Source organism: Taudactylus pleione, unplaced genomic scaffold (assembly GCF_031769625.1).
Source record: "Taudactylus pleione unplaced genomic scaffold, aTauple2 ptg000484l, whole genome shotgun sequence".
In the NCBI taxonomy this organism is placed as follows: domain Eukaryota; kingdom Metazoa; phylum Chordata; class Amphibia; order Anura; family Myobatrachidae; genus Taudactylus; species Taudactylus pleione.
In genome coordinates this window covers 3,456,149-3,510,768 of record NW_028284886.1, presented here as the reverse complement: position 1 = coordinate 3,510,768, position 54,620 = coordinate 3,456,149, and the positions used below count along the sequence as shown (strand labels likewise).

General features: G+C 45.1%; 1 long non-coding RNA gene across 2 annotated transcripts; it reads right to left on the bottom strand.

The window, feature by feature from the left end:
• Nucleotides 1-6,576: 6,576 nt before the first annotated feature.
• LOC148502767 (uncharacterized) lies at nt 6,577-52,397 on the bottom strand. 2 transcript variants are annotated; one of them, XR_015869976.1, is made up of 3 exons: nt 52,234-52,397; nt 10,575-10,759; nt 6,577-6,996 (listed from the first exon to the last, which is right to left on the bottom strand). It is a non-coding gene; the product is annotated as an uncharacterized LOC148502767 (long non-coding RNA). The 2 variants fall into 2 exon arrangements; XR_015869975.1 differs by lacking the exon at nt 6,577-6,996 and adding an exon at nt 7,082-7,201.
• Between the last annotated feature and the right edge of the window lie 2,223 nt (nt 52,398-54,620).

Here is a 54,620-nt window from a genome sequence, read left to right as displayed (position 1 = left end):
TCATCCAGATGCCAAAGTCCACGGTGCCTGCAGCACTTCCGAATTCATCAACCTCCAAAAACGTTGGCTTTCCAAGCATGAATCATGATAGCTAACGCCATTTGTTTTAATGGCGTTGGTCATTTCTGCCTAAAGGCTACAACTCCGCATTTCTTTTCCACTTGCACATACCCGGACAGACATCTGTGCATACATTGCCCCAATGCATCATTTCTTATTGCGGCGATAACAATTTTACGATGATCACGGTTAAAATGAGGATTTTGATAAATATGCCCCCCCAAGTCACAGCCTTCGCTGTTAAGGACGCATCTAACTCTTTTGGGGCAATTCAATGGGTTTAGATGCCCCCCACTGGGCACTTCTATATGAACAGGCACCCGACGGAGCATTTCAATTGTTGGTACATTCCAGGGACTGGTGATCGGTGCTCCTGTTAGCTCCTCTGGGGCTCCAGTTAGCTGGTCTCCGGGCTCCTGCACTGTGACACTGGTAAGCTGCTGTATAGAACAGCTGACCGGGGTCATAGTGCAGGAGCCCGAGACCAGCTGTCCAGAGTCGTAGAGGACCTCACCGGAGCACCAATCACCAGACAAGTAAGTGTAAGCAAGGGGGGTGGAATCGCGGGTACTGTCGGCACATGCACAGACACATACTTTATTTATTTTTTTGCGGGGACTGAGCTGTATCGCAAGCACTGTCCCAGGACTTACTTAAGGAGTCAATGTGCGTCCGATCTTTGTCCAATAATGGTGTATTCTCGACCCCCGGTAGATCTACCCACAATGCAGATAAGGAAAGTGGGTGCAGCAGCATTTGTTCAGTCCTTTGCCTGCTAGTTCAGAAGGGGAGTCTGTTGGCAAGCATTAGTATATTTTCACACATAGGCTGTAGGCTGCCAATGTAATAGCGTACATCTCTGAATCAGGCCTAATATGCATACAATTCTAGAAGCATACAATACCTGCAATTAATTATTATGATATATAACACGTAATAGATGGGATGCAATCGGGAAGCCGGCTGACGTAAACCCGACAGCCGGCTTCCCGACTGCATTATCCCGGCGAGGGTTAAATGACAGGCGTCTAAATCTAGACGCCTGTCAGTTTTCCGACGCCGGGAGAGCGGCGCCCGGCATCCCGATCGAGGGGATGACAGGCGCCGCCAGAGGACAGCCGCGGGGGGAGGGTTAGGTTTAGGGCTCCCGGGGGGGCCAGGGTTAGGCACCCCCCCCTGAAGGGTTGGGGTTAGGATAGGGGGAGGGAGGGTTAGGGTTAGGCACCCCCGGGGGGAGGTTAGGGTTAGGCACCCCCCCGGGGGACTTAGGTTTAGGCAGCGGGGAAGGGGGGGATTAGGGTTAGGAACTTGGGGGGAGGTTAGGGTTAGGCACCCCTGAGGGTTAGGGGGGTTAGGTTAGGTTAGAAGATACTTACCTTAGGACGATCGGGATTTCCAGCGCTGTCGGGCTTCCGCTGCCGGCCTCTGCTGTTTTGTCAGGCTGCCGCTGCCGGGATTCGAACTCCTGGCCATGCGGCCGCCGGGATATCATACCGATTCCTAATAGATAAGGGGTAGAGATAAGATATACAGACTAGTACAGAACATTTTTGGAATATATGGATCCACACTTTGGATGAGGTGGGGGATGGACAAGGAGAGAGGACTCATGAGAGCTTACAATTTATCCTATCGATCAACAAGGAGAGGAGATTCTGTCAGTGTCAGACAATTTAACGGGCCCTACAGTAGATAATATAGGTGGTGGATCTGCTACAGGTGCATTCAGGTGCCACATATGCTTGGAATGCCTGCCTTGACCTGCTGACATGACTTTCCTCTCCTCTTTCCTCTCCATGCAGGTGTCATTTCTGGACCTGTTACATATAACTGAATGGGATTCCCACTGAAGGGATGCAGGACTACATCCGAATGCGGAGGTTGATGTTGAAGGTGTTAACGGTGAAGACTGCATGAAGCATCTATTCATGCTAACACAGAATCCCGTACTCTGGGTGAGGTTAACTTATCAACAGTTAACTTAAAACTCCAGCATATATAGTTGGAACTTTGGAAGCCATCAGTGATATGTCACACTCATGTTCCCATTAGTACTGGACAGTTCCCAGTTCCTGGTGCACTGACTGCACTTCCAATAATTCCTACTGATTTCAAAGTAACACAGGGAACAAGTTGCCTCCTGGGAGCTCTGAGAAGAACGGCTACCCCAGGTGCTGCATCCCATCCTCAGGGAAGACACATTTGGATTGGTGGGGGCAACAAACTCCAGGGACAAACGTCCTCGCTGTAGTTTAAATAAAGATAAAATATCCCAGTCCAGGTATCGTGGAGCCAGGGTGGATTGGGGGTGACCTAGAGGGAAGCACATTCCCTGCCACTGGGTGTAACGTAATAAAAAGATTATGAACCCAAATGTTCCTCATGCATTGTGAATCAGTAGGGACTGATTAAAGGGACAAGGAGCTGGCTTACAGCTTTATCTGCAAGGGTGTAAAGTGATAAGGACTGTTTCTGTGCTGAGCTCAGTACCTTGCTTGAGCTCTCTAACCACTAGCAAGTAGTCCTGATTTATATATGGAAAGTCAGTGGTCAGGACTCAACCAGCAGATACACGCAGAGCCCTAACTAGACTTTTTGGGGCCCTGTGCCAGAAAGAGCATTGGCGCCCCACTCATTTTTCAAAGGGACATAATGCACCCAAAAAAGGGCCATGGCCTCATGGGGAAGGTCCAGGAAAGAGATAGGGGAGGCCGGGAGATGCTGGGGATGAAATAAGAGGAAGCTACATGTGAGAATGATAAGAAACAGAAATTTGACAGGCCCAAACAGCGCCCCCTGCCCTGCGGTGCAATGTGCGTTGGCACCGGCCGCACTACCCTAGCTACGGCCCTGGATACACGCACTATCCATAAGCAGCGGATCTGGGTGTAGATGAAGTAGCTTGGTTGATGCAACACTGAGACTTCCAATTGAGTGTTTGACCAACAGGCACCAGCATGAGTGTCCAGCAGAAGCAGATTACTGGTCCTTGAAACCACCAAAAGTCTATAACCCAGGCTGACAAAGTGAGCCTCTCCTATCGCAAACAACTATTAGATATTGCTTTGTACGTGCAATACTGCAGCTCCTTACCAAATATTTAGCTTTATCTTCCTGTCCTCCTGCATTTTTCCATTCGTTTTGCCCAATTTTTCTTATTGAATATTAGCAAGTAAAGTACTAAGAGCAAACGTCATGTCTGCTCTCTCTCTACTCTCTCGCCCTCAATCAACTTGATTTTCCCATTGCGGCGGAACATGTCTTCCCTGTCCCTTCTTATTTATGAGGGAGACTCCCTGGGTACATGCTGGAAAAGTACACGTCGTTTTTTCTCTTCCGTCTATGAACACCGTGCAGTTTACTATTTCTCTCCTAATCGCTCAGCTGGTCATAAAGGAACCTTATTTATTGTCAGACTGGTGCTTAAGGTTCTAGCAGACTTCTCTACGCCCAGAGCTGTATCTAAGATAAGGCATAGACCACTGGAAACACGATTTCCCTCAGGTGTACCTGTGCTGTCCTCCCATTAATACTAGGCTTACCATACTATACCTTTAAACTGCGACACATGAATTATACAGGTTCTGTGGTTGGCTGGCTACAAGCCTGCATTTCACCTGGTTTTTTAATCAGCCACAGAACTTGTGTAATTCACTTGAGTCCTGGTTTAAAGAGACAGTATGGTTAGCCTAATTATAATTGATATAATATAATAGCACCATATGGGAAGCAGTCGGGAAGCCCAATGGACGGAATCCCGACCGCTGGCTTCCCGACCGTCTAATCCCGGCAAGGGTTAAATGACAGGCATCGAGATCCCAACGCCTGTCAATTTACCTACGCCGGGAGTCCGGCATCCTGATCGAAGGTAAGCCGGGCGCGGACAGCCACAAGGGGGGGGGGTTGGGTTAGTGGTTCCTGGGGGGGACTTAGGGTTAGGCTAGGGGGAGGGGGTTAGGGTTAGGCACCCCTGGGGGAGGATAGGGTTAGGCACTTGGGGGGGAGGTTAGGCTTAGGCACCACTAAAGGAGGGTTAGGGTTAAGGGGGAGGGTTAGGTTAGTTTATATTTACCTTTAGCGCAGTCGGGATCCTCATCTCTGCCGGGCTTCCGCTGTCGCCATTTGGCCAGCGGTAAATCATACTGATCCCCACCATATAATATGATGTGCCTAAATATCAGATTACATATTCCAGCATAAGTTAGTTAGTGTTTGCAACAGTTGTTAATTTTTGTTTTGCGGGGGGGGGGGGGTAATTCAAGGTTTCTTATTTTTGTTTGACTTGTGTTTATTTATTCACAGAGAGAAAAATGTTTTCCAGTGCTTAGAAAAGAGGACATTTGAAAAAAAGTAAACTCCATATAATATACAGTGGTTCACAAACTTTCTTAAATCATGGCGCCCTATAGTATAAGCATTTTCTTTACGACACCCCTATGTCAAACATTTCTTAAATGAAGTAACTTGTGCTGACTGTACCTGTCCACCTTAGGGTCAGGTATGTGGTGGCGGTCAGGGTTGCGCTTCTGTTTGTTCACATATATTATAAATAGGCTGCCACCAGCACTGGTTTGGCCTATGACGTTGATCATAAATAATTTGATATCATCCTGGACAACCAACCTGTGGAACCCCTGCAAGTGCCATGTGACAGACAGTTTGAAAATCACATATATTATAATATAATCTTTATCTTTGTTTTAATATAAGCCAGGAAGAAGATTAAACAGTGTCAGGAAAGAATGAATCGAATCCAGGGGGCATAAACCGATCCAAAGGAGGTGGAATCAGAGAACAGTGCTAGGGGAGAGAGGACAGCCTCACATGGGAGGAAGAATCAAGAGAAGAGACAAGGTGCCAGGCGAGAGGGCAGTGGAAGAGCTACGACCATTGCAACAGTGGATTTTCTTTGCTTTCTACAAGACAAAATAATATAGATTTTTTTTTTTTTTTACCATGTATCAAAAAAATTTTTTTTACACTATGGGAACGGCTAATTATCTGTAATGTAGCAAGTTCTCTTTCATTTAAATCACATGGGATAACTATGTACAGTACTGCATATTTGTACTAAAAAAACAAATTTTTGTGTCATGATGATATATTACATTTTATCTATTATTATTAGTTTATTTATTTACTGGACAAAGGGATATTTTGCAACTTTTTTTTTTTCATTTTATAATTTTCCCAATTAGAGTAATATTTTTTTTTTAAAGAAGAAAAAAATCTGTTAGCCACTTTTGAAAGTCAGGCACCAGATTATTCTGTGGATATTATGGTAAGTGATTACAGCATGATAAATTCTGTCACAACACTTTAAATTCGAGGTCAGTCCTTCGGAAAGCAACAGTGATTGGTCGTTTTCTTCATCTGATTTTGCCTAACATAGTAATATTAGCTATTGTTTTTAATTTGACAAAAAACAATTATTAATTTATGTATTCAACACAGAATGACAAAGATGAAGTAATTAACGAGCCAGTGATTAATAGTTTTTATGTAAATACATGTTATTTAGGTTTGATTCTTTCTGCAGGTAGCTGCTGTGGTGGATATGGAATGGTTCAATGTGACTTATTTTATAAGTGACATAGTTTATAACTAAAATCTGCCTTCTTTATTTATAGAGACAAGCAAATACGTGTTCTGGTTTTACATATCATGTTGTTCTCTGTAAATATTTAAGGTTTTAGTTTTCTATAATGAAAAGTGACATTAAGCAGAAGTGGAAGCCTAGCTCTACATGCGGATTGCACATACTTTAAATGGCTTTAGCTTTCACATTACAGTGCGTTTGACTTAAGTCTCTTTCAATGTCTCCCTTAAAGTGTAGTCACACAGGTTGTTTAAACTGTAGCACTTAGTCTAGGAAAGCGTCAGGGTTCATAGCCCATTGCATGTATGGCACGGATGGTGTAATGGTTAGCACAGCACGGCTCTAACTGTGTGGAGTTGGTGTATTCTGGTTTTCCTCGGGTGCTACAGTTTCTCCCCATAAAACAAAAACATACGGGTAGGTTAATTGGCTTCTTATTGCTCCCCACTTGCTGAGTTGTAAGTTGGGGTGTGTCCCTGTTTTTTTGTTAGACCTAAAAGAAGTGTTTTTATCAAAATCTACAGGAGATTATACTGAACACTTTTTTTAAACAAATTATCTAGAACATTTGTCCTTTATGTGTTTTGTTTTATGTGCTTTTTGTACAACATTTTCATATTTGTGATATTTTACAGACAATAGTTTTGCGCTCTTAACCTTACAAATGAATTTCAGATCAAATAAACGATCATTTTACTCCTACACTTATAATTGGATATGGTAGAAAGAATAAGCAAGGTGCCAGTTTTTGGAATAAAAATGACTTTATAAATTATTGTCCTAAAAATACATTTAGACTTACAACAAGTGAATCACAACATAAAAATGCATATAATACGTTAATATACTTTTACTGATCATCCACTTTAAAACTTCCTGTATGTCCCTTTGCATGAAACAAAATTAAACAATGGCCACTTGTATATATATCACTCCTCCTAGAAGATGTGAGTTATTCATTTTAAAAAACACATCTCATGCACCAATTTCGGAATGTTTATGCAGATTTATGTTGGTTAGCTGCAGTAGTATAGCATAAAGTCACAAATTCTTTTCCGCTATAAGGCTCCAAGTTGTACCCACATATAAGACGCCTGTTTATTGTTGGTCACTCATATGGGTCACAGTATTAGGAGACCCCAGGAGATGTACTCTCCACTGTGCAACTCCAGAGATTCCGGGGTTTCCAGCACAATACGACAGTCCAGCAAAAAGAGTAACAGCACAGCGGCATACAGCAATAAATGATCCACAGCTCTGGGTACGTACCTCTCGGCTTTGCAGTCCTGCCATTGCTAGCGAGCCCCATATAGCTGCGGCTCCCGCTGGAATAAATCCTTCCAATTAAGCCAAGCAAAAAAGATTTAGAAAGTTTCTTGATGAGCAGCTGATTGCTCACAATCTAATATACATTATCTTGGAATTCTGACTACAGGACTTAACAAAAATTATTGTAAATGAAAATTTAATAACACAAGCTTGGGAGATGGATTTTGTTCTAGCGAAGGTTAATTCCATAGAAGTAACAGTCTTTGATGTTCCCTATAAATATAAATGTTTGTAACTAGATTTTCAATCACTAAAATGATGCAACAAGTTAGAAATAAGGGTATAATTACAGTGATACAGTTATAGGCTGAACTTCATTAGACAAGTACGGTATGTCAATATGGTTACGTCTGAGGTTAAACAGCCTGTCTGGAGTAATTTAAAGCAAGAGTATATTAATATTTAATTTTGTGTTTGTAAAAGATCCTCTATATTGGTTGAAAAAGCAGATAATAGAATTGCTGTCATCACTTGTGAAGATAAAGAGAAATATAACGCTGAACCATTAGAGATGGCTATACAGGGCCAGATTAACAATGGGGCGGATGGAGCTACAGCTCCAGGCCTCCACATAAAAATAGGCCCATTGTCATGACAACATGATGTTGACTGGCCATCTGCTCTCCACACGGTCAGCCATAAATCATAAGTCATAGAAATACAATTTTATATACCTCACAAAATTAAGCATTTTTATTCTTTTACATATTAACGGAGACATTGGGGCAAAGAGTATATTAGGTGTACACACCCACATGGCACTGGCCACACTCTCACAGCACTGGTCACCCCTCCTCTCTTCTCATAATAGGCCCTTGGTCATTTTCAGCTCTAGGCCCATGTGGCCCTCAATCCGGCCCTGCGGCTATAATATGATTATAAGAATCTAATAGAAAACTATTCCACTTCTTTGAAATCTGTTTTGGTTGTTGTATAACAAATTGTGTTGCTACAGTAATTGCATCCGTTATAAAGTCACACGTGGGTTGGTGGTGTGCTGGATGATCGATAACAATCATCCAGCACACCAGGAAGGTGCAGGACAATCAGTCAGCGATATCGTTATTGCTGACGGATCGTACCGTGTGTACGCACCATACGATGCAGGTAATGACGATGTCTTACGCCATTGAGCGATTTCCTTGCTACCGTGCATACTGTATATCTGACTTGCAAAACGCACGTGTCCTGATTGTGATCATACAGAGGCGCAGTAGTGATTTCAGATGCATGCACGCAGAAGTATATTGAAAATATATTGGGCGTTCCTGGCCGGTGACAGGGTGGTGGCTATTCACATGTATGGAGATGGACCGTCCTATGCGTGTGTTACGGTAGTGTCGCGGGCGTGTTGCTGACCTGGTTGTGTAAACAGATGCTTCATCGCTTACATTAGTAGCCATACCCTGATGGAAAATGTGCACCTACAAGAGGGCTGGGCAATTTTTGATGGCACTACCAATGGTTGCGTCTGAAGACACACCAGGCGGTATTACAGCGTCTACAGACACTCGAAGTGGGCGTCTCAGTCCTTGCACAGTCAGACGCAAGGGGAGTGGCTGGTACTAGCATTAGCATAAAGTCACAGACGGGACTACAGCAATGTGTGACTGAGAATCAGCCCCTTAATCTGATACCCTAATGTTCTATTTAATAACCAGGCTCTCGAAGATTTACCACCAGAACCCTAATACCCTGCACTACATGGTGCTGAATCTTTTAAACTCAACAGAACCATTTACTGATGGATCTCCGCAAGACTGTTGTGATCCCATTGATTTAAAGACCCTACTCCTTTTCTAAAATACTATCAAAGATATTGATACAGTATTATGCAAAATTAAAACTTACTGGTCACCACTGATAAAATAATTGTCATATATGTTTTATATTTATAAAAAAATAAATAAAAGCCTCCTGTAACTCTCCAAAGAAATCAGCAGATCAGTAACAATGCCTCCTAGAAAAACATATAAAATGAAACACAATTTAAAAGCATGAAAACCGTATACAGTGATTTTACTTGTGTGTATATAAGGACTTTCATAGTGCAGGATATTTTTTATTATTATATTTAAAGGGTTGGGAGCTTTAGCAATGATACTGGTACAGCTGTATTAATAAAGTCTAAAACGACTTGCATTTTTCATGTATTTGTTGCAATTCCATCATAAAGGTGAAAAACATTGCCATCCCATTATAGGGAACATTATTTCCTTGTTCTGAATGTTACAGTACTGACAGTTTTAATGTTATTTTCTTGTCCTTGTGGATTAAGCTACATCAGCCAAAGTGGTCAGGAAATCAAAGCGTGTCTTGCTGAACATAGAGGTCGGATCAGAATCTTTAGCCCAGATTTTATTGACTTTAGCAAAAAAAAGGAGTTTTTTCCTTTTAAAATTCATGATCTAGTACAGCACAGTCAGGGACAAACACAGGATATTACATTTGTGTGTGTATATATATATATATATATATATATATATATATATATATATATATAAATATATATATATATATATATATATATATATATATATATATATTATATCCACACTAGGGATGTGCAGGCTCGGATAGGTTCGAGTTTGCACGTTGACTTCGGATTTTTCCCTCCAAAAAAACGGAACTCAGAAAGAGGCAAAACGTTATCTTGCATGGTCGAACATCATCATTCCTGGACAAAAGTCCAGGAATGATGATGTTCGTCCATGCAAGATGACGTTTTGCCTCTTTCTGAGTTCCGTTTTTTTGGAGGGAAAAATCCGAACTCAATGTGCAAACTCGAACCTATCCGAGCCTGCACATCCCTAATACACACATATATTGTGATATGATCGGGGTAGGGGTCCCTCTCCTGGGGTAGGTGGACACCTCCTTACACACAGCAGCCAGGAAACAGCACTCCAGTCGTGGGTTTTCATGCAAGCTGGTCAGCACCAGTTTTTATTGTGCAACTCCGATAGTCAAATAAACCAAACATAAAATAAATCCTAGCCCGGCTGGGCACTGACTAGACAAATAATTTCCTCTCTACAAGTGGCAAGGCCTACTGCCTCACCACAAACACAGCACTTCAAAAGGTCCTAGTGTCTCTGAACAAAACCTCAGTGTCTGTTTTCACCAGGGTGTGTGAGACACTGCATCTAAACTCTTACACAGCTATATTAAGCCACTTCCAGGTGTAATCCCTAATTAGCCTGCTCTCAGGCTGAAAGGCCTAACACCTGAAACGGCCCTGTGGATGGTGCCCTCCCTTCTCTCTCACATCCACACCCCCAGGACCCATTCTCCGGCTTTTACCAAAAGCCGACCCTCAAATCTGTTTGTAAAACAGAGTTTTCCTGGGGGTTAAAATACATATTACAGGAATCTGGGACACATATACACGCCATCCCTAACTTCTCCAGTGTTTCTATCACTATATATATATATCCAGCAAACTTCCTAAAAATAGAAGCAGGTGGCACTCATCCGGACTTCATAGAAACAGGAAGAAATTTATTATTCCATATAAGCCGACGTTTCAAGGCCTGAACGGCCTTGTCATCAGGGTGTAAAGAAACAAGCAGTGAAACGTGCTTACCTTATATAAGATACCTCTAATGGTAATAGTGTGGAAATGTGAGCTCGTGTCTCTGTTCACCGGGCGCCGTGAAGTTGCGACGTCATCAAACAGTGACCCGCTGCAAGGTACTCTGGGAACGTACCCAGGGACGCTATCGGCTCCTGGTTACTCCGTCTCCATGGCAACATACACGGGCGCCGCGGCTGAAGGGAGAAGAATATAAAAACATTAAGTTGTGGCACATAAAACATAAAATACTATCTAATGCAAAACATTAAATCTATAGAACTAAACACATCAAAAAGGGACACATACTATCTAATAATGGATCCAAAGGCTATGTGATCTGGGTACGGCCATTAATTCCATCATATTAACTGCACAAACAAAGGCTAGTCCCCACACCAGTATCATCTATAGAGCAGAGCCACATCTACTATACAAAAGAGATGATACATCCTTATTGAGCCTCACGATGTATATGTGGGTACATAAATGTATGAGCAACTATATCCAAATATATTAAGTATGCACCCACATCAAAATGTACATTCAGGTCAACATCAATATTATAGTGCAAAGAACAACACAGCAATGTCCATTACTATATAAAAGCCGACCAGACGACTTTATCGTTCAGTCCCTTTGGGTGGATGGTCTCTAGTATACAGATCCATTTTGCTTCCCTCCGGAGCAACTTTTTTGCCCGGTCTCCTCCCAATGGTGAGGGGGGTATGTGGTCAATTATTTTATAACGGAGGCTTGAAAGTTGATGGTTAGCATCTTTGAAGTGCCGTGCTACCGATTGATCGGATTGTCTTCCTTGCAAGGCAAGTTTAATTGAAGAACGATGTAAAGCCATGCGTTCTTTAAACATCCTGGTAGTTGGCCAACATAGCTAAGTCCACAGGGACAGGTCAGCAGATAGATCACAAATCTGGTAGTGCATGTTAACACATGCCTGATATCGAAATATTTTCCCGAGTGTGGATGTTTAAACTGTGGACCTGGCTCGAGATAACCACACGTTACGCATGACGAACATCTGTAACAGCCTGGTTTCTTATATAATGTTCCTGTCTGAGGTTGTAACAGTGGTGTAATATCTGTTCGCATCAAAATGTTCTTTAAATTTCTTCCCCTGTTGTAACTAATTAATGGGGTTTTGTCCTGGAGTGATGGTAAATCTTTGTCTGTGCGTATAATGGGCCACAATGCTTTGGCAGCTTTCGATACGACTGAGCTCGCTAAAGTATACTCAGTAACAAACGGAATTCTAGTGTTCCTCTCTTCCTTAGGATTTGAAGATAAAAGTTGTTCTCTTGGGATTAACAAGACCTCTTGTTTTTGCTGTTGTAATATATGTTGATCATACCCACGTTGTCTAAATTTGGGGATGATACGATCTAACGCTTGGTCTAATTCACCCACTGTACTAGTAATACGTGCCACCCTCGTCATCTGGGATTTTTCCAGACTCCTCTTTAATGCAGGGGGATGGAAACTGTTTGAGACCAACAGGGTATTACGGTCCGTGTCCTTAGAGAAAACCGATGTATGGAGTACTCCTTCTTTGAGAGAGACTTGAACATCCAAGTAATTAATGGTTTCTGTACTACATTTGTATGTAAATTTGATAGGCGAATCCAACCAATTAAAATTATTAATAGTTGAAATATACACACACTGTAATAGGATCGTGTAGGAGGTCCTGGGGTAGATGGACACCTCCAAACACACAGCAGCCAGGAAACAGCACACCAGTCCAGGTTTTCATGCAAGCTAGCTGCAGCTAGTTTTTATTGTACAGTATGAAAAAAAAAAAAAAAAATCCTAGCCCGTCTGATCCAAACCCTGACACAGCTTATAGGAGCCTCTTCCAGGTGCAATCACTAATCAGCCTGCTCTCAGGCTGAAAGGCCCAACACCTGAAATGGCCCTGTGGATGGAGCCCTCCTTCTCTTCTCATATCCACACCCCTAGGAGTGGACCCATTATCCAGCAATTTCTTAAAGCCCAAAAATCCAAAAAAGTAGATTCAGACTTTTCCTGGGAGTTTCAAAGTTATAAGTCAAAAACCTTGGACAAATGTACACTCCATTTAGCACTTCAACTGTGCTTCTATCACAATACTCTTTATGTGTGTTTGTTTAATAAACACACACACATAATATATACATGTCATATATATCATACACGCTTACACATACACATATACAGTATACACACACTAACATACACACATTAAAACATACATAAACATATATAAACATACAGTATGCACACACTAACACATATACACATTAACGCATACATGCACATATATACACACTAACACATACAGATATACAGTATATACACACATATATATATATATATATATATATATACACACACACTAACACATACATACACATGCAGTATATACACCCTAATACATACACATATATACACATTAACACATACATACACACCAAAACAGTACACATATATACACACCAAAACAGTACACATACATGACTTTTGATGCTGCAGGTTGCTAATGGGGGCGGGCACCTCGGTATCTTAGGCCCCGTGAGGATATGGGGGCAGGACTTGTCGTATTAGCTCCGCTCCCACTTCGGCCTGTATAGGTGGGAATCGGTCTGTCAGGGTGGTTTCTAGGTACGTAGGGCTCTATTTACTACAATCCGCATTTGTAATGCAGATTGTAGTGTGATATTATCGACTGAATTCGCATTGCGAATTCAGGCAATATCACAGGGATTTACTACAAATCCCTTGCAGAGACAGAGCTTGCGAGAAAGCTCTGTCCCTGCAAATCCCCTCCGCACTCTAGTCACGGTATTTTCGCAAAAAATACCGTGAGTAGTGCCCCGCGCATGCTCCGACCAGCCACCGCCGCTACCCCCCAGCGCTAAGCCCTGCCCCTGACACTAAGCCCCGCCCCGCCCCCCGCGATTGAGATGTCACGCGTTTCATCATTTTCCCACGTGGTAAAATTATCTGTAACTTTTATTATACCCAATAATTAGAGGAGTTATTAATAGGATGTACAGGCATCACATTGTCTTATTATTACCATTATGATCCTACAACAGTATTTATCATATTTGACTGGCGATGAAAAGGCTAAATCAATGCCACGATACTTTTGTTTCTTCTAATAGTTATAATAATTCTAAGATTCCTCACATTTAACAGGGAATTCAATTAACCCCGATAACTTAATGGGGTGATAAAGGGAGGTAGCCTTGGGCTTTATCGCCCAAGTATATTCAATTAGTCGTTAACCCGAGATAACGGGCGTTGACATAGTATCAGTGAAAAGTTTACGGATTTGTGCGTTAACAGGGTCACAGCACCGTTAACCACTTAGTTGTTGGGGATTTTTTTCACTGCCTGTCCCAACTGATAAACTTCTGGTCATGTGCTGTAAACAGTACATTCTCTTATTTCATTTTGGCACATTTACTAGAAGTGGACACCATTGATATCTGAATGACATATTTATGAAAACAACACTGTAGTATATATTCTGAAGTGTTAATTGCTGGTTACGTATAGTTCTAAAATGATGATCCACTCAGTTTAACATAAAAATTAGATTGTAAAATAGCTTTCCGATCTAATAGAGATCAGTCATTAAGAAACTTGTTCGGTAAGACGCTATTTTGATTACACATTAATGTAACAAATGGCAATGCCTGCAGATTGTGGCATAATAGGCAATTTTAAACTCACTCCATTTATTCATCAGTTTATAGTACGTATATAGAGGGCCTGATTTACTACCGATCGCAACTGCGATTACGCACGCATTCAGCTGAATGTTGCATTCTGCATATGTGTATGCATCGCAGTGCGCAAGGACTTCACTGCGATCTGTGACCACGCAGACCCATTGCAGAGTGATTGATAGGAAGTACCGTTTGAGGGGTGGTGACCGGGGTGGTGGTCAGCGAAATGCAGGCGTGCCAGTGCGTTTGAACGCCGTTGCAGGGGCGTGCATAAATTAGCCACTGCGATGCCATACACAGCTCGGGCTCTCACTGTGTGCGATGAGGTTAGCAATTCCTGAGTAAGGTCAGACCTTGTGCAAGTGTGCGTGAGGCTCCAATTGTACCCGATGTTACCGATGGTTTTGCAGTCTTGCTAAGTATCACGGACATGTGTAAGGTAAAGGGGGCATCCTTATATTAGGATGTGACGGCATTGTGATTGCAATCATTAGCATATCTTCGCAGTGAGACTGCATGCCTAGAGCATGGTTCTGCATTGCACGCTGCTGCAACTGCTTTAGTGTCTTTTGCAGCAGTCTCAAATGCTAGTATGAACCTGTTCCCTGGTGTACAAGCATGCGACTGAATGTGTGGGTAGGGTATAGTAGATCGAACTAAAAGGTTGACACCAATTGGTCGACAGTCAATGGGTCGACATGGACAAAAGGTAAGCAGGCACAAAAGGTCAACATGGATGTAGGTCGACAGGTACAAAAGGTGGACATGGGAATGGTCAACACATTGTATTTGTTCTAATCCTCACTCTAAACCTAACATTCCCCTTGGTGCCTAACCCTAACCAGTCCCTCCTAGTGCCTGACTCTAACCATCGTGGTAAGTGCCCAAACCCTAACCGGTCCTCCTAGTGCCTAACCCTAACCGTCCCTCCTAGTACCTAACCCTAACCGTCGTGGTAAGTGCCTAAACCCTAATCGTCCCTCCTAGTGCCTAACCCTAACTGTCAGGGGTAAGGGCATAAACCCTAACCTTCCCTCCTAGTGTCTAATCCTAACCATCATGGTAAGTGCCTAACCCTAACCATCCCTCCTAGTGCCTAACCCTAACCGTTCTTCCTAGTGTCTAACCCTAACCGTCGTTGTAAGTGCCTAACCCTAACCATCCCTCCTAGTGCCTAACCATAACTGTCCTTCCTAGTGTCTAACCCTAACCGTCGTGGTAAGTGCCTAACCATAACCATCCCTCCTAGTGCCTAACCCTAACCGTCTTTCCTAGTGTGTAACCCTAACTGTCGTGGTAAGTGCTTAAACCCTAACAGTCCATCCTAGTACCTAACCCTAATCGTCCCTCCTAGTGCCTAACACTAAGTGTTGCTGGTAGTGCCTAACCCTAACCGTCCATCCTAGTGCCTAACCCTAAGTGTCCCTCCTAGTGCCTAACCCTAAGTGTCGCTGGTAGTGCCTAACCCTAACTGTCCCTCCTAGTGTCTAACCCTAAGTGTCCCTCCTAGTGCCTAACCCTTACCGTCCCTCCTAGTGCCTAACCCTAAGTGTCGCTGGTAGTGCCTAACCCTAACCGTCCATCCTAGTGCCTGACCCTAACCGTCCCTCCTAGTGCCTAAACCTTAGTGTTGCTGGTAGTGCCTAACCCTCACCGTCCAGCCTAGTGCCTAACCCTAATCGTCCCTCCTAGTGCCTAACCCTAAGTGTCGCTGGTAGTGCCTAACCCTAACCATCCATCCTAGTGCCTAACCCTAATCGTCCCTCCTAGTGCCTAACCCTAAGTGTCGCTGGTAGTGCCTAACCCTAACCGTCCATCCTAGTGCCTAACCCTTACCGTTCCTCCTAGTGCCTAACCCTCCTAACCCTAAAAAAAAATAAGTAAAGTGTCAACCATTCCCAAGTCAACCTTTTGTGCCTGTAGACCTAAACCCATGTTGATCTTTTGTGTTTCGACTTATTAACTGTCGACCAATTGGTGTCGACCTTCCAGTCCTGAATGTGCAAGGACTGAGATACCACAATCCGTCGCACCATCGAAACTTGCACCAGCCCTATGGCAGCTGCACATATTCCGTCTGAGTATGGCTACCAATGTAAGCAATCAAGTCACCGTCACGCCCACATGATAGATCATCCCCGTGCGTCTGAATAAGCCACCCCCCAGAAATGCCCAGCACAGTTCTGATTGGGTGCATCTGAATTGCAGCCGTGGCTCTGTGCATACGCACTGTTTAACGCTTACTCCCTATCAGTTTTTAGGAATATGCACACAGTACCAAAAATACTCTCAACTCTATGAACATTGCCTGCAACTCGGCATCAGACCCATAAATGTAACTTATGATATAGGTAATATGGGTGAAATATGCAGCAGATGTTTAATATGAGGTTTGCTGGTATCTGTAACTTACAGTAGTATATCTCATAGTTTGATAAACAGCAGATAAAGTAATAGAAGTTATATTAAAGTATAAGATAACGGAGAAATGTACTTTGTGCTTCAATATATATTCCAGGAGATGAGAACACTAGATTACATACAGGAATTTGATCAAACTTTCTCATTTATAAAGTTCATTTTAAAGGGCTATAAGCATTAGTGGGTATAAGGACACGGATCTTGACAATAAGGAACTGTAATAAAGATTTTTTATCATGGATAAAAATACTTACAGTAATTGTCTGCCCAGTGATAGTGTATTGGAGGTGGTAGCATTTCATATATTGATTTCATTTGGAACTTTATGTTCATGGTAACATTAATGCTGTCTGTTTCCTGGAGGGAGTTCAGTAGTGTCAGATATGACCTTTTTGATAGATTTTTACCTTACAGCCTATCTTGTTTCAGATCGATTATCAAACAACCTTCCAAATGAATGGATGTTAGCCTATAAGCGTTAACCTGCTCCACAAGAGACATTTCTACATCCCGTCGTGTAACATTCAATATTCCGTCATGCTGAGTATTTCTGCGTTTAGGCCGTTTTAACTGATTGTTATCAAAACGTGAGGTTACATGACTTGATTAATGAGACATCTCTTGGCATGAGGTCCTATCAGATCATTTCATTATGAATAATTATTGGCTAAATCTACTTTTCTGTTAATAACGTTGCTTTGTTTTCTGGGTGTTACACATAACAATTGTGTTTTGGAATTTCTATGTATTCGCAATGAATGTATCACACTTAGGCCATATTTAATTAGCCGTGAAAAGTAACTGACTTTTCGCCAGTTGTACTTTCCACCACATTCGCCTGTTTGGGACGCGAATTCGCGGCATGCGCGTCCCCGCTTTTCGCCCTATTCAATTGCAGAATAGGTGAAAACGCAAATTGGCGAATGTATAACAGGCAGAAAATACTGAATAGAAAGGGGTTAATCAGTCTGTACCCCAAAATAAGACGCTCTGACACTGGAAATCATTACAGATGTGTACTGTTAGCCCTAAACGTACTTTGTGCCCTTAAGTTGTGTTAAAAGCTTTCTAGAAGCTTTTTTTGTAAAAGTGGTGAAGAATTATATAAAACAGTATTTTTTTGGTGAAAATAAATAGTCCAGTCAAATTTGGGGCCCACAACATAATACACGGCCACCAAAGCACACGAAGTAACCGTTTTTTTTTCCAAAAAATATAAAATAAACAAAACACACCCCCAAAAAAAACTACACAAAAAAACACACCAAAAACCCAGACAAAAAAAAACACCAAAATTAAAAATAAATAAAAAAACACCAATTTTTAAAAAAAAACAAACACCAAAATTAAAAAAAAAAAAAAAACACTCAAGCAACACACACAAGCACCACTCAAAAAACACACACAAGCACCATTCAAAAAACATACACAAGTGCACTTTTAAAAAAATAGAAAAATCCACCTGCTGCATGCACCTAATCCTAAAAACACCTGGCCCATCCAAACAGCACCCCCCCCCCCCAAGAAACCTACTTTGCTAGTTTTTATCCGTGTCCCTCCACCTTTTTCATTTTTGCCCCAAAAATGACGTCTTTACGGGGTGTTCTGAGATATATATATATTTTTTTACTGATTTGTCCTTTGGGAGGGATGTCCAAAGGGTTCTGAATCATTTCCGCACATTTGCACCCCAAAATAGAGAATTTGCACTTTTTGCCGCCTGCCATTCATTGGGGATACTTTTCCGCCTGTTACAGTGCATTGATTTTCCGCATACGCGCAAAACGTCCTGGAACTGAATTTGGAGATAAGACGCATACAGGCAAAATGCGGCAATAAGCAAAACTTTTTGGAGGGATTACGGCTTTTCACGTCTAATTGAATTTGGCACCAATGTGTCATTTTATTGCCTGACTGGTTAGTTATAATACCACGTTCAGGGCCGGCGCCATGCGGGCTGGAGAGAATTAGACACCAGCGGGCGCCTGCAGCCGGAGGTCTGGCTCCTGCAGTGTGTGTAGGGAGAGATGTCATGATGTCTGTCCCATAGTGCTGAGCATAAGGAGCTGTCAGACGGTGGCGAGGCTTCAAGTCAGTACAGTGTTGTGTGTCTGTGTGGCATTGTGTGTAAGGGGCACTACTACTGTGGTATTATGTGAGGATGTAGTTATGATCCTGACCGCCAGGTTAGGCACTAGGGGGCGGGTCATGGCTCGGCAGTAGGAAGAGTGGGTTAGGTTTAGGCTGCTGGGGTAGGGGGCTTAGGTTTAGGCAGTAGAGGGGGTAAGCTCTAGACTGCAGGGATAGTTACGGGTAGGGAAAGGAGACTATACTTACCTCATTCTGTCTGGATTGTGACCCTGTCAGGATGCCGGCTTTAGGATTCTGATTCCCGAGCGCCGGCATCATGAATAAGGGACACTACTATGTGGCGTAATGTGAATCAGGGGCTCTACATGCGGTGCAATGTGAATAAGACTATCTGGTGTAATTTGAATTGGGGTCCTATTGTGTGGCCACACTCCTTACTTGTGAGGCCATGCCTTTTTTTGTGCCACTAGTTTGCAGTGGGGCGCTGAACACCCGGCATAACACAACACAAAAGCCCTGCGCCTGCCTTTTCTTGTACGTGCAATATTGTTGCATTGCACACAGCCAGGGGAGCTGGGAGCGGTGACTAAGAAGGGAGCTGAGCTCCCTCCCTAATCACCGCTAGGGAGGCCCATCCCGAATTCCAGAGATTGGAAGCTTCCAATCCCGGGATTCAATCCCGGGCCATTTTTAGGCTAAAAATCGACCTCCCTAATCATGTCCCTCCAAACTGAAGCCATTTTTAAAGTTTGCTGGACATCGTCGACGATTCTCGCTTCAACACACCCTGTTTAGGACCTGATTCAGGGTAGTTCGCAAACACCGATTGTGAGAGACCTGTGCGTGTGCAGTAGCTGGTCTGTGCATGTCTCTCTGCGAGATCACTTGCAGTTCCCCCAAGCCGCAGCATTGCGTTAGGGGGCCAGATCGAGGGTGGCGACTGAGTCAGTTCTACAAAAACAAGAGCATGTCGCCCCAGTTTTGTAGCCGTGACCAGGCCAGGGTCTGCGTCTCCCAATGCAGACTTCCTGGCCTCGGCTATGGAGCTGATTGGGGCAATCTGAGTAAGCTCAAGGTCACTCAGATGGCCGATGGTCTCGCAGAAGATCAGATGCTGCATCTTAGGACGCCTTGGGATGCAGTCAGGAGGCGTCTAATTACACCAGATGCCACCTGCTGCTTTAGCATATTAGTTGTATGTTATTGCACAGCTGCTCCCTACGGCTATGCAATACCGTCCAACTCTCAATAAGGCCTTTAGGCTGCCTCCTTCAATCCCCGTCCCAGCCATTTTAGGGGTCAAGTGCAAGTTGCCAGAATAAAAGATGCGTATACGCACTAATAAAAACCAAGTTGCGGCCCAAAATAAAGCCGCGAATTGCGTTTACGTTCAACTCTGAATAAGACCCAATGTGACTAAAGTACTGTCTGCACATACGTTACCATGGTCGTGTACTGTATGCCCCAAAGCCAAGCTCACTGTCCATGGTGCTGAATACAGCCTTTATAGAAATTAATGATTTCTTCAGATTATTGCACTATTTCTGTCCTAAAATAAAAAGGTCAGATAATTAATTTATTTTTAAAAATTGTTGGAAATTCTCATGAGTATATAACCTGAGCAATGGTTCAGTCTGTGCCAAAAGGAGATCCAGAGCAGATAGTTAAACCAATCAAGGGGAGGGATTAACTTCTTCAGTAACAAACACTACACAGGGATGCTGGGTAAGAACTGCTAGTTACATAGGGCAGTGCTCATGTGCGAACCGGTTGCTGCGATGGGGTCTGCAATCGCAGTGACTACACAGACCCATTGCAGATTGATTGACAGGAAGTGCTGTTTGTGGGGGGTGGTCCGCGAAATGCAGGCGTCCCAGTGCATCCGGCACTGACAGCAGAGTGATTACAGGCCCCTGTACTATGGGTAGGCACTGACAGCAGAGTGATTAGATGTCCATGTAATATGGGCAGGCACTGACAGCAGAGTGCTTAGTGGCCTCTATAATATGGGCAGGAGCACTGACAGCAGAGTGACCCCTGTAATATGGGCAGGCACTGACAGCAGAGTGATCCCTGTAATATGGGAAGGCACTGACAGCAGAGTAGCTAGAGGCCTCTGTAATATGGGCAGGCACTGACAGCAGAGTAGCTAGAGGCCTCTGTAATATGGGCAGGCACTGACAGCAGAGTAATACCTGTAATATGGGCAGGCACTGACAGCAGAGTAATCCCTGTAATATGGGCAGGCACTGACAGCAGAGTGATCTCTGTAATATGGGCAGGCACTGACAGCAGAGTGACCCCTGTAATATGGGCAGGCACTGACAGCAGAGTGATCCCTGTAATATGGGCAAACACTGACAGCAGTGATCCCTGTAATATGGGCAGGTACTGATAGCAGTGATCCCTGTAATATGGGCAGGCACTGACAGCAGAGTGACCCCTGTAATATGGGCAGGCACTGACAGCAGAGTGACCCCTGTAATATGGGCAGGTACTGACAGCAGTGATCCCTGTAATATGGGCAGGCACTGACAGCAATGTGATCCCTGTAATATGGGCAGGTACTGACAGCAGAGTGATCCCTGTAATATGGGCAGGCACTGACAGCAGTGATCCCTGTAATATGGGCAGGCACTGACAGCAGAGTGATCCCTGTAATATGGGCAAGTACTGACAAATTAAAAAAATATTATTCATATATTAGTTTTGTGTAATGTTTTACATTTTCTTTTGAGAAGCTTTTTAATTTTGGTGTAAGCCAGAGGTTCCCAACCGTGGTCCTCAAGGCTCCCCAACAGTACAGGTTTTAGAGATATCCATAGTTGAGCACAGGTGATTAAATCAAATTGGTACTAATTAAGTCACCTGTGGTCAAGCATGGATATCCTTAAAACCTGGACTGTTGGGGTGCCCTGAGGACCGTGTTTGGAAACCCTTGGTGTAATTGTTGAAAACTTTATTATCTTTTAAACATTAATTAGCCAGCCATACTCAAAACTGATGTCTAGGGGGTAAATTCGCCACAGTGGAGATGTTGCCCATAGCAACCAATCAGATTCTAGCTATTATCTTCTACAAGCTGCTAGTTAAATGTTAAGTAGAATCTGATTGGTTGCTATGGGCAACATCTCCATTTCTGAAATCTCTCACTTTAGTAAATTTACCCCCCTAGTGTTAAAAGTGACATTATACAAAAAATCTACTAAAATTCTTAAGGGTCAATTCAATTAGATGAGAGGGGGCGAGCTGTTGTTGTACATGCCGTTAATGGCACTGCAACTCGTCTCTGTGGCGGCCCGAACTCATCCCGGTCTAACGGATTTTTGTACGCAGCCCTACAAGGCTGCAAACAAAAATGTGCGAGTCCTGAGGTACCATAAGTGCGGCCGCAACTAATTGAATTGACCCCTAAGAAAGAAGAGTGGCTATGGCAACCAATCAGATTCTAGCAATTATTTTCTAAAGTGTAGTAGATAAATAATACATAGAATCTGATTGGTGGCTATCGGTAATGTCTACAATTTTCCTATTCAGAAGATTCTAGTAAATTAGGAGGGAGAAGAAATGCTTCCATGGATTCTGGGGCTGATTCAAAGGAGGGCGCTGTTCCGATTGTAACGCAGATGGGTAATGTTTTGGGCACTGCCCATGTGTTGGAGACGTGTCACCATACAGCTGTGATGTCGGTGGCAGTACCCTGGTAGCCACAGCCTGATTGACAGGCTGTAGGCATTTCCGAGGTGGCAGGGAGCGTTGCAGAAACCGGGAATCAGTCCCACTTTCTGGGCGTGCCGAAGCCAGTGGCCTTGCGCGCAGATTAGCTGGCCCTCTGCAGCGTAATTTTCCGGACACCCCGAGATCCGATGCGACTGAAGACGCAGCACCGATATTCTCAGTGTGTCCAACTCTGAATAAAGGGCCTGATTCAGAGCCGCTCGTAAGCGGCCGCTCGTTCGCTCCGAGCGATGTTTGCCCAACTGCGCATGCATACGGATCGTTACACGCATGCACGAACCAGTCAGTGCGGTCGAAATTCATGTGCTCGCAAAATAGCGAATGCCTGATAATTTGAGTGACAGAAAGAGGCGTATGTGGGTGGTAACGGGGGAAGGTGCTTGAAAACGGGGAGTGGAGATCCGAACGCAGGCGTGCTTAAAGGTCAAAACGGGCGTTTTATGGGTGTGCATAATTAAAACAGCAGCGTCATTGACGACGTCACTGGGTTATTTTATAGTCAGAACTGCTCGCAAAATTGTGGTAGGAAAAACCAACCCCAAGAATAGCGAGCAGTTCATACCCTGGTCGATGTCCTCGATTAATCTAATAAATAGCGGACATGACGTAGGATGCGAGCGGCCAGGGGGCGTATTTTTTAAAAAAACAACCGCAAGTTTGGTTCGCTCGTTCAGACCTAGAGGCGTGAACAGACCGCAAAGAGCGAACGGTTGATTTGAATAGCCACCCCTATTTTCTGGACGACCGAGCGCTAATTGCGTCCGGCTCTGAATCAGGCCAAATTTCCTCTGTGTTGTTTGCTTATGATTCTAACCACAATAAATAAAATTAGAAAATGTAGGAAGCAAGTGGTAAACTGACGTCCAATACAGTATGTGCTATTGTGCAGGAGATTTCAGCTGAAAAAATGTTGGACCTTTGCAGGAATTTGTTCCTTCGTCCATTGTTTATCTAATATCTTATTCTTAGCATATAAAGTGTCAGTTTGCATTGTATATTTCCATGGAGCTGATCCGTGCTAATTTTATGCTGGCTGTCCGTTTTCTCACATAGTTACCATATTATGTCTCCCTAATGTTAAAGGGAAGCCTCCTGCTGAGAAGGACAGTTTGTATAGCGCAGGAGGAAAGTCGCAGGGGGGTGCAGTGACTTACTGACCACATCATGGTTTTGAAAGCATAAAGGAATCAAACTCTGTCTTTTAACATTTGAACATTTAATGTTGGTTTTGAGTTAGCGATGGCCATCGTAGGCAGGGCCATAACTAGGGGTGTGCGAGCAGTGACGTTGCGCAGGGCCCAGTGGGCAGCATCATCGCTACCCCATGGCCCTGGCGTCTGGCTAGCAGGGTGCCTGGAACACCCTGCAGCCAGTATGATTGCTGCAAAGCCGCCAGGAGCATTCTTAGAACACTCCAGGCAGGCACCCTGCAGTCTGTACATCCGATCGGAGCTTCCTCAAGATGCTCCGGGCAGTGCAGTACTTCCCGGTGCTAGTAACCTCGCCGCCTCTAAATGAGGGTAGTGAGGACACGCCGCTTGGCGTCTCCTCCTTTTAATAGACTGTAACTCGTGTTATGTGAACCGCTATGACTGTGATTTACTGTTCATCTATATGAGGCTGGATGTGTGATTGCTATGAAGCATCACTCAGCCACGATACACGCAGCTGTAAAGCAAATCCAGCACATTTTGGCATCTATACTTACCATGCTGTTCAGTTGTTACCATGTGTTTTATAAATAAACACTCTGTAATTATATGAAGAATATTTATGTGAAGTGTTCCTGAATGTGATACACGTAATGGCAATATATATATATATACGATGCCTGAAAGGTGTCTATCATTTCAATTCCACATTGAACTACAACATATGTGACTGTGAAACCATCAGCAGATCTTGGTGCCCTGAATTACCATGCTCTCCAGCCCATACCATTCATACATATGTCGAAGGAAATGCTTTTAGTGCAACTTCACATTGAACCACAATAAAGTTAATTCAGCAGACCTTGGTACCTTGATTACGCTACCTCTTGATATGTGAACCATTCTGACTGTGATATACTGCTTACGTATATGAATCTGGATGTGTGAATGCTAATTAGTATCACACTGGGGGCCTGATTCAGACCTGGTCGCTCTGACAGCGCGCTCGCTCTGAATCAGGGCCGGCCTTTTTTTTTTTTTTTTTTTTAGAACGGCCTCCTGGCCGATCGCATAGCTGTGGGTGACCACCCACAGCTACAGCGAGCGGCCAGGATGATGGTCGCGATGGTCTTGACCATCGGGCTTGCGACGAGACCCTTGTGGTAGGGTCTCGTTCATCGCAAGCCCCAGAGAGCTTTCGGCTCTAACAGAGTCGGAAGCTCTCCACTGACAGCACTTGTGATGTCAGTGGGGCCGCCCACAAACGACAGGCATTCTCATGGGAACGCCTCCGTTTGGGCAGCCACCCCCCCCCCCCCCGGCCTGCCCACCAAAGGGCAGGCCGGCTGAAATATTTTAAAGCCATACACGGCTTTTTGGCATTTTCTTCTATCACGTAGCATAATCTCATAAAGAGGAAGTTTATTATTGATCTTCACTGAGACAATCTTCAAGCAATTGCACTACTATACTGTATATCTGGAGGTTGGTGATTGAAATTGATAAGAGGTAATTATTATATGCTTACTTACCTCTATTACCATATATTTGTACATATATACGATATAAACTTTAGACAGTGACAATCAACAGTGTGTGGAGACTTTATTTTGAATATTGCAGTTCACAATAGTACAAATTATAAGAGTATCTCAGACTTTATTATGAGATAATACATAACAGAGGTTTACGGTCATAATTTTAATCCACTATTCTTTGTTCACAATAATTTTTTTCAGATTTATTTAGCCGATTATAAAATTACTCAATAAAAGTAATGTTTTAATTAATCTTCCAGATTTCAGCCATTTTTCACATTAAGGATATAATCTGTGAGTGCCCTTTATAAGAATACTTGTTTTCTTTTTCTTTATGTAATACGTTTGATTGAATCTTAGGTGCACCTCCCTATGTATATATATATATATATATATATAAACCTATGTAAGGTTAAAATATATTTAAAGGGAAAAGATTGCCACATATATATAGTCCTGTGCGGATAACCAAACCGTCTCGCCCCTGCGTGACATCATGTGCTCAGCGAGCGGCACAGGGCACACTACTGCCCTGTCTTGCGAATTCATTAGTGCAAAAATAAGCAAATGTCAGCTTGTGTACTTCTGTGCGAGGTACTGAGCAAATCCTGCGGTGCCCACTTTGCATATCTGGGCAATGCTCAACTGCGCTGGTGGTTCCGATCACTCTACCACTTACAGCACATTATCAGTAGCAACATCTACTCCTCGAGCAGCCGCTGTGGGGCAGAGTCTCCCTTGTAACTTCCTCAAAAAGCTGCATGCAGAAACACGCCCATGACACTCCCATAACACGCCCATGACACTCCCATAACATGCCCATGACATGCCTATGACACTCCCATGACACGCCTATGACACTCCCATAACACGCCTCTGACACTCCCATAACACGCCTCTGACACTCCCATAACACGCCTCTGACACTCCCATAACATGCCATGACGCCTCCTCTTTTTTACATCCACTTCAGGTCACCGCCCAATTTTCACCCTGAAACGCCCATGGATCGCCTACGATGTCTCAAGTCATAGCGATGTCATACACAAATGCATACGCCATCGCACATATTGGTTCCCGTGTGCACAGTAAGGGATGTCTAGACTTTTTGCACATGCGCAGCAGTAACAAAAACAACCTCAACTGCGCAAACATCGGCACCACTGAATCAGGCCCATTATGTGCATTCGGATATCACAACATGTATATGCTGAAAACAGGGCCTGGTTCTAAGTCGCACACAGAAGGGCACTGAGCAGCGCCTATTGGCAGTCTCCCGTCTGTGACTTTATGCAAATGGCCTACAAACGCCTTCCCTTGTGTACATTTGTGCAAGGACTAAGTCGCCGACTTTTAGCTTCCGTGCGCGCTGTAATACCGATTGGTGCATCCTCATACGCCACTATCGGTCGCACCAGCGAAACTTGCACCAGCTCTGTGGTAGGTGTAGTGTCTCTGTCTGACCACGCCTCCCTATGCCTGCGTCTGAGAACACAGCTGCTTGTACTGACACATCCACAACACTCCCATAACACGCCCACTGAACGGCACATTTGTTTGCGTGCACTACTAGCCACCTCCCAGTCACTATCACTTTTCCGTCACCTTTCTGATACCGTCTGAATCGATTGTGACAGCACCTTTGTGCGTACACACTGCGTCATAGGGGGTCTCCAGAATTGCAAATAATCGCTCAGTTAAGTGAACATCGACATTGTGTGCGGATTGCGCGCTGCTCTGAAACAGGCCCACAGTGTCTTAATGATTTAAAGGTCATGTTTTGTTTAAAAAAAAAAAAAAATTATATACATATATATATATATATAAATAATTTCTTCTTGAGATTATTGAAGTTGACACTCACCAGAAACTTCTTTTTGTTTAATGGAGAGTTTTTTGTGCAGCATACGGGGTGTGCGATGGGTTCGAACGTTGCACCCTTGTACGCGAATGCGTACATGTTTCTCACTGAAAATAAGTTATTTTTCTCTTCTGTACATACCAGTTCGATAATATTCTACACTCGATACATCGATGATGTTCTATTGTTTTGGACTGGCACTGAAATCAATTTCAGAGGATGGATTGATGAAATTAATGGGATGAACTGTCCAATCAAATTCACATACCAAATGAGTCAAAATAATGTACAGTTTTTGGACGTTAATATTGTCAAATCTGGAGGTACACTCCATACTTCAATCTATCGGAAACCTACAGATAGAAATAACTTATTACTGGCACAGAGTCATCACCCAGAATCCCTTAAGCAAGGTTTGCCCTATTCTCAACTTGTAAGGGCTAAAAGAATTACTAGTGAAGAATCAGCACTTCATACCAGTATTGAACAGATGAAAGAACGGTTTCTGGAAAGAGGTTATTCTAAAACAATTCTCAAGACTGCAGTAAACAAAGTAAATGACATCACACGATCCAGTACATTAAGTGTTAAAACTCCAATACCTCAACAAGATTGCATCCATTGGATACGTAGGTATAACACCAGGGATAATACTATCAAAAAAACGGTCAAAAGACTGTGGCCCATGATTCAGCAAGACAAAGATCTGAAGATTTTTAAACGAAGCAGAGTCATGTCTTGTTATAAGAGGGGGAAGAACCTGCGTGACTGGGTTGTGCGTACGGACATTTCACAATTGGGAACACCCAAAATTAGAACGAAACCGGGGGCTGTTACAGATGTCTGGGATGCACAACGTGCAGTTATCTTATTAGCTCTAAACACTTTTTTCATCCACACTCTGGCCGAAGGTATGACATCAGGAGCCCTGTGACGTGTACCAGCACCCACGTAGTATATATGATCAAGTGCCCTTGCGGGCTTTGCTACGTTGGCAAGACCATCAGACCCTTCAGAGACAGGATGGCGTTACATCGTTCTGCCATTAGGGGGGCCATTAGTGGCAAGAACATTGATCAGCCTGTTGCTAAACATTTCGCAGCAGCCAAACACAGTCTTGCAGCTTTGCGCTACATCATCATAGACCAGGTCCTGGAGGATGTGCGTGGAGGAGATCGTGATAAAAAGCTCTTGCAGAGGGAGATGCACTGGATACATCGCCTTGACACTGTCAGACCTAGGGGACTCAATGAACATGCCTCCTATGCTGTATTTTTGTAGTGCTGTCATACACATTGCAGCATGGTTGTTGTTGTTTTTGTGCTATGACAGGCACGTGTTCATGATTACGGAGTGGCTGGTAGAGTTTCACTAAAATTGCCTTGATAGCGTTTGCCACTCATTTATGGTCTTATTTAATAGATATTTATAAGGCATACTGCTCAGTTTCTCCTATAGGGTGTCCGCTTGAGTACATCATGAATTTTGATGTTTATTTTTTTTCTTTTTTAGCTTTCGTGCTTGGTCACTTATGAGGTATATGTGCATGTCATCTCTATTGCTGAGTAGTTATTAGTATCCATATACTTTACCAGCATCTGCCCTTTAACTGTGTGCTTTACGTTTTTGGTTTATGTCACCTGGTAGAGGGTGTGGTGCAGACTCCCTGTGTACACTGTCTCTATGGATACGGGACCGAGCATGACCACTGACGTACTTCCGGCTGGCGAAACCGGAAGTGACGCGTACCCGGAAGTGCGGTGGATGCCGATGGCGGGCCGGAGGGACAGCCCACGGCGTGAGTCTTTTTTTAGACACACTATATAGGTAAATGCATTTGTATGTGTATGTTCTTTGTATTTGTCTGTTCCGTGAACAAGGAGTGACATCCGAAACGTTGGAACACCACCATCGTCTCCTGTTGTTTGTTTTCTCCAGTCCAGAAGAGTGCCGCTTATAGGAGGTTATATATATATATACATATACACATACATACACACACATATACATACATACACACACACATATAGATGATAAACAATATAGCACACATGGGCCTGGGGCTGAAATGATCAAGGGCCTACTGCGAGAATCTGTCACCAGTGCTGTGTGGGTGTGCCCAGTGATGTGTGGGTGTGCCCAGTGATGTGTGGGTGTGGCCAGTGCCCATACTTGCCTACTTTCGGCCCCGTTTTCAAGGGAGGGGCAAGGCCAGGGTCTGCATCGGTGAGCGCAGATTTCCTGGCCTCGCAAGTGACCAGGCACCGGCCATGCTGAGGTGGGGTGAGCTTCAGCTTACGCAGCCTGGCCAATGGAGCAGTACCGTCCATCTCTGAATCTGGCCCTTGGCTTTGCTCCTGACCATTACACCTAACTGCCTGACCCTAAACTTGCTTTTTATCACAATTTTCGGCTTCTTAATCTGTTCATTATTTCCAACTTTTGCCCTAATGTCTTTCACCCATTCATTGCACACCAGTTGTTGCCATGTTGTTCAGTATAGATATCTATAAAATGTATGTGTATATATATATATATATATATATATATATATATATATATATATGACAAAAACAAACAGCGTCACTCACGGGACTTCCAAAAGAAAAAGGAATGCTGGACACAACGGTGTAGTTCAACGTTTCAGTCTTGGTAGACTTTGATCAAGAACGTTCTTTGTTTTTGTCTAGATTTCAGGTTTCCATACCTCCGGATGGCACCAGGGCAAATAACTTTAATTACACTGTGGAGTGCCAGCTTATATTGACTTTGTATAATATATATATATATATATATATATATACACATACATACACACACACACACATATATATACACAGTCAGGTCCATAAATATTGGGACATTGACAGAATTTTCATATTTTGGCCTCTATTCACCACCGCAATGGCATTGAAATGAAACAAACAAGATGTGATTCAATTGCAGACTTTCAGATTTAATTTGAGGGTAATTACATCCAAATTAGGTGAACGGTGTAGGAATTACAACGGTTTGTATATGTGCCTCCCACTTTTTAAGGGGCCAAAAGTAATGGGACAAACTAAAGAATCCTAAACCTAACTTTCACTTTTTAATACTTTGTTGCAAATCCTTTGCAGGCAATTACAGCCTGAAGTCTGGAACGCATAGACATCACCAGACGCTGGGTTTCATCCCTGGTGATGCTCTGCCAGGCCTCTACTGCAAATGTCTTCAGTTCCTGCTTGTTCTTGGGGCATTTTCCCTTCAGTTTTATCTTCATCAAGTGAAATGCATGCTCAACCAGATTCAGGTCAGGGGATTGACTTGGCCATTGCATAACATTCCACTTTTTAGCCTTAAAAAACTCTTTGGTTGCTTTTGCAGTATGCTTCGGGTCATTGTCCACCTGCACTGTGAAGCGCCGTCCAATGAGTTCTGAAGCATTTGACTGAATATGAGCATATAATATTGCCCAAAACACTTCAGAATTCATTCTGCTGCTTTTGTCAGCAGTCACATCATCAATAAATACAAGGGAACCAGTTCCATTGGCAGCCATACATGCCCTCGCCATGACACTACCACCACCATGCTTCACTGATGAGGTGGTATGTTTTGGATCATGAGCAGTTCCTTTCCTTCTCCATACTCTTCTCTTCCCATCACTCTGGTTCAAGTTGATCTTTGTCTCATCTGTCCATAGGATGTTGTTCCAGAACTGTAATGGCTTTTTTAGATGTTGTTTGGCAAACTCTAATCTGGTCTTCCTGTTTTTGTGGCTCACCAATGGTTTGCATCTTGTGGTGAACCCTCTATATTCACTCTTGTGAAGTCTTCTCTTGATTGTTGACTTTGACACATATACATCTACCTCCTGGAGAGTGTTCTTGATTTGGCCAACTGTTGTAAAGGGGTTTTTCTTCACCAGGGAAATAATTCTTCTGTCATCCACCACAGTTGTTTTCCGTGGTCTTCCGGGTCTTTTGGTGTTGCTGAGCTCTCCGATGCGTTCTTTCTTTTTAAGAATGTTCCAAACAGTTGATTTGGCCACACCTAAGGTTTTTGCTATCTCTCTGATGGGTTTGTTTTGATTTTTCAGCCTAATGATGGCTTGCTTCACTGATAGTGACAGCTCTTTGGATCTCATATTGAGAGTCGACAGCAACTGATTCTAAATGCAAATGTCACACCTAGAATCAACTCCAGACCTTTTACCTGCTTAATTGATAATGAAATAACGAGGGAATAGCCCACACCTGTCCATGAAATAGCTTTTGAGTTGATAGTCCCATTACTTCTGGCCCCTTAAAAAGTGGGAGGCACATATTGAAACTGTTGTAATTCCTACACCGTTCACCCGATTTGGATGCAATTACCCTCAAATTAAATCTGAAAATCTGCAGTTAAAGCACATCTTGTTTGTTTCATTTCAAAACCATTGTGGTGGTGAATAGAGGCCAAAATATGAAAATTCTGTCAATGTCCCAATATTTATGGACCTGACTGTGTATATATAGATATATAGGTATATATACACATATACACACACCAATTGCTTTGGTAGCCGAGAATGAGCTATTGCACTCCTAGGTGCAAGTACATCTCTAATGGCTCGAGCTATGCGCATGCCGCACTGTGTCTACGCAGATCTCATCCTGCCACACCACTCGCAGTGCCCTGGACGTCGCAGTCTAAATGACAGGCTGCAGGCCTTCTGGGGCATAACCGGGGACAGTTTCCCAAAATGAAGACGTGTCACCTCCGTTTTATCAGACTACTGAGCACAGTGCTAAAGGTCGACATGTGAGGTCGATGGGTACAAATGGTTGACAGGGTCAAAAGGTCGACATAAGAATGGTCGACACAAAAATTGCCGACATATAAATTTTTTAAATTATTATTATGGTTGGGCACTTGCCGGAGGGTTAGGCACTTACCCCGACGGTTAGGGTTAGGCACCAGGAGGGAGGGTTAGGCACTAGAAGTGACGGTTAGGGTCAGGCACCTACACCGACGGTTAGGTACCAGGAGGGAGGGTTAGGCACTTACCGGAGGGTTAGGCACGTACCCCAACGGTTAGGGTTAGGCACCAGGAGGGAGGGTTAGGCACTTACCGGAGGGTTAGGCACTAGAAGGGATGGTTAGGGTCAGGCACCTGCACCGATGGTTAGGTACCAGGAGGGAGGGTTAGGCACTTACTCCAATGGTTAGGCACCAGAAGGGAGGGTTAGGTACTTACTGGAGGGTTAGGCACTAGAAGGGACGGTTAGGGTCAGGCACCTACACCAATGGTTGGGGTTAGGCACCAGGATGGAGAGTTAGGCACCAAGGGGAGGGTTAGAGTTAGGGTGAAGATTAGGGTTAGAAAAGAAACAAACCAAGTGTCGACCATTTTCATGTCGACCTTTTGACCCTGTTGACCATTTGTACCCATTGACCTTTTGTCCCTGTTGACCTATTGACTGTCTAACATCTGGTGTCTATCTTAACATTGTCTACCTTTTTACTGTAGATCTTTCAATCCACATCCGCTGCGAAAAATGGTCACGATGTAGATCCGCTGAGGCGTCTTAGGACACAGCCCTCAGATCTAAGATGCTGGTAGTAGTGTTATACCGTCCTTCTATCAGACCCTCTGCTATCAGGCATGAAGGCTGAATTTAACTTTGCCTGTTCTTTAATTGGATAATCTTGGATAAAGTGGTTTCAAAAGACCCTATTGTGGATAATACTACAGTAGAAATTATGTATTTATTTTTTTGTACTGTTTAGGCATATATAAGCTATTCAATATTTTCTGCAGACTAACACAAATCTGTCTAGACTAAATGAGTGATTGCAAATTAAAATTTTATGCCTGGTTACAAAAAATAAGCAAGCATCACTGTATGTAATCACGCTTTAGATCTATCTCCTTCATTTGCGCACTGAGATATTTCAATGCGGCATCTGAATACGCATATGGAGGGTAATCGTAAATTGCCAGAGCTTTTGTTTATAACACCAACAGTATGATTTAGTGTACGTCAGTGATTCTCTTTTTAAAGCTTTCAAATGTCAATCTGCTGAGCCAACTTTACACGTGTGAATCCCCCACAAAAAGAGAAAAAAAAATCAAAAGCAAAATAATAATTTGTATAACGTAACGATCAGCCATCTGGTTTTGTCTTTGCACGAAGAAGTAGTTAATTACAGTTAGAAGACAGTTTTACTTTTCTTCCGATATTGACAGCTTTGAACACAGATGCGTACTTTCCGTAATTAAGTCAGTAAAGCTTCCTCCATGCAGATTTTTACTGGGGTCTTTGTCTTTACATCTGTTGAAATTCATGTTTGTTGGGGGATTTTTATTGCTCTTTTTCAGTATCCGTCTTACTATATTTTTAAGCACCTCCGACATGCTATGCTAATAAGTGATTGTAAGCTAATTATATTGAGAATTGTGATTGAGGGCTGATTCAGACACGGTCGCAAGCGCTGAGTGCTCGCAACCGGGTCGATGGTGGCCCGCAGCGCATGCACACGACGGAGCCGGCTCCATCGTGCGCATTCACGAGACCCGGCTAGCGACGGGCACTCCATCGCTCCGGGTCTCACGCCAAAGGGGGCGAGCTGTCGATGTTGAGTGACAGCTCGCCCCCTTTGGTGGGCGGGCCGGGGGGTGGCTGCCGAAATGGAGGCGTTCCCATGAGAACGCCTGCCGTTTGGGGGTCGGCCCCACTGACATCACAAGTGAGGTTAGTGGAGAGGTTCCGGCTCTGTTAGAGCCGAAAGCTCTCTGGGGCTTGTGATGGGCGAGACCCTACCACAAGGGTCTCGTTGCAAGCCCGATGGTCGCAATGGTCTTGACCATCGCGACCATCATGCTGGCCGCTCGCAATAGCTGTGGGTGGTCACCCACAGCTATGCGAGCGGCCAAGAGGCTGCTCCAAAAAAAAAAGCCTGGCCCTGATTCAGAGCGAGCGCTCTGTCAGAGTGAGCGGCTCTGAATCAGGCCCTTAGAGAGGACCAAGAGATTTTAATTTTTTTCGGAGGTTTGAGAGGGGGAAGGGGGATATCTAGTATGAGCACTGAACTAGGAGATTCATCTATCTACCTTCCTACACTAGTAGTTTTGATATGTCATTCCCTGGGGTCAGCACTGGAAACACCCTGCTGGGCACTTTAGGGGCGGTATTCAATTGTTTTGCCCCCTTAAGTGCCCAACAGGAGATATTCAATTGTTGCTCCAGTCGGATGCGATCAGCTGCCAGTGCACTATTGCAGCTCGCGGGCCCCAGGGGGGTGCAAGCTGAAGTGGGCAAAAAGTGACCTGTTTGGGCGCCCAAACAGCACTTTTCGCAATTGTGCTCAGCACTTTGGTCGGGGGTAGATGTTTTACGCAGCTAAACCCAACCACTGCAGGCATGATCAGCGAGAAAATCAGTAACAATTGAATAGCGGCGCGCGATCTCCCATCACTTTAGATGGGAGATCGGGCACGCTATAACAATTGAATACCTCCCTAGATGTGCAAAGTTTGCATGCTTCCATCCCGTATTCAGGGGGTGTAACAGTTTCCCACCAAGGGGTCGGTATATTTTGTGGACATTGACTATGTCAACATTTATCGTGTCCACACTGATGAAATGTCGGTATGCTTGGAATATCGAGAAAACATGGGTAATACTATAAACAAGCATCTGGATGAGTGATAGGCTTCAACGTAGTGGCATTGTACATTAACACATGTACAGCATGTTTCAACAAGAACAAATCTTTTTCTATTGCTCCAGAGATCCACCAGCATATCTTGTTGTACTTCAGTTACATTGACAACCTGGTTATTCTTTGGACGGGGATCCGACAAGTTTTCTTTGATGTAGTTGAAGGTACCGACAGAATGGGTAATCCAATAAAATTCACGTACAAGACCAGTTCCAGTGTAATCGAATTCCTGGATGTCGAAATAAGGTGCATATTTAAAACTGGATACGACAACGTTTTACAAACCCACAGACAGAAACTCCTTGCTTTAAATCAGCAGTTTGCACCCACCATAAATATGGTTTGCCATAGTCTCAGATGTAGAGAGCAACTTGAATAAGTCATCCAAAAATTCCCCTATACGTGAATACCCAATAGATCTCCAACAACAGCAAAAGCATAAGATTCTCAATATTTGTCAAGTACAACTTGTGGCCTCCAATAGAAAACAAAACAAAACAGGATAACTACATGTCAAGGGCCACCACTGCAGCTCGCTCCCGATGGGGGTCCCGGTTGTTGCTAAGCAATCAGGACACTGCAGCTTCCAGCAGCAAGGACCGCCGGTTGTTAAGCAACCAGGATGGAGGGTGAAGACGCCGGCTGCGGTTGCCAGGCGACCAGGGCACCCGGCGACCACAGGGACTGCCGGCAGTGTGTTAGATCAGTAACTACATGTAGCTGCTTCTACTTAGTAATTAGGGGTCTCCGGCATCTCATTGGTGGGTCTCTCTGTTATAAGGCAGTCAGGGCTACGCCTCTCTGGCCGGTTTAGCTTATGCCTAGTGTGAAAGACCCTGGACCTGTTCATGGTTGTGAAGAATCTCTGCCTGCCAGAATCTCTGCCTTGATCCTGCAAACCTTTTCCCTGATATTTCAGTCCTTGTCATTGCTGCAGCAGCTGCCAGCACCCCTGGAGCAGCGCCAACAGCCTATTGCCCTGCCGCTTATATCTTCTCAGGGCAGAGACATCAGTCTGCAGCTCAGCTACCCATACCACCTTAGTGTTGCAACATCTACCTGAAGCCTCGAAGCTCATTCCATCTCAGAGCAGCGACATCAGCCTGTGGCCAGCCGCTCATACCACCTCAGTGCTCCGACATCTACCCACGGCCCTGCTGTTCAGATTCCCTAAGCATAGCAATCCAGCCAGCTACCCAGCCACTTTGCTCCCCACCCTATTAGTGGCTCAGTCACTCTTGTGTTTATCTGAATTCACTATCCAGTCCAATCCCTAGCCGCACACATCTCCAGCGATACCGGAAGTAATGGGTAAGCCTCTACTGTTCCGAGCATAAGTCCAGGCGGCAACCTAAAGACTGTTGAGCGTACTCAGCTCTAAGGGAACGGGGAGCTGTTATTGGCACGAAGACCTCGCCAGTGTAACTCTAGATGTCTTACGCAATAGTAGTTCAGGGTGTCATAACATTATACCGCCCCAAAAAACAGCGGCTAGGGGTGAATTTTTTTGCCATGGATCTGCCTTCATTGACTACAGCACAAGTATTAGCCGGTCAGATTCAGACTTTTTCAGACGCTAAGGCCTGTATGTCTCAAAAGCAAAAATAGATCAAATGTAAGTGATATGTTGTATTCTCATAGTGTGCTACAAATACATTTACCACTGTCGAGACTCCCGTAGCACCCATGGCCAGTCCCTTAATCTGTCTATAAAAGATGTTACTAATTTGTAAAAAGAAACTAATTCAGAAATGAGACATGGTAGGACAATAAAAACTTCTGTAGATGGATGTTCACAACATTTCTGGGACACCAAATTTACTATTTAGAAAGCAGTCAAATGGGGAATATTTTAATTCAGAGACTTCGATTTCCACAGTCATTTTCCTCCTGTCATGTGAAAGTCTTGGAGTGAATTTGAAATGCGACTACTGTACTTGATCGAGGACTTCTTACTAACAAGCGTGTGTACAAGGAATTGATCCAAGTATCCAGTTAGATGCTGAAGTAAAGAGACAGACATGGATATAATTGTTCTAGTTTGGGCAGGTGTATATGCCTTTTATGTATCTTTGGAGCACAGTAGGAAACAGTAATAGGAGGAAACTGTATTTCTAAATATAGAAAGTAATGTAAAGGATGCTCTATAGTGTTCTTAGATTCTGAAAGTGTAACAACAAGGAACAGTGACCTAAAAGCTATTTATCTATTTCTATTTATCTTATACAAGTGAGAGCAGCGACAAAGTGGAAATGCACATGAGCTATTCTCCTATAAGGATATCACCTTGGTTGATGGCTTTTTTTTAAAGTTTTACCATTTACGGTTTCACCTCTGCGGGAATTTATAGTTGTAAAATTCAGTCGCGGATGCTATATACTTGAAAATTAACTTCAGTTATTTCTGATAACACCTCTTCTGTTATATTTGTTTGCCTTCATGATCTTTAATTTATAGAACCAGAAATCACATATTCTGAATATAAGTTTTCTAAAATGTACTTAAATTACAAGGTCGCATCTTTCAGCTTTAAAATTGGACCATAGTAGTGATTCATCATTTTAAAGATGAGAGATGTGCACAGTGCCAAAGCTTTTTACCTAACCCAAAGATTGAATAATTGAATTAAAGTCTGGTACAGGAGCATGATCGTTCATTGTGATAGACCCGATGTCCGAAGCAGTAAGGAGAGGCAGAAAGAGATGATCTATATATAATCTATAGTGGCGTATACCCTGTGCGGGTGTGAACAAAATGTATAGTATTTTTCCTGTTGTATGGTGTGCCAGTATGTGTCATGATCGGGACGTGGTCAATATCTCGACCACGGGGATTCCAGCGGTCAAAGTGCCGGCACCGGAATCCCGACACCTGTCAGAATCCTGGCGCTGGTATCCCAACCGCCAGAATCCCGTAGTTAAGTAGCGGGCTACAGGTAGGGTTAGTGTTAGGGTCTAGGGTTAGGCACTAGGGGCAGGTTTAGGAACTAGGGGGAAGGGTTAAGTTTAGCGTGCGGGGAGGGGTAGGTTAGGTTTAGCGTGCAGGGAGGGGTAGGTTAGGTTTAGAGTGCAGGGAGGGGGAAGTTAGGTCTAGACACTAGGGGGGAGGTTAGGTCTAGACACTAGGGGGGAGGTTAGGTCTAGGCACTAGGGGGGGGGAGGTTAGGTCTAGGCACTAGGGGGGGGAGGTTAGGTCTAGGCACTAGGGGGGGGAGGTTAGGTCTAGGCACTAGGGGGGAGGTTAGGTCTAGGCACTAGAGGGGGAGGTTACGTCTAGGCACTAGAGGGGGAGGTTACGTCTAGGCACTAGAGGGGGAGGTTACGTCTAGGCACTAGAGGGGGAGGTTAGGTCTAGGCACTAGGGGAGGGAGGGCTATTGGTAGGGAGAGGGTTAGGATACTGACTGACAAGTGTCGGTACCCTAACCCTTTCGGGATGCCAGCATCGGGATTCTGACTACAGAAGTCAGGACAGACCTATCAACCATATCACATTCATCTCTTCACTTAAAAAATCTCCCAACTTACTTTACATACAGATGTGTCCTCGCTCATCTTTGCTACTGATGTGGCAAACGCTCGCACGCATCACAACACTCGTCTTGCCGCGCACACCACAGTACGCACGCAGTGAGTACACAAGCTGCGTATGCCGTCGCAGTGGCTAATTTATGCAGGCCCATGCAACGGCGTTCAAACGGACAGGCATGCCCACATTTCTCCAACCACTCCCTTCACCACCCCCACACGCTGACCTGATGCCACTCACTCTGCGATGGCTTTGCATTTGCATAGGTGATCACAAAGCGATTGCAATAACTCTCGCGCACTGTGATGCATACGCATGCGTAGTACGCATCATCGACCGATCTGCGTACGTGGTTGCAATTGCGATCCGTAATGTATCAGGCCCCAAGTACATACATACTCAGCCCGATATTATTTTTCTATTTAGGGCCATATTCAATTTGGAGCGAAAAGTTCGTTATCGGCGATATTTTATCGCCGACAACGTCATTTCGCCATTTTCACTTATCCCCATATTCAATTTTAAAGAATTTTCGCAGGTGCGAAAAGTCTGTCAAAAAACGGGGATAAGTTTTCACCACTGCTTAGGTAGCGACAAAATGTGCAGAATTGGGGTTTTGGGGTGCAGAATTAAAAGTACCCTGCAGCCTTTGAAATGTCCCCTAAAAGTAATGTGTGTCAAAAAAATAAAAAAAAATTAGCATAGGACCCCCCAAAAAATTTGGTTTAGTTTTGGGGGGGAAAAAAAATGGAGGCCAAACTTAAAAGCTAGCAAAATACTCAGGGGGGTCCCCAAGTATGCAGCAGGTGTTTATTAGAATGCGGATGGTTGCAGCAGGTGGATTTTTGAAGAATTAAAAAAAAAAAAAAAATCACTTTAGGGACTTAAAAATATGCTTGCACCCATTTTCATGTACCCCAAATTTGATGGGACTAGTTATTTTTTCAAAAAAATAAAGCTAACTGCTATTCTTCACCACTTCCTCAAAGACGCATTTATGCACCTGCCGCGGCTGTTTAAAAACCCCAAATACCTTCAGCAGGCCAAATCAGGGGTACCCATAGTGATCCCCCATGTCAGACCATCTTTTGGGGGGTGACAGCATGATTTCCCCAAAAACTGACAGGACTTTTCGATACCTTTCCGCCGGGTCCCGTTTTCGCCTATTCCTAATTGAATACAGGGATAAGCGGGCATGCGCCCGATACTTTATCCCCTGCAAAAACAGCGATGATGGCGAAAAGTCTGAGGTCGGACTTTTCACCTCAAATTGAATATGGCCCTTAGTGTGTATTCTCTCTCTCCCCCGTACCCATTTCTTTCTGTATAAAGCTCACCAGTTTGCAATATCACTTATCCTCATGTATCAAATCCCTATTTCCCTATAGATTGTAAGCTTGCAACAGGGCCCCCTTACTGCTTGTCTGTTATTACCCAGTCTTGTTTTTATAATCGCTTTCTTTTTTGTTTTGTTTTTAAAAGCGCAACGGAATATACTGGCACTATATAAGTAACTGTTAATAAATAAATAAGCCTATATCAAAGAATAAAAAAAAACACATAATTCAATGATCTGGCCCCGATTACATGTCAGGCGATTGCTGTAACTGGCCTACAGTATGATTACAGAGAATCTGAACCAGCCAGAGGTGGGTCAAGAGAAAAATTTGTACTACCCCTCCCCAACAAGATTGAGATGCATTTTTTTATTTTTTAAATATAAATATAAATATAAATATATGGCCATACTCAATTTGGGAGCGAAAAGTCCGTGCTGGATTTTTCGCTCCACATCGCAGGTTTTCCGGGGATAAAGTATCGGGCGCATGCCCGCTTTATCCCCGTATTCAATTACAAATCAACGAAAACGGAAGACGGTGGAAAGGTAGGTATCACCAAAAAAGTGAATTTTCGGTAAATATTCTAGGGACCCCCCTAAAGATGTCTAGACATGAGGGATCACTAAGTCGGGGTTTCTAATAGCCACGGCAGGTGCATATTTGCGGCAATGAAGAAGGGGTGAGGAATAGCACTTAGATTTTTTTTTTTTAAATAACTATTGCTATTAAATTTGGGGTACATGAAAATGGGGTAAGTGTATTTTTAAGTCCCTAAAATAATTTTTTAAAATTCTGAAAAAATGCACCTGCCGCTGCTCCCGCAATGAAGAAAACACCTGCCGCATACTTGGGAACCCCTCTAAATTTAATTTGGCTATTTTAGAAGTGTGGGCCTGATTCAGACCCGCTCGCGAGCGCTGAGCGCTCGCAAGCGGGTCGATGGTGCCCTAATGCGCATGCGCACGACGGAGGGAGCTCCGTCGTTCGCATGTGCAAGACCCGCATAGCGACAGCTAAACTGTCGCTATGGGTCTCGCACCAAAGGGGGCGTGCTGTCGATGGTGAGTGACAGCACGCCCCCTTTGGTGGGCGTGCCGGGGGCGTTGCTGCCCAGATAGAGCCAAAAGCACTCCTGGGCTTGCGGCAGCGAGACCCTACCGCAGGGTCTCGTCGCAAGCCCGATGGTCGCGATGGTCTTGACCATCGCGGCCATCTTTTTGGCCGCTCGCATAAGCTGTGGGTGGTCACCCACAGCTATGCGAGCGGCCAGGAGGCCACTCCATTTTTAGGTAGGAGGGCCCTGATTCAGAGCGAGCGCTCTGGTCAGAGTGTCCGGCTCTGAATCAGGCCCTGTGTTCCCTATTTTTTTTTTTTACCCCCAAAATGAAAGTACATTTTTTGGGGTGTCCCGATTTTTTTTTTTTTTTTTTTTTACTTCTTTTGACACAGTTTATTTTTAAATGACACTCACAGGGGTGCAGGCTATTTTTTTTTTAAGCCTGCACCGATAAACCCCAATTCTGCACTTTTTTTCACCATGTAAAACATAGTGAAACTTATCCCCGTTTTTTCTCAAAGACTTTTCGCACCGGCAAAAAGTCTTTGAAATTGAATACAGGGGTAATTGAAACATGCGAAAATGGCGCTTCCGACTTTTCGCAGCCAAATTGAATATGGCCCATAGTTTATTGAAAGGTCCGAATGGTATCACAATGTATACAGACAACAGAAAGAAAATACATTTCAAAAAAGGATAAAAAAAAGACATCAGCAAACATAAAACTAAAATTAGTTGGTATGACACTCAGAGCTTAGAGTAAGAATCAATATTATGAAATAATAGCAATAACAACAACAATAAATAGATATAGGTTATAAAGAAGTTGACACGTCTATGGGCATAGTTATCTCGGAGTTTGATGAACATAAAAAGAAATAAACGATTAGAGAACAAAAATGAACAGAAAAAGGATCATGGTGCGGGGAAGTATGGTTAGACAGTACTTATCAAAAAGGGGGAAAACCATTAAACAGCATGGACAGGTTATACCAAGCAGTCATGTGTACAGTGGCCCTAAGAGGGTCCTTGGTCTGGGTAGAAAGGGTCGTAACATACGGGACCCAAATGGAGAAAAATGCCCCTTGCTCCCAGTCTATGGACATTTCTGTCCAGTCCATGGTGGACAGGTGAGTAAGCTGAGGTAACAAGAGGGTAAGACTAAGGACATCAGTGACAATTAATTGGGAGAGAATGTTTTTTTTTCTTTTCTTTTTAGCGGTTGAGGCCACCGAGATGCCATTTTTTTAAAGACCTCAAATCTTGGCAGCACTGAGTCTAGGGAAGAAACTATAAGTAAATTAGGAATGTAAAATGTTACAGAAAGACTAGATAGTTCCAAAGAATTCAAACATTAAGAAACAGTTTCTGCCTGATTTAACTTGCATTTGTTCTGTTAGTATACTGCTTTGGTTTTAAATGAGAGAATCCGTAAAAAAGTCATTTTACGGTCTCTTTACCCCAGAAATGTGTTATTGAGGAACTATACACTTTTGTATCTTTGAGAGTAATGCAGTTTAATACAGCATTTAAAAATATCGCTCAGTGAGTTTAAATAATATAAACTTTTTCCTATCGCTTACCTTTGCTCAAACTTCTAACCCCAAGCAACTTTTTAATACATTTAGATCGCTTCACCCCCATCGCAGGCCCGACCCACCAGCTACTATACCTGCCCAAGATTTCAAAGGAGAAGATTGATAAGATCTGAAATGAAATGGTAGGCCCTTCCTCAGCCAGCAACCCGCTCGATTCCTTCCCTGAACCTTCTCTTCATTAGATCCCACAAAAGAAAATGAAGTACAGTGTCCTTCCCAGAATTTTTTTCCAGCCGGGTGGCACCAAGAAGTAGCCGGGTGGGGGCCTTCGCAATAATAAAATGTTTTAAGTCCTGACCTTATAATGATTTAAACTTGGGACACTCTCCCTGGCTCCAATACGGCGCATCCCTGTACAACCTACTGCCTGGCACTCCCTCCCGCCCCAGTGCGCCACGTCCTGTCATCCAGAACCCTCACTAACGTGTCCTTATAGCCGGAGGACACAGATTCCAGACATACTGAGAGCCAGGGATGTATCTAAGGGTCCGATCGCCCCTGTCAAAGTAAGGGACTAGCGCCCCCTCCCACCATATTTTAGGAAAAACAAAAAAATTAGACAGCTGCTCCCTTTCCCATATATAAAAATCAAGATAGACAGATAGATAATAAAAAGAGGATGGTACTCACTCCCTAGTTGAATAACAGCATGAGCAGGTGCCTTCTGTGGGAGACCAGGTATGTAGCAGATGTAGTGCAGCAGCAGTCACAGGACTTCCAACACAGAAAGGTTATATACACATAAAGCGATTTCAACTTTTCAGTTTAATAACAGTCTGCCAATCATTTTGCTCTGCGGCCGCACTAATGACCCAGGGTCCCTCTCCCTTCAGCGGTAGCACACCACTTCGGATAACATCAGTAACGAAGATCCGATCCCAGACACACTGCTGGCCAGGGTGTACTCGCCCCTTCCTCCCTCCTAAATCTGGCTCTACCTGCCCTCCTTTATTATGAGACACTACTGTGGGCGCTTGTCACAGAGTCCAGACACCAGAGCTCTGCGCGGCTGTCCTGATTGACTGCAGAGACTCCGCTTGGATAGGCTGCAAAGAAGGGGACGGTCCCACTGGTGATAACGGGCTGGCAGCTCGGCATCACATCCGGGATTCGTGTCCGTAGCAACAAGGACACGTTGAGGGTGACCAGACGACATGGCACATTGGGGCGGGAGGGAGTGCTGGGCGGTGGGCTGTTTCTGCTGGGCGTTGCGTCTGAACAAAACAGCCTGGGGATAACACTGAAGTATCAACTCTGTTCTCATCTGCCTACTCTACTACCTCCCCTCCTGATCCTATACCCTCACAAATCAGTAGAACTCTGGGCCTGATTCAGAGCCGGACGCTCTGACCAGAGCGCTCGCTCTGAATCGGTGCCCTCCTACCTGAAAATGGAGCGGCCTCCTGGCCACTCGCATAGCTGTGGGTGACCATCGGGCTTGCGACGAGACCCTGCGGTAGGTTCTCGCTGCCTCAAGCCCAGGAGTGATTTTGGCTTTATCAGAGCCAAAATCACTCCCACTGACATCATTACTGATGTCAGTGGTGCCGGCTTCAGACGGTAGGCGTTCCCATGGGAACGCCTCCATCTGGCAGCCACGCCCCCGGCACGCCCACCAAAGGGGGCGTGCGGTCAGTCACCATCGACAACACGCCCCCTTATGGTGCGAGACCCGAGCGACGTATTCCTCATCGCTCGCCGGGTCTCGCGCAGTGGGGCAACATCGACCCGCTTGCAAGCGTCCTTTGCTTGCGAGCGGGTCTGAATGGCCCCCTCTGTCTCCTGTGCTCAACCTAACTCGTAAAATCTGTAAGCGCTCTCTCTACTGGTACCTTTCCATCATTGGATGATGCGCCAAAATTACTGCCAAATTACTGCCTTGCCCTGGGTGACAAAAATCCTAGTATCGGCCCTTACCAGCCTCACACACTTTCTTTATGCGCAAAACTTATTGGACCCACTTCAGTTTGGTTTTCATTCCCAACACTCCACAGAGGGCCTGACTCATTGCAACTTCATTGCACGCTATGAGTGCTCAGGTTGCGTATGGCATCACAGTGGATAATTTATGCACGCCCCTGCAACGGCGTTCAAACGCCATGTCACGCCTGCATTTCCCCGATCACCCCCCCCCTCCCCCATCACCACCCACAAACTGCACTTCCTGTCAATCACTCTGCGATGGGTCTTTGTAGGCACTGCGATCACTGTCTCGATCGCTGTGGCTGGTTCGCGCAGGCACTCTGCGTTGCATACGCAGAACGCAACTATTGGCCGATTACGTGCGTAATTGCAGTTGCGATCGGTAATGAATCAGGCCCGGGGACTCTACTGACTAAGGTTGTGAATGATTTGATTACTGCTAAGTCTAAAGGTCATTACACCTAATTATCCTGGATATCTCTGCTGCATTTACATTGTTGATCTCATACAAAACACTATAGTGCCTAGGTCTTCAGGATACAGTCCGACCCTGGTTCTCGTCCTACTTATCAAATCGGTCCCTCAGTGTATGTTTCTATGGATCCTCCTCATCTTTACTACCTCAATCAGTTGGAGTACCACAAGGATCAATCTTGGGTCCTATGCTTTTGGCAATCTATACCACGAATCTTGGCAAACTAATCAGCTCTTTCAGATTTCAGTATCATCTGTATGTGGATGATCCTAAAATCGACCTATCCTTTCCTGATTTCTCACCATCCATGTTGGCCCACGTTACTAAATGTCTCTCTGCCATTTCATCATGGATTTCTCGGCACCTCAAACGTAATCTTTCCAAAACAGAATTAATCATATTTCCACCGCATATAGTAGTTACCAGTACTTAAAGTGGAACTCACCCCTCTATATGCCCTAACCCCCCATGGGTGCCGCTCCCCTAGCTAGATGACACACCCCTAACCCCTCCCACAGTTGAGTGGGTGGTTTTGTTGATGGAGCGGGGTTCTGTGGAGAAGGGTAGGATACTCCCTCCTCTTAGAGCCTGGAGGGGCTGTTGCAAGCCACTAGGGTGGCAACAGAAATCTTGGTGACTGATACTCTCTTTTTGGGGCCCCCCATCCCTCTGCACTAGGTACTGGCCAGTCAGTTTGAAAATCTTTTCTTACCTATATGGTGGTTTCTTTGCAAAGGGGAACCTCTGAAGAATTTGAGCCTCACTGGGCAGTGTCTTCAGCCGGTATTCACTCTTCATATAGGAATCAAATTGTCTCGAAAATGTCTGTTTATGTAGAAATATAACCAATGTCATCATCATAACTGAGGATTAACCAGAAAATATATAGTAACGGACGTTTTCATGTAGGACAAAATGTGAATTTCTCTTATCAAACTATTTCTGTGTCTCTCCAGGCCCCCCTCTGTTACTCCAGGACCCCCTATGTCTTTCCATCCCCAGGTCCCGTTTCTCTCCAGGCCTCCTACATCTCCACAGGCCTGCTGCATTATCCAGGCCCAGGTCCCCTGTGTATCTCAGCCCCATTCCCCAGGGTGTCTCTCAGCTCCATTCCCCGGGCCCCAGGGTGTCTCTCAGCCCCATTCCCCGGGCCCCAGGGTGTCTCTCAGCCCCATTCCCCGGGCCCCAGGGTGTCTCTCAGCCCCATTCCCCGGGCCCCAGGGTGTCTCTCAGCCCCATTCCCCGGGCCCCAGGGTGTCTCTCAGCTCCTTTCCCCCGGCCCCAGGGTGTCTCTCAGCTCCATGCCCCCGATCCCAGGGTGTGTCTCAGCTCCATTCCCCCGGCCCCAGGGTGTCTCTCAGCTCCATTCCCTAGCCCCATTGTTTCTCTCAGCCCCATTCCCCAGACCCATTGTTTTTCTCAGCCCCATTCCTAGACCCTGGGTGTCCCATAGCCCCATTCCCAGCCCCTGGGTGTCTCTTAGCCCCATTCCCAAGCCTGTATCTCAGTACCATGCCCCAAGTGTGTCTATCAGCCCCCTCGCCTCAGCCCTTGTGTGTCTTAGCCAAAATTCCTCCCTCCCTCCCCGTTCCCCAACGCTTACCTGCTGCTCCTCTTTGCTTCTCTTGCAGCTTGATCGGGGGCCTGTGTTTGGCTGTCCGCTGCTTTGCCCGACCTGTCACCGTGCAGGCTGTTGTTGTGAGGGAAGGCTGACCGCTGGCCACCCTAAGGACCAGCCCAGCAGGAACCATCCTGGCAGCCCAATCCTCCCATGGCGGCGCTGGTGAGCAGCACGCAGCGGGTCAGTCAGAGGGGGAAGACTACCACCAGCCCCAGTGCTTGCCTTCATCACTTAATCACGCAGCGCAGCTGCGTAGTAGCAGTTCCAGCTGCCTGTACTTGATGTGTGGCTGACAGGGCCGGCTCTAGTTAAGTTCCAGCGCCAGGGTTCCGGCAGTAGGAAAGTCCCGCCCTCCACTCTGACGGTTGTTGTGGGTAATGTCAGCAAAGGGGAAGGCGCAGTGAGGGAAGGGGTGGGAGCAACATGGGACGGCGCAGGGTACTTAGACACCTAGGTGGCTGACTAGGTAGGCGGGCCAGTCAGGACAGGTGGGCGGGCTTAGGTGGGCTTTCCAGAGCTAAAGTGCAGTATTTTGTCTTCAAACAGCCGCAGCTGCCAGCACTTTTTTCTGAGGCCAGGCTGAGATGGAACGCAGTTCCGCCCCACTTTAACCCCTAGTAGTTACCTACCTGATATCTCAATCATTCTTGATAACACAACAATCAACCCAACCCCGTCACGCTTGCTGCCTAGGTATCATCCCCGAATCAGGACTGTCCTTTTTTCCCCACAATCAATCTGTCTGTTTGAATGCTGTTTCCAAATCCCGTTACATACATCTAAAAAATATATCCAAAATACGCCCATATCTTACACAGGGAGGCAATTGTCTTATCCCGGCATGGGTGAAATGCCGGGCATCTAGATGTAGACGCCCGCATTTCCCCGATGCCGATCGTAGTGATGCCGGGCTCCGCGAGCGGACAGCCACGGGGGGGGGGGGGAGAGTTAGGTTTAGGTCTCCCGGGGGGGAACTTAGGGTTAGGCACCCCCCCGGGAGGGTTAGGCTAGGGGGAGGGAGGGTTAGGCACCCCCCCGGGGGACTTAGGTTTAGGCAGCGGGGAAGGGGTTAGGCACTTGGAGGGGAAGTTAGGGTTAGGCACCCCTAAGGAGGGTTAGATTAGTGGATACTTACCTATCCACGATCGGGATTTCCAGCGCTGTTGGGCTTCCGCTGCGTCTCACTCTGCTCCTGTCGGGCTGCCGCTTACGGGAATCGAACCGCTGGCCGTATTTCATACCAATTCCCTTACACAAGACATTGCAAAAACCCTAATTAATGCACTCATCTCCCGCATTGATTTTTGCGATAGTCTCCTTACTGGAATCGGTATGAAATCCCGGCAGCGGTAGGCCGACAGAGGAGGAAATCCCGATTGTCGCCAGGTAAGTCTAAACTAACCTAATTCCCTCCCCTAACCCTCCTCTAGGGTGCCTAACCCTAACCTCCCCCCTGTGCCTAAACCTAACCCCCCCTTCCCCGCCGCCTAAATCTAAGTCCCCCGGGGGGGTGCCTAACCCTAACCCTCCCTCCCCTAGCCTAACCCTAACCTCCCAGTTTTGTTTCAATATGGTTTTGTTCCCAAAAGTAAAGCGCAATGAAATATACAGGAGCTATATAAGTAACTATTAAATAATATAAGTACACAATAATAGGAAACTATGTAGACTGTTCCAACTGGTATAAACGCAATTTAACTACCATTGCTCCTATTCTACTCCGATCAGCAATGACCTAATGAATTAAAAAAAGGCACATCGGGATGCAGTCAGGAAGCCGACGGTCAAAATGCTGACCGCCGGCTTCCAGGCTGTCAAATCCCGGCAGGGTACTAATGACAGGCGTCGGAATACCCAACCCCCGTCACACCGAATGAAGGTAAGCCGGGCTTGGACAGCCGCTGGGGGTGGGGAGAGGGTTAGGTTTTAGGGCTCCCGGGGGGGACTTAGGGTTAGCCCCCCCCCGTTAGGGTTAGGCACCCCCCCGGGAGACTTAGGTTTAGGCTGCGGGGACGTGGGGGGTTAGGTTTAGGCACTTAGGGGGCGTAGGCACTAGTGGGGGGAGGTTACGGTTAGGCACCCCTAAAGGAGGGTTGGGAGGGTAGGATTAGGGTTACTTACCTCAATCTGCTGTCGGGATCTTCACCCCTGCCAGACTCCCACATTCGGGATTTGAACCATGCGGCCGGTGGTATAACATACTGAAGCCGGCACATCAATATAAGCGACTGATCATAATTTAAGTAACCCAAACGGCCAAGGTGCAGTGACAAGTCCTGTTTGGTGGTGTCATGCACCTCAGATTGGATTACGAGAACCTAGATTTGTTGGGAAGTACCTAGATTCACACAGCAAGATCATCATTTATAGAGGAGATGTTTACCTAGGACCCAGTGTGGGCTTGGCAACTACTTACAGGGTATGGAGAGGGCGCACAAGCACGCCTAAATTGGGGAGATTGCATCACTTTCAAAGATATTTAATACTGTGTGAAGGGACATATGGTGATACTCCCTCTGCAACTGGACTTGAACTATGCACTAGCTCAGGGGGTCATTCAGACCCGCTCGCGAGCGCAGGTCGATGTTACCCCACTGCGCATGCGCATGACAGAGGGAGCTCCATAGTGCGCATGCGCGAGACCCGGCTAGCGACGGGGTAGCCGTCGCTCCAGGTCTCGCACCAAAGGGGGCGTGCTGTCGATGTTGATTGACAGCACGCCCCCTTTGGTGGGCGTGCCGGGGGCATGGCTGCCAGACGGAGGTCACCCACAGCTATGCGAGCGTCCAGGAGGACGCTCCATTTTCATGTAGGAGGGCCCTGATTCAGAGCGTCCGGCTCTGAATCAGGCCCTCAGTGCTGAAGGTCTTATAATGTACCTTCATTGGGAGGTATTTGGCATGAAAGCCCATTTCTATGTGCACTTTTCCCAAAGTAAAATACAGCTGGTTCTAGTTTCCCGGGTGGAGGTGGCTGGGGGCAGAGCGGCTCTCATTCCCAGTCAACTGCACACCATAATCTGGTTTCTTCACACAAATTGAATTTATAAGTAGATTACAAATCAGAGAAAAAAAAAAAATCAATATCAATAGGACGCATGAAAAGCTTTTCCAGTGCACTTCGTGAGCTAGATCAGTGATTGATAAGTTCATGTCTTCTTATTTACACAACTTTTAAGACTTTAAGCTGTCGACCAATAACTGAAGGATGGAGGTCAGCTAATAGCATGTTGTATATTGGTTACCGCGTAAGCTGTAAAGTACCCAGTCTCCCAGACCATGAGAAAAATTGCAGCTTACAGTATGTATGGGAGTAGATGAGAAATGATAAATATAGGCTATGAGGCAGCAGGCAGATGTAGTATGTGGAGTGATCCATATACAACAAGTTAGTATTCATCAATTGTCAGGACTAGCACAGCTGTGCACCCTCTATGCACCTAGTGAATGGCACTGATAAACACGGGATGCACTGCTTAATGCAATCACCTGTCTATATTATGGGACATTGCATCAATTCACAGATGCCGGCCCATAAACTCATCTCGCTAGGTGTCTGTTGCCAGGCACAAGAATGGCAGATACAGGCCATAGCCAGGCACAAGATGGAGTTGGGTCTTACGTGCTAAGGCCCTGATTCAGAGCCGTTTGCAAAAAGCGAGCACTCACTCTGAATCAGGGCGGCCGTTTTTTTTTTTTTTAATCTGGCCTCCTGGCCACTCGAATAGCTGTGGGTGACCACCCACAGCCTTTGCGAGCGGCCAGGTGATGGTCGCGACCAACGGGCTTGCGACGAGACCCTTGTGGTAGGGTCTCGTTCCCGCAAGCCCCAGTGAGCTTCCTGCTCTAATAGAGCAGGAAGCTCACTACTGACATCACTGGTGATGTCAGTAGGGCCGCCCACAAATGGCAGGCGTTCCTTCGGGAACGCCTCCGTTTGTCCAGCCACCCTCCTCCCTGCCTACAAAACGGGCGAGCTGTCAATCAACATCGACAGCCACCCCGTTTGTAGCGAGCCCCGGAGCGAGTGAATTTCTCACTCGCTCTGGAGCTTGCGCACGCGCAGTGCCCCACCATCGACCCGCTTGCGAGCGGGTCTGAATCAGGCCCTAAGTACACAGATAATGCACAAGTATGCCTACATTTTCTATGGAAATTATAATTAGATTATAAAGCCTTTTCATTGCTGTGCTGAGTCACATGGAGATTTTCTCCCTGCAATAAACTTTCATTTTCCTCCAGCTCAGACCTGATGGTCTTTGAACTATTATTTTAATGGGATACACTTGAAGCACATTTCTATACGTGTATTTTTTTGCAATCCAATAGACAGCTTAACAACATAACTAGCCAGTCTTAAAATAAAATAAAAAATCGCTCCAAAATAGTTTTTTTTTATTTTTTAGGATTGAATTAGGACAACACGATTTTATAAAAAACTAAAAAAATATATATTTTGTTTTTAAACACTTAACATCGATTTTTACTATATTGGTCAGCGATTAATCGGGCAGTTGGAGTTTGGAACATTGCAACACTGATTTTCCCAGCAGCTGCTCCTCTGGTACACAATGGGGGCTGGGGGGGGGGGGGGGGAAGAGGTTAACTTACATTTCCCCAGTGTCTGCTTTTCTCTGTAGCCGCCTGGTTGAGGGTCCTGCCACGCTGACCTATCAGCAGTGTTCGGCAGCATGGTAGTCACTGGGGGAGGGTGCAGGGATGCATTGGGGCCGGGAGGTCCCTCTGCTAGTGGAGGATACTGAAAGATTATCTTCCGGAAGCCGGCTACTGAGCGTTACTGACAGGTCGCATTATTTGTTGGTCAACGTGCTGCCTGGTGTGGTCAACGATCCAACCATGCCAGGCCAGTGGTTAAAACACACAACAGTGCCACATGTAATAAACACAGCCCAGGGGTGCCCCTCATTTATTAATCATTTTAGCCATAACTGCGTCTGATCTGAGCTGTATTTTACAAACAAAAATTAATTATAATAGTTAATAAACGAGGGGCCCACAAAGTGGTGGAAGTTTGACAGCGCATCTCCCGAAAGTCTTCTAGTGAGATAGTAAATCACTGTAACGGGGATAAGGGTGGAATTATTAGGCACAACGGTGTAAAAGCAACAACTATAAATGATGTCCTCAATATCTGCTCAGTAGTATAGTCACATTCTCAAATGAAAGCCCCGCACACACTGGACGATATTTATGAACGATATCAATATCTTTCAATGATGTATCGTTCAATTTGTCCAGTGTGTATGCACTTACCGACGAACGATGCGCGCTCCCGCGGGTCTTTAATGATATCCCCAGTCGTCTGTACATGCAGTCCAATCTGGGGATATCGTTAACGATGCCATGCTGCCAAATGCAACATGTCCCCTCCCCCCGCCGTCGTTCGTCATTGCTGGCATCGCCAAGTGTGTATGCACTTGCCGATGCCGGCACCAATGGGGGGTCCGCCGCATCCGACATCGCTTTCTACACACATTGTCTAGTGCAGGGGTTCCCAACCACGGTCTTCAAGGCACACTAACAGTCCAGGTTTTAAGAATAACCATAGTTAAGCACAGGTGACTTAATTAGTACCTTATTTTGATTTAACCATCTGTGCTTAAGCATGGATATCACTAAAACCAGGACTGTTAGTGTGCCTTGAGGACCGAGGTTGGGAATAACTGAGCTACATCCTAATCACATGGAAGTAATGTTGCAATTAATATTGATAATCAAAAAGGGGTACGTTTCAAAATAGCTCAACTGTACCAGTGCGGAGCTCATATAATTTCCTTTTATTTACATAGTAATTAATACAGTAGGTAAAACAAAAAATCAATAGGATGAACATTTTTTTTCCAGGTGCTTCATGGATGCCACACTCTGCTCACCTGGATCAGCTTACCTTATTCATATGGCATGCTGGTGTGCCCTGTTGTTCTCTGTGCATGCCATGCCTACTGGATCACCCTGTACATGTCACTCCCTGCATTGCCTTTGTTTGTAGTTTGACTGTGTGACTAAGCCCAGCTCAGCAAGTCTTGACTCTCATCATGTGACCGCATCTCCTCCAATCTGAATGCTTCTTTACATCCACTGTGACCTGCAGCTCCTATTTATGCGCTCCCTGTGCACTAGCTCCCTGCCAGATCAACAAGTCACATTGCTGATGCTAATCTGCAGGCTCCACCTGAGATTCCTGTTTTAGTACTGCTGGGATTACTTTCTGCAATCTGCAGCTACTCTGTGCTTCCAAGTATCAGTACTGCTGTAACCGTTTGCTCACCAAGTTACAGGGATACCCAGTGACTCCTGTGTTCCTACATTGTTAGGGATTCCATTCTACAGGTCTGCTCCTGTGCCTGCATCTTACTGCTCCTGTGAGTCTCACTCCTAATTGAGCTTTCCACCTGTGGAGCTTTAGCTAATCCAAACACCAAGGTGCGACAGTCTGCTGCCTCCTAGACCTGTAGTGTGTCTCAAGATGGGTACACTCTTAATGATGTGTGTACCCAGCGATGCGACAGATGACCGTGCAGGTGACGGGCAAACATATCGGGTGGCCGGCACACATTACACGATCCAGTGCCCGGCCGATATGTCAGCACCAGCCGCATCCCACTGTATGGGGTCGTCGGTCGCATTGACAGATTGAGCTGCATGTAGGGCAGACCTGACTATGCGACTGGCGACCAAATGGGAGCGCGCATGGGTCAACATAGAGCATACACATTAGTATATTGTGTACCCAGCAATACCAGCCCCAGCCGGGTTAACTCAGCTTCCAGCTCCGACGTGCTCTGCAGCACTACTGCTCCCAGCAATACCAGTCCCAGCCTGGTTAACTCAGCTTCCAGCTCCGACCTGCTCTGCAGCACTACTGCTCCCAGCAATACCAGTCACAGCATGGTTAATCCTGCTTCCAGCGTTGACCTGCTCTACAACACTCCTGTTTCCAGCAACACCAGTTCCAGTTTGGGCTTTTCAGTTATCTGTTCTAATCTGCCCAGCCGCACTACTGAACCCAGCCTAGCCAGTCCCAGACAGGCATCTGAGTTTAGCCGATCCCAGCCCAGTCATCCTAATAAAGAACTTTCCTAATTCAGTTCTCCACTACAATTCAAGCACAACATATACAGATATCACTCATATCTGCCTCTTCAATACAGCCCAATTTCTGTGCCCACAAACAAAATCCAGATTCCTGACAGTGTAATTAGATCAATGATTGACAAGCTCATAGGCGCTTATTTACATGTCTCCTAAAGTTCTAAAAAATTCTAGGTGAGAGAATTAAATAGAGTTTTGCATGTTGTTTAAAGCTGAGTTTAGACCCAGAGAAAGACAAAAATGCATCTTACATATGGGAATATATGAGATACACTAAATATGCGCAGTGAGGCGGCAGTTACATGTACTTATGCTAAGTGTTCCATAATGAAGAAAACAGTATATATATATTGTCAGGGCTAGCGCAGTTGTAATCCCACTATGCCAGTAGTGACTGGCACGCATAAACACTGGGCGCATTGCTAAACAGGATCACCTACCGTTCTCCACAAAAAATGAATGGGCTTTGCTGTAGACAATCCACAGATTGTGGCCCCCAAGCTAGTCTTGCTTAGAGACTGATGATATGGGGAAAAAAATGGAGGATACAGGAAAAGGTCAGGTGCAACAGCAAAATCCAATCTAAGGTCAGGGGTAGGGAGAACAGGTACAGAGCAGGGTAATACCTCTTTTCCACCAAAAACCCGGGTCCGACCTGGGTTTTCAGACATGGTTCCAACCCAGGTCAGGCACCGTTTACACAGAACCATCGATCTGGGTTATTCTCAGGTCAGCCCCGTGCACACTGAACCTGGGTCTGCCCTGCTAAACTTGTGAGGTCATAAAAAGTGGGAGGTGACTGCTCCACAAACCACCAATCAGCTCATTTTAGGCATGGAATAATGCCGGATAACCCAGGTTTTTGCTCTGGTGTAAAAGGGGTATTAGTGTCACAACCAAACAAAGCATTGGACTCCCGGTTTCTTGCAGAATGCTTCCCTACATTTGGCCATAAATTGGACTCTATTGTCTGAAACGATTATTTGTAGAAGACCAAATTCCATTAGCCGCAAAAAGTACAGTCTGGCAAAAAACAGATTGAATTAGCCTCATTCGCCTGTTTTGCCGCGATGTTTTCTCCAAACGCGTCCCCGCTTTTCGCCCTATTCAATTGTGAAACACGCGAAAATGCGGATAGGTGAATGTTCTCCAAAGCGAAACTAGCAAAAAGGGCCTCTTTTT